This window comes from Anser brachyrhynchus, assembly GCF_964034855.1.
Source record: "Anser brachyrhynchus genome assembly, chromosome: 6".
NCBI classification, from domain to species: domain Eukaryota; kingdom Metazoa; phylum Chordata; class Aves; order Anseriformes; family Anatidae; genus Anser; species Anser brachyrhynchus.
The window spans coordinates 35,138,404-35,210,492 of NC_137700.1; the positions used below are offsets into that span (position 1 = coordinate 35,138,404).

The 72,089-nt window shown below is 39.4% G+C and overlaps 1 protein-coding gene and 1 long non-coding RNA gene across 7 annotated transcripts in view; both read right to left on the reverse strand.

The window, feature by feature from the left end:
• Positions 1–13,290: 13,290 nt before the first annotated feature.
• On the reverse strand, positions 13,291–44,261 carry GPAM (glycerol-3-phosphate acyltransferase, mitochondrial). 5 transcript variants are annotated; one of them, XM_080597998.1, is made up of 21 exons: positions 44,020–44,261; positions 42,543–42,673; positions 40,398–40,520; positions 37,363–37,436; positions 34,895–35,008; positions 33,524–33,673; positions 32,554–32,650; positions 31,448–31,584; positions 30,717–30,816; positions 29,785–29,997; positions 29,237–29,350; positions 27,137–27,222; positions 26,070–26,185; positions 25,107–25,177; positions 23,766–24,030; positions 23,114–23,256; positions 21,567–21,644; positions 18,472–18,609; positions 17,773–17,962; positions 17,604–17,662; positions 13,291–16,590 (listed from the first exon to the last, which is right to left on the reverse strand). In XM_080597998.1, exons 2-21 carry the CDS (start codon positions 42,642–42,644, stop codon positions 16,474–16,476), a joined length of 2,487 nt encoding a protein of 828 aa, XP_080454124.1. In that variant the 5' UTR covers positions 42,645–42,673; positions 44,020–44,261; the 3' UTR covers positions 13,291–16,473. The 5 variants fall into 5 exon arrangements, with proteins under 5 accessions (XP_080454124.1, XP_080454120.1, XP_080454121.1 ...); XM_080597994.1 differs by having other exon boundaries at positions 18,472–18,612; XM_080597995.1 differs by lacking the exon at positions 44,020–44,261 and adding an exon at positions 43,884–43,997 and having other exon boundaries at positions 18,472–18,612.
• Positions 44,262–58,498: 14,237 nt separating this feature from the next.
• LOC308197496 overlaps positions 58,499–72,089 on the reverse strand; it is a 59,518-nt gene continuing 45,927 nt past the window's right edge. Inside the window, exons 7-9 of one of the 2 annotated variants that reach the window (XR_013952988.1) lie at positions 62,120–62,196; positions 59,968–60,288; positions 58,499–58,854 (exon numbers count right to left, since the gene is read on the reverse strand). This is a non-coding gene — a long non-coding RNA (uncharacterized lncRNA). Of the gene's footprint in view, positions 60,289–62,119; positions 62,197–72,089 lie in introns of both variants that reach the window. The other variant, XR_013952987.1, reaches the window with a different exon arrangement.

A 72,089-nucleotide genomic window follows, 5' to 3' on the forward strand; every position in this document is an offset into this window, starting at 1 on the left:
ACTGTTTGTTCCTGCACACACAAAACATGCAGGGAACATCCACGCTGCCCGAACCTCATTAGTGAGCAAGAGCTGATTCCTATAAGGCCTCCTTTATCTGAGTGACTCTCACTTCCTATTATTACTTAAATTCTTCTCTATTACAGAAATAAAGGATAGTATTGGCATTTGCTTAAAAATATTCCTGAAGCAATATGGGACTGTGAGTGATCCTGTGCCCCCCACACACACTCAGCGGCACCCTGTGAGAAGATCTGACCAGCAGAGACCATAAACTTCACCTGATCTGTATAGACTACCAAACACACCATTCCATGTTAAATATCTCTTTCACATACACTGACAGGCACCCCAAGTATCTAATCCAAAGGAGCAGCTGCAGAGCAGGAATAGGAATGTAAGGGCAGTTAAAAGAGAAGACAGGAGATACAGTGGTAAAACAGGTAAAATATCAAGTTGGGTATGGAAAGGGCAATAGAGCACTCCTGCATATATCCGTATGAAAGGAGGGCAATGGTCTTGTTAACAAGAATTGGGAACCCATTGCAGAATGGTCAGAGGAAATGCATGTCAGTTCGGGAGAGAAATGATTCAAACAAATGTTAAAGAGCCTTTGAAATTCATTACCAAACAGTGTCATTTGGTGCCACAGCACTGAGGGATACAGAAGATCATACAACAAAAGCTATCCTGCATTTCAGCCTGTGTTCTCAGCCATGAAGAGAAAAACCTTGGAAATGAACTGGTGTCTTAGCACACGGTCCTGGCGGCTGTCTGAGGTAGGATGACACAGACCAGATTTTCCTCCATCAGGACAAATCCTGCATTTCTGTAATTCACAGAAACTAGAGAGTCCTGCTAAGAGTTGTGTTTATTAACCCTACAATACGATGGAAAACTCCGTTTTTTTCAGTTCTTCTGAGCAAACGAAAATCCTGGGTTCTTGCCCTTCCTCTGTATTCCTTCACACATTTTGGAGAGACACTTTGCAGAATTAAAATCCTCCCCAGGAAGATTTTGTAGGTACAGTAGCACATCTTAAAGATCCCTGTCAGCTAGCTGATGTCATTCAAAATGACTCTCAATGAGAAATGAGGAATCAGATTCTAAAACAGCAAAAACCAGCAAGCTTTATTTTTAATTTGTGATAAGGAGAAATAAAGCTATGAAGAAACTGTGATAACAGATTTATAATTTGCTCTATAATAAATGCACTAATAGAAGTGTTTTAAAAACATATTTAGTAAGGTTTTGTGGTGGAGATTCAGCTGAGTTAATCCAAGAGCTGGAGGAGAGCCTAACATACTCTTATGAATTCATAAAATACTTTAAAGATCTCCTGAGCAAGACCCTAGAAAACTAATTTGAAGTCTGAAGCACATTATTTTGTAGTTCATATATAAAATCAGAACATCAGGGGTTTGTAATGACAGTGCTGACACATCATTAACTATAGGGGGAGCTGGTAATTTTAAAATGAAAAAGGAGAAAAATATGAAGAGAAAAATGTGCTGGGTACGGTAAGTATACATGTTTTCTGTTATTTTACCTGGAAGCAGAACTCTTACTTCAGACGAAGACAAATAGTTGAAAGCACTGCTGAAATCCTACCTCATGTCACTGAAAAGTAATGGTGCTTTTCAAAAACTCTTTCAGATGAGGACTAAGTTATAAACCAACTGAGCCGCTCCCCACACTGGGATTTGCCATGAGTGCCATTTGTTTCTTTGCCATGTACAGCCATAAACTTTCCTTTCCTGACAAGGAAAGGCAAAAGCAAAAAAACCTTGTGGAATATGTAATTGAGATTTATTTGATGTTAATGATATAGTCTTGCTAAACAACAAACAAACAAAAAGACAACAATAAAAAACCACTTTGCCAAGACATACAAGTCAGAGGAGGAACACAGAGAAATCTACATAATAATTAACTTCATTTTCACATATCTAGTCAAGTACCATTAGTTTTCTTGCATGCGTATTGTGTATAGGGAAACAACTATGAAATACATTGTAAATATGCAGATATGTAATTAATATGTATTACAGTGCAATACATTTCATTGTAAATGAAATAAATAAAGAGTGTCAATCATCTTATTTCACAGAACCAGTCACTGATTGGGTCATCAAGCCAAGAACACAGACAATTCATTGAACTGGGACCATTCAAAATGAATTCACTTTCACCTCCTTCTTCCTCCATCAATTTGCATGAGTTAGTACCAGATTCATTTCAGTCATGCTATAACTGATTGCTATAATTTTGCGTATTTTACCTATATATATTAAGAGGTAGCACGGGGAGTCTCAGGATTAACAGATCTATGCTTTGAATTACCTTTCTTTTTCATGCAAAATCCATGCAATTCTTTACAAGGGCTCTTCAGAAGAAGTTCTGCAAGAAAAAAAAAAGCCAGTAAATTCACAGTAGATTAAAACTCAGTAGCAGTGAATTCCTATGTGATGAAGAAAGGAATTAAAATAAGAAAAGAGTTCCACTTTACATTTTCAAAAAAGAGAAAAATCATGACCTTACAATGATCTTAATTCTTACAACACAAACCATAATGTCTCAAAGGCTGTTCATGTCTGTTAATTTGTTTAAGTAGCCAACTAAAAAAGTATAGTTGCCTGAAGTTTGTTCCAGTTCCCAACATGAAACTGAGAAAAAAAAAAAAAAAAGCATATTTTAGGTTGGGAACTACATCTGGAAGTCACCTGGTCCAACACCACCGCTCCCTAGCTCAAAGTAGGGCCAACTTAGGAGAGGTTTCTCAGCCTTTTTTCCCGTTGGGCATTTCACACCTCCAAGAGCAGTGGTACAATAGCCTCTCTAAGCCCTTGCTCCAGCATTTCACCACCCTCACTGTGAATTTTTCTCCTGGTATCTAATGGGAACTTCCTTTATTGCAGTCTGTCCATTGCCTCTTGAAAGAAAGACAGAGCCCTTCTCTATACTCTCCGTTGAGGCAGCCAACAATAAAAACTTGTAGGGGGTGGGAAGCGCGAACCGCACACATTATTCCAGATGTGGCCTCCTAAGTGCCCGGTAGAGAGGAGCAATCACTTGCACTCCAGCTAACACAGCTTCCTGTGCACTTGTCCTTCATGGCCTGGGGAAGTACTGTTGGTGCAAGAGCAGCTTGATGCCCACCAGGCCATGCTGCTCCTTTTTTTGTAACCAACTTTTATAGACCAGTGGGTGACACTGAGAAATAAATAACATCTCTATGTTACCTCTGTACTAGCTGAAATTTTAGAACTTTCTAACGTTGCCTTGGTGTATCCACTATAGTATAAAAATGTCTGATTTTGTAGTATACTTTAATTTTCTCCTGGTCTGCAGTCATCTTATTAGAAACTAGTGATCCAGAGTAGATTTTGAAGACACATCTGCAGAAGCCCATCTGGAGAAACAATTAAGCCAGTGCTTTACTTGGGCATTTGAAAGAGAAAGTGACAATAATTTCAGTAGATGATAAATTTGAGTAAGCAACTGATGCCTCTCTGCATTTATTAAATGCCAGTCTCTACTTTAAGTTAAACTTTCAAATGAATTAGAGTCCAAACCTAAACTCTCCAGCTGGGTGTGGTATGAAATTTATCTAGCACCTGATATGTAGCTCTCATGTAGTCCTCCAACTACATTTGAGCCCAACTCTACTTTTTTACAAGGGTGGAAAGATACAGATAAGTCAGTCAAATTTTTCTCCTGCCTAGAAGTTTCAGGTGGGTATTATGTTTTTATTCACTGAGCTGCTGTCATTTGATGCTGTTTCAAATTGTTAAGCAGCTTCTCGATCCTCTCTTCTGATGGACAAGGCAATTCTGTCTTTACGTAATTCAGAGGAGCCACATGAGACTTAATTAATATTTATAAAGCATTTAGGATGCTCAGTTGAAAAGGGTGATGATATAAAGGCTTTACAAAAACACTCCAGTTTTTTAAGCTCTCTGATGGTGCAGGTCAAGTTAAAGACTCATTTTTCCCTTTCATTTTCCTACAGTAATTCTGTCCCCTATGGGCTGTGTGGAAATAGTCAGTGCCCCGAAGCCAATAATACAGGGAATTTAGAAGAAGAGAATAAACTATTTACTTGTAAAGAATGGCATCCCAGGAACAGGAAAACCAATTAAACATTATTTCCTGTGAATTTGCGTCCTGTCTCCTCTAACCACCAGCTCATCGTACATCTTCCCACAGCCCTTACATCTCCAGCGAGGCACACAACAGCAGAGGCAGCAGCTGGTCCGGCACCGCGCCGTGCCACGAGGCCGCTCAGCTGGTGCATGCTGCTCAGCCATACGATTGCCACGTCTCGAAACAGCAAACAAGTCGAACCGTGTAGCGGTGATATTGTATCTTGTTATTACATCTGCAATTACTCTGGCTTGTGCAAGTTGGTTGAAATTGCCTGGAAAAGAAGACAGACATCCCAGCTGTCTGAAGAGCTGCCAAGCACACCCCCAAGCAGAGCGAAGCAGACCAGACTGAGGCTCTTGAGGCCTCTCAATGGTGTCTGGCTTCTACCTATGCCTCATTCTTGCAAACAGCTGCTGGTGCCAGCAAAGAAATCAAAAACTGCTTAACTGAGGCTGGAGCAAGCTGGAAACCTTCCCACCCTACTGCAGGGCAGTACCGAAGAAATGCAATAGGGATCACAGTGACAACAGCAAGGCAGCGGGCCGGAAGGGATGTGTTACAGCTGGCAAACAAAAGCACCGGTTAGAGGAACATCATTGCCCATAGGGAAACACGCGTGTTTATTTTTTCAGGTCTCATCTACCACACAGAGAAAAATTACAGGGAAAGAGGCTGTTTGTCTGTGTTTGTACCTCCGCTCAACCATGCTGGCAAAGCAAAATCATCCAGAGCACAAATTTGTCTCGTGTGGGCTGATTTAATGGCATACGGCATTACTCAGCGAGTAACCGAGGCGGCCTCCTCACACAGCTGGGCAGGGCCCTGTTGCCACCCTCCCCCTGTCCCAGAGCTGGGGCCTGCCAGGCCGAGGCCTGCTCGCCCCACCACTGTCTCCTCTTGCCCCAAATGCTGCTCCCACCCCCAGTGAGCAGCTGAGGGGAGGACAAGCAGCTGCTCCAAGGATAAAAAGTTAGAAGTATACACCTACAGCCCCTAAGACGTCTGCCAGCTCCGCCACAGACATCACACTTCTGCTGCTAGACGCTCTCAGCCGCCTTTCATCCCAAACACCCACAGTGCCCATTGTGTGTCCAAAACCCTTACACCAGGCTGGTGTAAGGGTGGCGTCAGTGGGGAGAAAATTGGGGAGCTGCAGTCCTGGGTGCTGGAAGAGCTGCTGGGTGCGAGTGGTGGGGAGAGAGGAGAAGGAACCCGGGGAAAAAAAGGGAAACGTTTGACGAGAGGAGCCTGAAATGAAATGTGCAGGGAGAGGTTGGGTTGTACTGGGCAGCTGTGAGTTTTGACGCTGCCCTCCAGTGGCCACATTAGTATCCATCCTTCTCCCCTTGCCTAATTCTCTAACACTTCAGACGTGGAAGAAATCCTTTCAGACTTTTTCTTGTGCCAGCATGGCCACTCCTCCTCTCACAAGCAGCTTAATGGCAGAAGAGTTGTTTCCTTACCAGTATGACTAAAGAAAGCAAATTCTGATCCCAGACCATTTAGGGGCAGAAAACCAAATGCAGTATTTCTACAGAAGCTATCCCCATGCCGGGGCAGGGAGTTGAACGCAGCAGTCTCAGCAGAAGCTGTTGGGTGCACGGTTTCTGGGCTGGCAGCCACCGCCGTGTTCCTTCTTGCTGCTCAATCACCTCTAAGGCAATTGCTCAGGTGCAGGCCCAGCACTGGTGAGCACTGCTTGCACGTCATGAGGTGACCCATGGGTCCTCTCCTTGTTGCAACATTCCCCACTCCTCCTTCTCTGAGCTAGTTGGAGACTGCCTGAATCACCACAGAGACCCGAAGCCCCTGAACAGCTGGGACAAGGGGAAGGCAAAAGAGCAGGTTTTTTTAGCATCAGTGCTGCTGGCTGGAAACGCACATGAGTCACATCTCCGGTGCTCCACAGCGCTGCTGGACATGGAGACATTTATCAGAGGTGCTCTGCAGGGCACTGGCCATCTCCCTGTCCAGACCCCACACCTACTTCACCTTGCTACACAGGGACTGTGCAGCAGAGTGTAGAACACAATCAGGGGACTCCTCAGTTTATTTAGGGCAGGTTCAAATCTGCTTTGCACTAGCGCCTCTGGAGATTTTTGAACAAAAAGCACTGTTGTCTGAAGAATTAAGTTGTTCACTGGGACACTTTGATTCAGAAGGTTAGCTTCACAAGGAAAGGAAAGGCCTTCCGAATATTTTAAAAATAAACCAATGCTTGTAATGCTTTGCAGAATGTTTAGGAGGCGCTCTAGGAACACCTGGTACTCACATTCAGCCACAGTCTTTGAGTTGCCCTCCAGCTTCAGAGGAAGGTTTACATCTCCAGGGGGATGAGCTGAGCTGGCAGCCCAGCTCCCCAAAACACGCCAAGGGCAGTGCTTCTCCTTTCCATCAACCTTCCAGAAGACCCACTTCTCAGCTGCCATCAGCTGTAGGGGCCCTTGGTTTGCATGGGCTCTGGCGACCTGATGTGGGTCTACACCCCAGAAGGCAGATCTGGCATCTGGGGCACTTCCGAGCTGAGGTGTGCTCAGGTCAGGACTTTGAGTGATGGCTCTGTTTCCTTGAAGAGCCTGTCTGGACTGGAGGTTGCAGGATGACTAGTGCGGTTGGGGGGATGTGAAGTGTTGCTCAGAGCCTCTCTCCTAATGCTAATTTTCTCTTGAAGCAGCATGAACACCACTCCATGCCCACAGGCGTCAAAGTCTTCTTTCAATGTGTTGTTGTTAGTGTCGGGTGACAAACACAGCCTGACTCCTGCGTTTATAAAAATCAATCACAGCCACAGATAAAATCAGCTCTAAAAGACGTGCTTTCCATGTTAGGCAAATATTGCATCTGGCTGCCAAGGAAATGATGTTTGGTTTCTAATGGACAGCCTGGGGGCTGAGGTATGGGAGTGGTGGTGTCCAGGCCCTCCGCAGGAATCGCAGCTGTAGATGAAACTCCACCACCATCTGCTGGACACTGAGGATGGAGCTGCTCTCATCCCTGTTTGTTTACTAGCCAAATGCCAAAATCCATCCAAAGAAACGAAAAGAAGAAAAAGACCAGGGCTAAAGTCCTTAACCCCTTGTTTTCCAGGCACTGGGAATTTTTCTACCCATGGACATAAGTGGCAGCTGCTTATCTCCTTTGGAAAGCCTGTTTTTATTTCATTTTATTATAGCCCTGATACTTCTGAGAAGCAATTTTTACCTCACAAAGTACAGCCTGAATGCAAAGTGACACACAGCGGGAAAAGAGCGTTTTCTTAGGCAATTTAAGCAAACAAAAAACCTCTTGCGTGTTTTACACACTAGGGAGCAATCAGAATCACAGTTAGCCCCCTGTATAAGAATGATTTGGGGAGGAAAAACAAACAAACAAACGAAAAAAAACCACTGTACCGGAGCCCATGCAGGCAGTAAAAATTACCATAGCCACGTGGCAGCAACAGGGAGAAATCAATTTTGGTATTGAAAAAGAAAGTCCCCCTGAGCCAGTTGGGTTGGGAGTCTCACAGCGTCTCCCTCCCCCCATTTATTCCTACCTGCCGTGATGCTGATGGGCCACACGCTCCATCACGGGCGTGGAGCAGCTGAGCAGGTACCGCCTGCAGCAGAGGTGCCCTGAGCGGAGCTGTGAGGCCGTGCCCAGCACCAGCACCTCGGTATGGCTAGCACAGGATGGCTCAGCCCATGAGCGTTAACTGCTGTGGCACTGCAGAGGCATCGGTCCAGCCTCCAGCACTGCTCGCAGGACCTGGGTACCACAGGGCACCACGCTGTCACCTCACAGGCACCGAAAGACTTTCTAACAAACAAAGAGAATTAAGTGTTTTTCCCAGGGTAACATCTGGAGATGTTTTCAGAGCCAGGGGCTGAGTCCTAAGCCCTCAACCCAGGGAAGAGATTTGTCTCTTTACTAACCACTTCACCTCCTCACACGACCTCCAGCAATAATTCACAAGGAGTGAACCATTTCGTCAGCTACCCACTTAGCAAGGATTTAATCCACAGCCCAAAGCTGTGGCAACCCAAAGGTGCCAGGTGCCCAGGCTGTCTCCAGGAGGTCCTGCAGAGCCAGGACTTTCTGCACCAAAGCCACCTTCCAGCTTATCCCAGGTCTGAAGCCGGGCGCGGCACACAAGGCTATTGCAATGTCTCAAGCCTGCTGCATCATTCAGATCTGATTCCTTAATAAACAAAGAAGTGAGGCTTTAATAAGAGATAAGGGAGCTTCGGACTGCCTCACTCAGGCTAATCTTTTAATGGTTGAAAATGATAGACAAGCTGCTGCAATTTCTTATCTAGCATTTTGCTTTGAATTATTAATATCCAATTTGTACTTAATTTACTTAGTTCAGAAAATTAACTACATGTGTCATGGGTTTCAACATTTTTCATGTTTATTGCATTCTGCACCGGCAAAGGGATAACTTTGTATAAACCAATTAAAAGACAAAAACAACCAACCTCCTGCCCTGCATTCTTTCTCCTAACTTTGTGGAGCATATCCAGAAATACCAGCTTTAATATTTCTACGCTTCCTTGCTTCAGATTTCCCTAAACTACAACTTGGGTTAATGATTATAGCTAGTAAAGGGATAAAATTCTCCTAATATCTAAAAGAGTTTTCCCAGGCTCTTGGCAAAAGAGGAACAATTTTGAGTAAAAGGGGACAGAATTAGCAGCGTTGAAGAACGAATGGAGGTAGTGCTTGTGGTCAGGGTTTGCAAGGAGGGAGGGATGAGGACAAAGTGATTTAGGGAATACGAGTTCAGACTGGAGCTGGTAAACAATGCAACTCCTGTTCCCTTGCCACCATCTTTATTTCAAATTAGAATGAAAAACTAAAAAGCGTCCACCTCCTAGACACTGAAAATTCTGAAAATGGTGGGCTTACAGTAAGATGTTTCCTTACAATTATGTCAGAAACTAGTTCATAGCCATGGGAAATGGAACTAGAATTAATTCATATTATACCTAAATATTACAAGATATGACACAAGATGTCTAAATTTTCCTATCTCCTAGAGACAGGAAATATTCATTTTGTTCCATGTAATGGTTTATATGTGGGATTTCAAAAATATTGGTCAAAAACATGTCCTGTGCTATGTCTCCCTCAAAATGTAATTTCTTTGCATAGAATGTGTTTTTTCTGGCAACAGCAGCATAGCAGTAAAATTATTCTCGTTTAGTCATTCTGATCATTTTCAAAAAAGATACGCAACATTTATTCAGAAAAACAAATATTACATAATGATTCAAGCTAGTAGCCGAAAAGAAGGGGAGATGGATGACTTTTCAATGGGAGCTCAATGAAACATTACAAACATTTTGATTGAAATTGTTTTCTTAAAAGTTTTTAAGGAAAATGTTTATGAGAAAAGGTTTGCTCTACCTTCACTTTCAACATTTCAATCTGAGCAGCTGCTTGCTAACACAGCAATTTTTAAGGAAACAGGTTTTTCTGATAGGAGAAAAAAGATGGAAGTTACTCATTAATTTATTTCCACATCTGTATTTTAAAGGATCTAATGCTTACATTTTAGGGGCTCTGATTGAATGAGAAAGCTGAAGAGTTGCTGTTAAAAAGGAATGGGAATGACACACACCTGGACACAGGAATGATCACAAGTGTCTGAGGCTGTGGCGTACAGGAAGAGGAAGCTGTGGAAAACAGTTTAGAAATGGCCAGAGAGATTTGTAGGCAGAGGTGCTGAATTGTGAGTTTAATTAAGGGGGATATCAACACTGAAAAAGAGCTTTTACAGCTGACAGGTAGCATTTAAATTGTCCTTCTCCACCCTGAAGAGGTAAGAGGATGTCTAATTCAAGGTGCCCAGCACCACTGCTAAAAATAGGCTTCAGCTAAATTTAGGTAACCCATGTATTAACATAGCCATAAGGCGAGCCTGTGAAGTTTTCCAGACATGCAAAAATACTTAGCTGAAGAACAAAGCCAATCAATCAGCCCTCCCTGAGCCTCTTCTGCTGGTAGAGAATAAATCAAAGGCAAGACAGGTGTTTTATTGATGCACTCCAGCTGGCTGTTAACAAGCCGTGGTGGGTACCCATCACGTGGCAGCCATCAAACGGCGCAGAGCTCACGTACGGAGGCTGCTTAAGTATTTGTTTGGAGTTCTGGAAAGCCTCCCAGAGAAAACGCATGGTGCTAAAATAGTGCCACCATGTATTCCGTGGCATTTATAAACCTTGTTGACTTTGGGCAGATACGATCAGTGGAGCCCAAAGCCCTGAGATAACGCAATAGTCAAGGCAGTGGTAAACTAAAAACTCAGGAAATGCCACTTGGCTTCCAACACTTCCAAAACAGGGGCCGAGTTAAACTGTAACCTGCTAACAGATTGCAGAGTTAATTTTTAATTTGTTGTTGTAATCTGCCAGGAAGAGTCTGGAAGGTGAAAAGGCCAGGGGCAGGATTCCTTCAGTTTTCTGGTCACTGGGGATTTTACAGCTGGTAGGATGCTCCTACTGATCTCCCGTGGAAGTGCCCACACAGGATGCAAGGCGCAGTGCAGAGGCACAGTGATGTTACTCGGTTTGCTCTCTATTCCTTTCCTAATGACTTCTGGTACTGCATGTGCTTTTTGACAAGCTGAGACACTAAGCAAACATTTTTACAGAACAGTCTTAATAAAGCCCTCATTTGTGTTGTCTTGAATGGTAACGGGAACAAGTGTTGTAATTTGAATTAGAGCTGCTCCTGATCTCAGGGCTCAGGAATAAAGAGCCAACCAGCCAAAGGAGCCTGACCAAGCTGCTGCTGCACAAATCCAGTTCTAGTATGCCTAGGAAAAGTGCCTGGACCTGGAAGGCTGACCTTCACCATCCACCCTTCTGCTCATCCCACACCACAGCACAAACAGGGACAGAGGCCATGGACCCAGCACCAAGAACAAAGGGAACTTCAGCCTTACCAGGCCATCTATTTCAGGGTTTCTCTCTGTCTCCATTAAAAAAAAGATTTTACTGCATCAAACCTGATTCTTTTTATTGCAACTTGAAGACTAAATTCACTCTCATCCAATTTAGGATCTCCCATATCTAGAGATTAATCCAAATTATTCTTTTCTTATTCACAAGGGCAAAAAATAGATTTTTTTTTCCTTTTTTTCTTGTCCATATCATCCTTCAAATAGAGCTCTTCAAACTAAACATGGTATCCCAGCTGAGATCAATCTGGATAGACTGGAAAATTATGCCCTGTGTTTGTCCTTCATGTGCAGGTGTAGGATATTTTGCATACCATCTACCCTTTTCATAACATCATGCCACTTCTGGCCCATGTTCAGCTTGTGAACTACCAGTAAACTCAAAGAGTTTTCTCCAAAGAATTGCTACAACCTCCAGGGTGCCACCCGGCTCTCCCAGATCGTGTGAACTACAGATGTAAAGAGCATACCCTCTGTACCATTCCCCAAATCACCGAAGAGACCAAACTTAGAACAGATGCTAGTGGAAGTGTCCACTCTTAATAGGAATTATTTCAATCCATAAATCCATAATTTTTCCATTTTGACTGTGAATTGTTCTTTGAGAAGAAAAAAAAAACACTCTTAAAATCTGCACATATGCAGCCTTCCTCAAACTTCCATCACATCCTAGATGGAAGACAGCATCAGAGGTGACGTGGATTAGGAGAAAAAAAGAAGAGGTTCATAGGCATCATTGAAGTCACGTGTGGCTTTAGGCACCTTATCTGAGGTCCATGTCTAGGTTTCCTTATCCGTCAGGGATTGTAAAGCATTTGAGACCTAGAGACTGTAAGTACTACCAGTTTAAGAACCATATTATTACTATGCTGGAGAACGTCCTTTTAAGGCCAGTTACTCATAGAAATTTTTCCATGCATATTTCGTTGAAATTTTGCATCTGTAAGTACACATGTAACTAATAGCTATACAATAATTAATTAATTAGCTTTTGTTTCTGTTACTGTCAATGGCTATGACATAGATGAAGTCTAAAAGTCTCTTCAGGCTTTACAGTCTCTGGGGCCTGAACTCTGGCACAACACACAGCAATGAACATTTCATACATATTCCTTCACAAAAGTCAGAAAGTTTCAGGTGGGACAACATACAGAAGAATTAACAGGGACAATACTTCTCACCCAGGAAATCCAAAGTGCAACAAAGATCTATAAAAGACTGAAAAGAAAACATTTCAAGTAGCAATTCAGATCAAAGGGGATCTTACCTTGAAAATGCAAGGCTGCTGAAAACTTGGTGTACCATAAGAGAGAACAAAGCAGAGAGTTCAAATCAAGCGATCCTTCTAAATAAGCCTGACAAGCTTTTATTACAAGAAAACTGAATTAAGCAAAAAACAGAGATAAGTGCTTTATCTGACATTTGGGATTTTAGAAGACTGAGCAATAGGAAGACATTTACACAAAGAATAACTTGTAAGGTCATCACCAATAAAAATTGGGTTTTATTCAAGCTATTCACTATAATTAAATTTCAGTTTCCTACCTCAGCCAAGAGTTGTCAACTAATTGAACTTTGCTTGCAGGTGAACGTTGCTAGAGGCCTCTTAAAGAATCAGTTGATTATGACTTTTTTTTTTTTCTGAAAGGTGAAACAGCATCCCTCCTTCTCAATTTAAGTAATGATCATCTATGCAGGTTTTATTATATTAGAGCCCCACTCCAATTGATTCACATTTGCCAGATGCTGTCAGAGTTGCTGAAAGGGGCTTATTGTTCTCTTGGTTGGTTTGAAATCACCATGTGAAGGGATAATCTGTACAATCAGACTTCTGCATGGCCCACCCCTCCCTGTACGGTAAGAGGAACTTTCAGAGCCTTTAAAAAACATGGAGGCCACATACAAGATCCTTGAGAGGATGGGAACAGTGGAACTAAATGGCACCTTTGCTTTGTGACCAAATGGAACTGACTCAGGAGTCAGGATGTCATCTCAATTGGCTTTTTAAATGGTTCTGCTCTAGTCAATACACCAGTAGAAATTCTTCTCAGTCTCCAACTTCCATGTGCACCTGCATCTGTAAGGAAAGCTTTTCATGGTTTAACTTCAGGAACTACATGGAAAGGGACAAAGCTATCAAATGAATTATTTTAGCAGGCTATTAAAAAAAAAAAACACTAGAAGAACTTATTAAATGTCATATTAGCAAACAGTTTAATTTATTAAAATGAATCCAGTACACCTCTGTGCTTCTACAATAGACACCCATTACACGTAACAAGTAAATTGCGGTAACATTCACAAGGAAGCAGTACCAGTCTCATAAGCACAGAAACAAAATAGCAACAGTATCTTACAACACCTCCAGCTCAACCTTCTTTTAAATTTGTGATTCCAATACTTCATGGAGCAGGCGGTCAGTTCTGTTAAACTAAGTGTGCGTATTCGCTTCCTAATCGAAGATATGTGAGTAAAGCCCTATGCTGTCAAAGAGAAGGCAGGTATGCTTCATACATCACTGTGAGTAGAGTAAACGTTAACAAAATTATGATCCCCGGGGGACTGGGTAGTTGTGGCAGCATGGAAAATGGAATTCTTCCATCACTCTAAAATACAAGATCTATAGGATGCATATGAAAACATTACATTTCACTTCTTATGAAAGACCCTGGCCCAAAAGACTTGCACACCTGAGTAATATGTTTGTAAGAATGATGGGACTTGTGTAAGCCTTTATAAGAGGACAGTCTTAAAATACATTTGTGGTAATTCAGAGTCCATAATTTCTTCTTTACTAGTTAACTTTACCAAGGTTAACTCAACCTGGTGTTGTATCAGCAAAGGAAACATGAGAGATTAATAAAATCAGAAGACACTGAAGGTGTAAATACAGTGCAAAAGTGTTGGGTATAGTTTTTGACTGTTACAGTCTGATTATTTTTATTCTGTGCTTTATTTTCAGGAAAAAGCATAGTTGTGTGTCATAATATACATGCTTGCATACATACACACTTGCTGCAGAAAGCAACGGCTTCCACTGGCAGATGATTCATAGTACATGACTTCTCACATGCAGTTTTTTCTTATAAAACACAGTCTTAGAGGCGTACCCTCCCTCTGCATACTAAAAGGATTCATTAATGTGTATTCACATGCATAGTACCCTACCTTCTCATTGACTTACATTAATCAGATTTTTTTATTTTTATTTTTTAAAAGGTAATTCATAAGTTATCTTTAGATGCGACACCTAGCCAGAACACTCCAGTGACCTTAGTACTCCTGGGTTTTACGGTAACTAATACAGATTGTTGGCAGAACAATCTTAATAAAATGACTCAAGTTTTGTTTGCTTCATATTGCTTCATTTGTAAAAATCTTTTTATATACAGTCTTCACTGTTAGTACACTTCAGATTTACTGAAATGTAGTAAACTGAGACTTGTTATTCAGAAGCACCTAGTCTTTTTTGACATTAAATGGAAGCCATCAGCAACAACTGTTGTATGAGCGTTCATTGGGTTAACCAACAGTACACGTTAGCTAGAATGAGATGAAACTTTCCTAAAGAGATAGAGGACTTCACAAAACAAATCATGTGCTAGTCACTACCCTGCCAAAAAAGCAGAAGTGTACAAAAACAGATGCAGTTCTATGGTCAGTTTGTATCCATATTAATGTAGCTTTGGTTCAGAAATTCTTTTAAGTGTTGTAGAGCACCTGGTTTAGTGACAAAACACATGCATCTCACAGTGCTAATTGTATAATGCTAACAAACTATAAACCACAGGTTCCAAATATTAATAGCATTTAATAAAAAAATTTACAGAAATATTCTTGTTGACGAATGTGCAGTACGAATGCAAGCTCCTTGGCCACAAACTCAAATTATGTGCATCAGTTTTGTGCTGGCATAACAGTGCAAATGCTGGGATTCAAGTATGTTTGTCCATATTTATGCTAAGCAACAGAGATTCACACGATGAATTTGGGGGGATTTTCTGCTCACAAGGCCATGATGTGAGAATCAAGTGAAACACTGCAGTAATGGAAATGTTGATTTCCCTCACAGCAAAGGCAATCTAAATGAGGAAAACACATTTCACAAGCAAACCAGCTTCATGTACCACCAAGTTATTGCTTCAACTAGATCAGCTGTACTAAAAACACAGGACCACAGCTTGCAATCTAACCTCCTCTCACATAAGAGAAGATGAAATCTACAGTGCAAGTCCTCTGTGCAAAACAATGACACTGCAAGACTAGAGTCCTGTTTCATTGGACAGAATTATTCATCATTTGTTGTTTTTTGTTTTTTTTCTTATAAGCCAGTTAAATTAGAGCCCGAAGGACATTGTTTATGACATTCTATGTTTCTAGAGGCTACTCCTTTGTGCTAATTTAAATCTGTTCAGCAACAGAATACAATAGGAACCACTGTTTTCCTAATAATTGCGAAAGTTATTGCTGAAATTTTAGGGTCAAAATTAAAAATTATTTCACCAAATCAAGCTTTTACTCCACTTAAAAAAAAAATCTGACACCCTATTAATTAAAAAAAAAAAATCTTAATAGCTTTTCTCAATTAAATAGTAAACTAAGATTTTACAAGATATTCACACTTCGGCAACTGTCTCCTGACTTTCAATTAGCTGAAGGACAGATGCCACAATAAAAACAAAAAAGCTACTCTCACATTCTTCATGACAGCAGTGATTAGTGCAATTTACCACTGCACTATTCAGATCTAATAGTGCAAGCTGTGCCTGCTGACAACACTTCTCACAATCATCTGCTACATGATCGTTTTTCTCAGATGTTTTTAACTGTTACTCTCATTAGAATTTTGGCATTTATGTTAGCGGTTATGCAAATCTATGGCTTTATCCATGAAGTATATAACCTGCCTAAGCAAAATTTTAGAAACCATTTATTTAAAACAATAAAACTGGATCGGAATGGAAGTTAGTTGTTTATGCCATAAGCTGTGTTGCCACTAAACTCAAGATCTCAGGGTTAGCTATAGATCACAAATATTTGTATTTGTGCATCTGTTACAGTCTTTAAAAGTACATTTATTTAAAACATAACACTGATAAAACTTCACTCTCCATTTTAAACCTAATTGCTTATTTTATTTTTTGCAACATATTTAACTCGTATCCGAAGTGTCATTCGAGTATCATAACAGGATTGGGACTGTAAGAAACCAATAAATGCATACATAATAAGGCACTTGTCTTCCAGTAGTTCAAGTCAGAGAAGGCCTTACCCAGACAGTGGCACCTTAAAGTTTGAAGGATTAGCAAATGTTGTCAGGCTCTGACACAGTCTCAAAACCTGTCTTCATGTCCCTGGACAAAGGTGCTGTATGTGTTCTATAGTACCATGAAGCTCATGATGAATTCCAGTAGTTTTTGCCTGTTGCGCTGAGGTAGGAACGTAGTGCTAAGTTCCAAAATAGTGTCTCTCCTTTGTTTTGTTTGACTGAAAACCTGAAACACAGCATGGATATATGTAATTATCACCATATTCAAGTAATCACCGTTTTTAAGAAAAGAAACTATGAAATAAGCACAATGTATGATAAACAGCCAACTCCTAACAAAATTGAGGAACCAAACAGGCACTCAAAATGCATCTGAATTGAATATGCATGCACTTTGAAAACAAGAATTCAGATGCTATGCTCTAAGCAGATGCTATCTAGTTCCACTTTTCCAACAGCAGAATAGACTAGAATTAAAATGATGAATGCCTTTACCATAGGCTTTACTCCAAGATAACTATTGTTAGCTTATTTAATACATCCGAACTCAAGAACAAAGACTACAAAACCCTCCCCCGGCAATATTTTGCCTAAATGCTGGTGCTTTTAAAATTACAATGCTAAATCCCATCTGGTATTCAGGAAGCTATGCCACTTTGATGAAAGATTTTTTTTATTTTAAATTCAAGATAGAAAATCTAAAATTTGAAGCGTGAGGGGTACAGTGCAAAACTGACCCTTTTCTTCAAAAATAAAGAACATCTGTATCCTCATGATGGACACTGGAGGTCCAGTAAGATGATGCTCCTGGAACATCAATCAGCACTAAGACAAAATTCAATAACTAATACTTAAAGATTTAAGTAGTCCTTCAAACTTTGATATAGCTGTCACTAAGCACAGAGCATGCTCTCTGCCTTCCAACATTGTTAGTGATGTGCACCAAGGACACAGGGCAGAGCAAAGAACTTTATTAGCTAGGAATAGAACACCTGGTCCCCTAGATAGCATCTGGACAAGTTTTCACAGGTGCAGGAAGTGGCCTGTTCTGCACCCTGTGTTCCTTTCCTTCGGCCCTGAGCTTAAAAGAAAGCAAAATGTTCAAAAGCCATAACACATTTGCACAGATACACTCACAGATTTTAAACTGACATTGCGCAGATTTCACAAGTTTTCAAAATTGTGCTCCTTGTTAAAATGAAACTTAACAGTCTTCGGCTTTGATCACAGAACACTTACCCCAATTTCCTTAAAGACTTTCACTGCATTTTTCACATGACTGTAGGTAGCGCTCTCGGCTGCAAGAAAGAAAACACAGAAATAAACAAACTGCAATTGAACTTGGGCTATCCTGTTGCCAGGACAAACAGAATCAAGTACAGTTCCAGAGAGAAACTGTTTGACTTACCATACACAGCAACATTCTTCTCTGTCCTGCTTATTAAGTGCCTGTGTAACTTTTGAATGTATTCAGACTCTGAAACAGGACCCCTAAAATTGTGCACAAAGATGACAGCAGAGCTATATGCCTCCAGTAAAGGTCCCAGTAACCTCTGCAGAAAAGTGATGTACTGCTGGTGCTCTTGAGACTGACTCACCTAAGAAAGAGCAACAAGAGCTTAAAAGACAGAGACCAGCAGAAATGGCAAAAAAAAACCCGCACTGCAGTACATGGCAAAACGTCATCCCAAATAACCATTAAGAGTACAGGGGCACAAGACAGTACATTATGAAAGCATATCAAAAAAGTAGTTTACCAGTTTGTTTGTATCGGCTCTGTGAGAAAACTGGTATCAGTCTAAAAATCAACACGATCAATCTATGAAGAATAAAACATTTAGCCACTAAGATGCTTAGGCCTTTTTGTTTCATGACACCACCATTGCCTTTCCACCTCCCTATAGGATTATTTGATATTTCTTCAGCTGTTTTCTCTATGCGAAAGAGAAACAGGTTTTTTACCAACTGTAGCAAAATATGACAGGCTAATACTGGAACCAGCAAAAAGAAAAAGGTTTTATCCTTAGCCCTCCAGAATGAGAGAAGTAGTCTGTCTCTGGTAACAGGCTTCAAGGTTACTAGCCTTAGTACCTTAGCTTCACATTACCTTCAGGTAGCAATCTCTCTGCTCTTCTCCAAAATCACTGTCTTCATCTTCCTCATCACTTCTCCAAGTTAATGGTTCAGGGAGTTTTTTATCCCACTGCTGCTCTGTAAGACTGGGACTAACATCCTCCTGATCATCCTGCTTAAATTTGAAAGACAAGGTGGTTAAATAGGTAACATAAATAAATAAATGGAATGAAATCTAAGCAACCGACAGGCTTATTTTATAATCTCATCCAACTAAATCAGTCCATTCATTAAGCAGTATTTAACGAAAACAGGGGAGACCCTTACAGACAGGGTTGAGATATGCAGACAGAAAAGAAATTTGGTGAGGAAGACTGCCCTTCTGTAGCCTGCCTGTCACATAAAAGTGAAAATCTCTGCTGTGATGTTGCTGAACCTTCCCACCAGCAGCCAGGCAACAGCAATTACCAAGAAAGTGTTTTCAGTTGCATTAGGATAGAGAGCTGAGACGCAATCTGGATGTGGATGTTGTTAACCATTGTACTACTGTTACTTTAAGGACATATTAGTAATACAATAAAACGCAGTTTACAAGAGCTGAAATCTCAGTTAAAGCAGAATGCCAGAAGTTCCTATTTTTAAGTGATAACTTACTGCCTCTAATGATGCTGTTCGTGTATTTGTCCCCACGTGAGACATCGGTTGGAATATAATGAGCTAGTTTTAATTGCAAAGGACCCAAATTGTTTAAATCTCAGTTATGCCAAGACGCTTAGTCCCCTCTACCTGTTGTGTCGCAGCAATTCTTTTCTGCTAATCACCCTGACAGGCACCACCCAGGTTTAGCCTACAAATACTCCACCAGTAATCTGTCTTCATATCAGGGCATGGATTTACACTCATAGTTACCTAAGACACAAGTAAGCGTCTTAGGTAAAAACACATTTCAAGGCTTCTGAAATGAGTGCACGATGGCAAGAATACAACTGGTAGATTTTTTCACCTTGAACTCTTTTTTTCTCACAGTATCCATAGTTTGTTTTTCATCTATTTAGGAAACAATTATTAATTAAAGGTTTTACTGAAATTACAGTGCTCTGTAAAGTTGTAAAGTGCTGCTGCAAATAAAATATGAGGTAATCTACCAAGGCAATAAGCATAATTGAAAAGTACATACATACTCGAACTACTCAAAGAGTGGTTTAGTCCTGTTGTGCAATAATGCAAGTATGTCACAAGTTCAGGTGCACAGTAATTCAGGTGCAACAGAAATACTCCAACTAACTGATGCAACAGTCAATTTCAACAATGCACCTTCAGAAATGAGTTTCAGAGGTAGCAAATACACACCCAGAAGAATAAGGGAAACCTTCGTGTCAATCATTTATGATTATTTGTTTTGCTCGAAGCAGAACAGAGATTCTCAAAGGTCACCAACACTAAGTCACTCTGGAAAGTCCCCCATATTCCACTTAGAAATATAAATCATGCAAGATTAAAAACAAGTGGATAACAGACATGTCATTATGATTACTGTCATAATATTCATGACAAAGAGAAAGGCTTCTGTAGTAAATAAAGTATAACATCCTTCTCATCTCACAGTATGATCAGATGTTATATTCAGAATGAAGCAAAGGCCAGAAAATAAGTTTTAAAAAATACTACAGAGATTACTATGTGTTGGGATTGTTTCTTATTTGTAGAAGCAGACAGTAGAGTCACAGGAAAAGAATTAAGAAATTTTTAAAAGCATGTATCAATCAATTTATTAGGGAATTTCCCAATGTGTTAAATTCAGCAGGAAAGCAAAAACATCAGAAGGTGCAGAAAATAGCTACCCCTTTTAGAGAACAGGTTTTAAAAACCCACAAACATTTCCAAGCTAGTGTTTGCACTGATTATGTAAATTCTTAATGTTTTAAAAGAATAAGCAGGCATAGAGTTTCACTAAGTTTAAGAAGTTTACTGACGGAGTATCTATTTTTTAAGCATTCAAATGTTGCATTGGTCTGGTATGTCAGATAACACAACTGAGTATTTACACACTGCTGAACAGTTATGTACATCTCAGCTTTAAAGAGCCGAATACCAGCCTCAGCAACCAAAATTTATAGAAGAACCGTCAGCACAGGTTGCATGCTTGAGTAGACAGAGGTGTCTATCCGCTACTGTCCACACCTATCTTGCTCATCTGTCCCCAGGCATGGAACATACAAGAATCTTCCTAATCCAATGAGTAGCATTCAGTTTTGGATTTATTTAATAATGATTACATTTTAATGCATGATAACATGTCAGTAATTAAGATAAAAAGCGTGCAGTTTTAACTCCAAAGGAGGAGAAGGTTTAATATCCAGGAGTATTGAGTAAATATTACCTACAATTACATGTATTAAAAATGTATCAAAAGGTCTGCCGTAAGACTGGAGAGGAGTAACAGCCATGAGCAAGCACACCAGAAGTAGCTCTAACCACTTTTGAAAGTAAAGAGCTGCGAAAAAAAGCAGCCAAATATCTCTTCTACATGCTATTTTACTTTTTGTCACTTCCCCCTGGGCTCCATGGTTTGGTTACTGTGCACAAAAAATGTCTGGGAAGCAAGAGCATGCTGAGTCAGCCGCTGCCTCATCCCCACATTCCTGAACAACATATGTCTCTGGTGACAGATTGTACCACACAGCAACTCCAAAACTTCACACCGTGTGAGCAGAGAAGGTTTACAGGAATTCCTAGATCAATGCAGAGGAGTCCGGGAGTGCCAAAAGATCTGTTCTTTTACAAGTAGAAATTAAACATCTGTGTAGCTATACTACAATTCTGAAGGGCTCCAAAAATAAAATAAATTCCAATTTCACAAGGCAGCATAAAATATGTCATCTTTAGTAGATGGAATGGAATGGGACAGTGACATTACACAGTTATTTGTAGGCTCACTATGACCATCCCCAAATGTCTGATGCTTATAAACATAAGAATCAAGCAGCATCAGGCCTAGACTTGTTCATTTGTTACAAGCCTTCTGTAATAACATATATTTAGAACAAGACTAACAACTATCAAGCATAAACTACCCACGGCTGAAGTCACGTGCAAGAAACAGCACATTTACTATCTCTGTCATCTTACCTCGGCAACCAGAAGAATACCATATTGTATTAGCCGTTCCACTGATTCATGGCAGACTTGATATATCACCTGACAAGGCTGCAAAACAAAATAAAATGCACTAAATAACATAAAATAAAAAATTGTATCCGTTATACCCATTACAGACACACACCAGTTCCCTGCTCTGTTTGAATTTTTTAGATACAGCATTATTATTCCTTTTAAACAAGTTATTAATCTTTTATCACCATAATCCGAATGTACCGCTCTCGTCTATCCTGGCAGACAGACATACAATTTTTTCTGATTATTTTTTCTGGAAAAAAAATCATCATAAAAGTAAAATCATTCAGACTTACAGCAGTGATTTCTTTGGAATTTAAAGAAAATTCCACTTTTAAGAAATTGCCTTGTATGTCTTGAAACTGAATTTAAAAAAAAAAAAAAAAGACACCTCTTTTGCACTGATTATAACCATGTAGGAAACATTTTTTAGGTTAAAAAATCAGTTATTAACTCTGAAGGTAGAAAGATGAGATTACTGAACAACTTTACCATATGAACTACATTACTGCCCGGACAAAAATACTAAATTTGGTTTATGTTTCACTTAAAAAGGTGAGAGTCGGGAAAAAAAGGTCTACAAATTTAAGAAAGAATTCAAGAATCTCTAGAATTCTAAGTAACTTGTACATATTAAAAAAAAAATCTAGCACTGAAAATTGTAGGTATACAGATTATCTTTCAATACTGAGATAACATGAGTTCTCTTCAATGTTTTGCAACAAAACAAAAACCAAAGTCAGGCCATATTTAAAATTTACACTAACTATTAGGTATGGAACTGTGCAACTCTTGCACAACTAAGTAAATTAGGATTATATTTTGAATCTAGAGTCTTCGTTTCCACTGTAGTTTCAATCATGCATGCAAACTCATATGAGTTTGGTACTCTCAAATATTATATTTGTTTAAATCAAAATATTTAAATAGCTTTTGGGGAGTGCAGATAATAGTTGTAATGGTCTAATGACATAAGCAAGACAAAAGATGAAGAGGTCCAACATTCAGCTGTGGGAAGCTGACAGAGAGATCAACCTTTCTTTCTCAGGAAAAGCCTGATGGCAGCAGAGTAGAAAAGCTTCAGGCTCACCCCAGTATCACACACTTAGCGCTTGCACATGCAGCTGGCGTACACTCAGTATGGATCCCCTAAACCTGACTGACTGATTTTGTCATACCTTGCTGAGAAAACTATATAGCGACAACAATGTGGCAAGTTTCACACGTTATCCGAAACCAGACAGTGTTTGGTTGAATTGTTCTGATGCAACTATACTCACTCAAATGTTCAGACATTTCCTTGAAACAAATGGTAACAACACTATTTTTTTTTCAAATGATGTTCAACTTCCTGCTGCCCTTTATCATCAGACTGCACTTGCAGTGAGCATATCAGAATCAAGACACTTAAAGAAAGAATTAACTCTCATTAACTCTCTTTTAAGTAGCAAAGACAAAAAAAAAAAGAAAAAGAAAAGTGAACAATTAATACAATCACTTACCAAAGATATAGTAAATTCATTAGAGAGCAAGTAACACAAGCTGGCAGCTTTTCGGACAAGGTGTTCTTGACTAATCAAACTGGGGGAAGCACCATTGGTACCATTTCTGTACCTCTTACTCTGAACTGCACGAAGACTGCAGGCTAGAGCAGAAATAAACATAACCAGAGTTTTTCCAGAGCTTTACAGCAAAAGAAACTTAAACATCTGTTTTGTCTATTTCTAGGCCTATAAACAGTCAAACATCAAGCATGCAGCTGAAAAATAAAGATGGAATCACCACTGTTCTTTTGTTTCCAATGTATCTCAGGTTGAAACAAATTCTCATTAAAATATTGCTAAACAAAGCACAGGTTCTGCCATATTGGCTCAAAAATCCTACAGTACCTTGCCTATGGCAGTGAGCAATACATTAATACTTCCAAGAAAGATAAAGGCTGGTGGAAAAGTTGAGTGGAAACACTCCAAAAAAAACAAAACCAAACTTACTTCAACATCAATTTTGTTAGGGTAAGCAAGGGCTTAAACAGGAAGGTGAGAAATATATAGTAGTAGTAAATTACATAGAAAACTGGGTTTGGGGTTGAGTGCAGACACTTTTTGACTTCATGGGTCACAGGAATGTCTTTCCATGGTAAACCCCAGCACGTACCAATAATTGCCTCTTTAATGAATACATGAAGAACTCCATTGCTGTAGAAGTTGAGTTCAAAGACAGCAGGTATCGTTGTGCTGGGAGTGATGAAGAACTCATTGTTTCGACTAGTGTTTGTGATATTTACACAGTTCCCCAACAAATGGATGGCATGCATGACAACATCATCTGAGTTCCCTGAAAAACCCAAGTCAAAGTCACGGGCTAAGACCTCTTCCTTCATGGAGAAGAAATCTTCTACCAACCTGGAAAGATCAGTTCCCTAGAAATAAAAACAGAATCAAAAAGTAAAATAATTTTCTGCACAAAAGTTTATCTGTACATTACATGTACATAGCAAATACATAAGAGACTTTGATTTTCAATAATCCAAAGCCCAACAGTCATATTAGAAAGCCTTGTTTTTCACTGAAATAGACCGTGGGTTTTGAATTACATACAATTAAAGCCAAGCACCTATTCGAGAATGCAAGATTTTTGGTTGAATCTTAGTTTATTTCACAACCCATAGAAACCTAAGTCATTCTGTAAGAAGATATGTTAGAGATCTCATATTTCCATTGCCTCCACTATAAAATGAATGATTGGTTATCTGGCCACAGTGTAATTAACAGAACTCACAAGTGGTTGGAGATACGGGGAAGAGCCTGCTTTCCTTGTTTTTTGGCAAGATAGCTTCAGATCACATAATAAAATGCTTCTTTCATCCCATTATTTTAGGAAATTGGAAACAGCGAACTGATGGGAATAGTGATACTGCCTTTGACTGGGAAGATTACACACCTGACCAATACTTTTCAATGTGTTTGCAATTTATGTGCAATAAAAGCTTCAAATTGGAAGGAAAAGGAATTACAGACAAAATGCCAAACACACTTGTAGGAGAAAAAAAAGTCCAAGCCCAATGCACAAAGGTTCATTTAAACATCAAAATAATTTTGCCAACTTGGCACAATATTCTAGTACCAAGGAAAAGCAAAACTCATTTGAAAATTAACTGAAGAGGCACTAGCATATTCAGTGGTAAATGTGTTTCAACATCAGAGATCTAGAGTGTGATTTTAACACAATGGACAAAAAAACATTTACTCTTTTAAAAAGGCATAACTAAATTTTGAATTTAAAAATCTATTTTTATATGAATGTATATTATTATCTCATCAATAATGGATTATCTCCAAGCATTCACTGCTAACCAAAATACAAGACTACATGAAATCCACTTCAAATGCATCTCTCTTCTCTCGTCAGTATCACGCAATAGTAGAATGCATACTATGCTTCTAATTAACAAGTTTAAAGCACTGTTTGTCCATTTATGCAGCGCAAAAGCCTTACCTGTCTATGTCTGTACAGCAGCAAACAGGCAACAATGTGGGTGGACATCACTGCACAGGACTTGTTAGCAGCTAGAAGTAAACAAGACAAAGTTAAACTGAAACACTTCAACTATCAGAAAAGTTTAGAACATCGTTACAAATGAAACACTAGCCACTACTTTAAAAAAAAAAAAAGTAGTGATACTGGCAGAGAACTGTACATTCTGAATGAAATACAAAGTGTATTATGTCTATACAGTAACAATCAAAGGGTATGAACTACAGAATTTCAAGCATGCCCTGACACTACTGTATCTCAGCCCTTAGCGCTTCAGCTCCTTCTAGCAATACATGATGATCATCATATTCACCCTACAGAAGTACCGTAAAGACCATGGACAATTCTGGAGACCTGCAGGTATGGAAAATATTAAAGTAATCAAACTACAGAAACTTGAACTCAGAAGCCCGAGTAAAACTCAGAAATTTACTAAGCTAGAAGTGCTGTTTCGTATGCATCTCTTAAATCTGAAATCACAGATCTGCTAACTGAAATGCACACCACATAGCCTGTAAGCCAGTGGTCCGTGTAGCTAGATGATTTCATGAGAACAGTAACATAAATAATGCCTACAAGACACTGCAGTAACTTCTTACATGGTGCAATGAGAAGTCATGATGTCATATTGATACACTAATATCAACACAAACACTTCAAATTACATCAAGTTCAGTATACTAGTAAAAAAAATACACAAGTTACCAATATAAACAGAAGGTCTGTACAAACAGAAAGTCTATTAAATGTTCCAGAGGGACAGACGATGGCAAAGGAGGGAAAACTGTCAAGAAAGCATGTGAAGTCAAGAAATGATCACCTGGAATGGAGAGAATTTGGAAGTATGACACTACCAAACAGCAAGTTAGTTCATGCAACAAGCAAGACAAAATAAGAAGCTGACAGTGACACTGAAACACTTACTGAATAAAATGTGCTCAGCCAAGTTAGCTATCAGCTCTCTTCTGTAGGGCTCACTGGTTATATCCCTGGTGTTAGGCAATGAAGCCTCTCTACCTTCATCCACAGTATCATTAGGTCTACATACAGAATAAAAAATTGTATTATGACATTTAGATTTACATTGATTTTTATTTTTTAGATACACTAACTGAACTACAGTGCAAAAATACACTATGAATTCTGGTAAGGGCACAAAATGTAATGCATAACAAGATCCACAAGAAGTTGAATGTCTAACAACTTTTCCAGACACTTTCTTCACACTAAAGAACAATCCAAGATAAGAACACCAATTGAAAAAGGGCAAACAGAACATTTGCCTTGTCCTATGGCTATTCATGACTTTGCTATTACATCACTTGCACCCCACAGCTCTTTTCAATGAATACGGACAGAAGTAGATTAAACAAATCTGCCTAGAAGGCAGTTTTCAGCTCAGCCACTCCACAAGCTAGAAATGGTCTTTTGTATGGACCCCAAACTTTCCAAAGATAAATGACTTTGTCTTTACTAGGACCACACAAGTTTGTAAAAGTCGAGCGAAACTTCAACTAAAATCTAAGTCTTTGTAACAAATGCAAGTCTAGCCCTATGGTGAAGTTTTTCATTTCTGAGTGAGTCATATCCTTGAACAAGGGGTACTCACTCACAAGTTCTCACTATGTCGTTTGGAATTCTACCAAAATCCACCTGAGATGTTTGTGGGTTTTAAAAACATATTCTTCCTTTTTCATTAAGAGTGTTATTTTTCTTCGCTGACTAAATTATTCTGCAAAATTTAAAATTAAACCAACAGAGGTCACTATAATTAATTTTTTTTTAAAAAGCCTCCTCAAGCTTATTTGAAAAAAAAAATCCCCAGAAAGAATGCAACTCTTGGAATAAATTGCACAGTTATAATCGTATAATCATTGGGGAGTTCAAGCATATCTTGAAATGTAACGCAGAATACTAAAAGCCAAAGGAAAATTGAAAAAAAAAAAAATCAACCTGTCATCCCTCTCCCCAACAACAAAAAAAAACTCTACCTTGATGGAAGTATAGCTGGTAACAAAGCTTGTTCCAGAGAAAGAGGAGCAGGCACAGGTTTTTGACTTTGGCTGTTGACGTATTCCTATTAAGAAAAGGATTGATTTTTGTTGTTTTTTTTTTGTACTTTTCCCACATTACTTCTGCATTCAACTGATAACACTATTTATATGAAAAAGGCAATTATTCAAAAATGCAACAGTGATTAAAAATAGCTTACATTAAAAGAGTACTAATAAAGTTACAGAAGTGACAAGTTTGCAACACTTTATTCTCTTTTAATTCTATTTTATGAAAAGGAAAACTTTCCACCGCAAGGAATCCATACTTGGTGAAAAACACTGCCACAAAAAAACAACACATAATCCCTGTCAGCATCTTGCTGGGAAGAAGTCCTTTGAGACTAGCTTCTCCATGATTAAATTAATGAGAACTGCCTTCATTAGCATGAATGAGAGCGAAGTCTAGTACTTATTCAGAACCCACAAAGAGATTATAATTATTGCTTGTTGCTGCTTTCCTCAAACACCAGGACAGGAAGCATCTCCATAGGTAAACACCCCTATAGAAGCTTTAGCTGTAAGACATCACAAAACTGAAGCGCCCAGAAAGCAGGCATCAAACCACATACTTGGAATTCTTGAATCCCAATTTTCTCAGAAGACTCTCCTTACAGGTTAGCATTTACATTACTCTGTTTTCAGGACACTGTGTTCTTTCAGTTCCTACGAAGACTAATGTGGGAAACTACAGAGCCACTTAGCCTGCTGGTCAGAAAAAGTTCTCTCCCAGGAAAGCTGTTTAAAAGGCTTTCACAGCCAGCTCTCCCTCTTCTGCTTCGAATTCTGTATATTCACAGAACTTCAAAAGCTCAAAATTAACCCCAAAAAACTCACCTTAGAAAAATGTGCAGTGATATAACTGCATCAACTTAAATTGATACAGTTACATTTTTGCAAATCTTGGTTAAGGCATACTTAAACAATTTATGTCACGCTTATTCTATTTCTGGAGTACAAGAAAGAATGCACGTACAAATGAGACCTGGCAGAGGATGCTAAGAAGGTATAGAGTGATCAGTATTTCACTAGATTAAGAGGGCAGATAACATTCTTTTCCCTATACTGATCCAAGAGCAATCATTAGCTTACTACCAAGAATAGCCTGGAAGTGACCCAAGCCTTCTTCTTTGGAAGTGAATTAATATCTTTCCCTACTACACTAATTATAATGCAGTGCAGACAGTCACAATAATTTCATGCTGTGGTAATTGAACCCTCCAAAGCTCTCCAACCTACTGCTTTTCTGAGAGAAGTAGGGCAGAAAGAAGAATGCCTAATTAATTTGAATAATGTTCTAGTAGGTTGTTGTTACAGCAGTTAATCTTATTAAAGTCACACTAAAAAAAAAAAAGGTATACTGTAGCAGAAGACAGATTAGTGAAATGCAGATAGATTAAGTATAATACTAGCAAATTGCAAAATGCAAAGAGATAAGGAAAAGAAAGTGAAAGCAGCTAGTAGTGAGCCAGCCCCTTCCCCAAGAAACCACAGAACAGTATTTTGTGAATTTAGGCAACAGGTGAAAACTAATAATGAACTATGGAATATGTATATTTGATGATATATCCATGGTGCCTTTATAACTACTAACTTGCTTAACAACTTTAAAGATCCAATGAGACAAATACTGTTCCTCAACAGTAGTGTAAACCATTCAATTACTTAAACTGGAGAACTGTATCCAGTTTCCTTCAACTCCAAATGTCTATACAACTTAAAGAATTACTACACGATACACAGATCACTTCAAAAGCTGTTAAAACAAACAAAAAAAACAACAGTGAGAGTATTTACGCTAATTCAAAATTAACATGATCCTTTATGTCAACTTTGAAAGTATTTCAACTTAACACAATTGTGTTTGAAGATTCATGCCTTCAGTGAAACAGCGAAGTTACATACCTTTGTCCTACTGGAACAGAATTCTGCAGATCATGCTAATAGTGACTACCCCCAATGAGAAAATAAAAATAAATGTCCCATTACAGAAACAGCAAAATCAAGCTTCAAAACAAATCTTCAAAATACCAAACTTACTTTTAAGGAAAACGGTTGTGCAAAATCTACTCTGACACACCCATAATTCTTCCGTAGCATTCTGAAGACTCCTCTAGCTATACTCCAAAGGCTTTCATTCTTCTTAGGCTTGCCCTGGAAAATATGAGTAGTAGTTGGGTTTGGGTGTTATTTCTTTTTGGTTTTGGGTATTTTTTGTTGTTGTTTTCTTCCAATTTGCAATTAAAAAGTTATGTTTAAAATTAAAAATGCATCCAACAGACAAGACGACCAAATCTTCTGACACACCTTATAACTTCAAGTAAGTCTAGAGAACTACTGTCTTCCACATGCATTACCATTTTAATGTATTATTTTTTATGTCATGGATTTGCATTTAGAATTATGTTACCTATACCTCGGCACTCCCTATCAGAGAGGTTCTGTGATTCATGGCTCTACATTCTTCATCACTAACACCAAGTGCATGTGACAGAGAACTACTAGCACATCATTTAACTGTGTAACACATCCTCCTGCACATAAACAGAAAATCCCCAAGGCAAAACAAGCTGTTAAATTGCTCTTACCAGCTGTTCACTGTTATAGTGACCTTCAATTATGCGATCATAGGAGATTCCCACAGGTATAATTAGGACATCAGGAGTAGCATTTGAGAAGAGAGCATCCACCACCACAGATAAAAGACCCGCTCTAGCACTGGATGTCTTTCCACTTCGAGACCTTGTGCCTTCCAAGAATATTTCTAAAAACTGCTGCTGTCTCAACAATTCCTCTATGTGCTGAATACAAAGAGATAGAAAAAGAAGAAAAAATAAATATCTTCATATACTCATATACTGGCAAATTCACATTTGAAACATATTGCTCCTTAGCAGCAAACATTTCCTTTTACAACAATGGAAGACGTTGAGTTGGCATGAATACTTGTAAGAACAAAAAAAAAAGGCAATAATTACTGCTTGACACAAACCCAGACCAAACTGCAGTTTAATTTGCGTGAATATACAAGCAGTATACTGCCATTTGTTCAAGAACATCTCTAGCAACAGTTGATCTAGCTGATTTGCATATGTCTCTTCTGGTTCCTCAGTACATCCCATCTTCTGAGATGCAAATACAGCTATTTTACTGAGTCCCACAAAGAACTCCATCAACATATCATAAACAGAGACTTCTATTAAGTTAATAAAATCAGGCCCCAGTACAAAAGAAATCAGAGAAACAAGATTAAAGTTTAATATTAATTCAGAGATTAATTCCACTTACTTTAACAAGGATTATGCAAGGTGAGAATCTTCTCATTCTCAAAGGTACCAGGCATTCAATTCTCTCTTATTTCACACATTCAAGACTTGATACAAAAATGTATCCTGCTTTTCTAGCATGAACCCCAAGACAAATTCAAAGCAGTAAAAACAATCCCAAGGCTGATGGAAATTACTCTACTTGCCACCCAACTGAAATGCTACCTATGGACACAAAGACAAGAAGTACATACCACATAGAGCAAAGCTCTGTAGAGGAAGTCCTTACGACCATCAGGACTCTGATCTAACTTTCGACGAATGAAAAATCCTCCTAGCTTGCGGATCAATGTGCTACACAATAAAGAAGAAATACACTCATTGGTTTCAGATTGTACGAAACTACTACACAGCCAGTATAAAATTCCCAGCACACAACAGGACACCGTCTTAGTCAAGATAGTCTCCTTCTTTTCCTGCTATTTCCCACAATGTCCAGTGGCTCTTCAGAGATCAGGTATTCCTAAGTTCTTTGTCACAGGCAAAAAAATACCTACAAGATCTTCAGATGTTCTTCAGCCACCAGAAATACGATTTAAACAGAGATCAAACTGGAGTACTTTCCCACAAAGTTCTATTCACTCAGTACTGTTACTGCCCAATAGTCATCTCATGTAACTTCATAAAGAATAGCTGCCTATTCACATATGGTTTTCACATACTAATCTTTCTTTACTCACCTACCCACTTTGAGACTCCTAGAAGAAATTAATATTATTCTTTATCCCACTTAATTTCTCAAAAGGATTTTGTTATGGTCTTTCTCCAAGCATGCAATAGGAACCAAAAAATTCTACAGAATTGCCCAGTAACACTGATGCCCTTACAAGTGGACGTAGGATATAGTGCACAACTGGTCAACTGATCATTCCCCCACTTCAGCCTTTCTCAAATAATGAGATTCCACATAGTTTATTATCATTACCTGAAGATCGGGATGTTGAGATTGTTCCCTGCAGCAATATAGGGTGCTTTGATGTTATGGCAGAAAAGTATGAATGTAAGGAGCAGGTAGTCAATGTGAGATTTATGAACAGGCAAGAAAATAAGGGGCAAATTCATCTATGGAGAGGAGAGAAGAAGAAGAAGAAAAAAAAAAAAAAGACAACTGATAAGAACCATGGAACATTACTCCTTTTCTAAAATCTGTCATCAAGATTGCTAGCATATTATCAGAACTGATGATGCCAACATTCATTTCGTTTACTTCTGGTTTTCATTCAGCTGTGACGAGAACATTTCAATGAACTCTACTTTTTAATTTTCCAAGGACTGCAGTTTTTAGTTGTATGCATTACCAGACAGAATGATTGATATTCTTCAGACTCACAGTACTGAGAAAACAATCAAAAAGTTTCAAGGGATGTGACCAAATCAGAGTCACCAAAGTGTTGCTATTTCTTTCTATAAGACATCAACAAGAATCTATGAATAGCGAGGTTCCCAACACTGTAATCAAAAGATAACAGAAAATAACAGGAATCATTTTTTTCTTTAATTTATCTAATGCATCTTTATAAAGTAAACTCTGCAAAAATAATCGAGTCATTTGAGTGTAAACGAGATGGCTGAATTTAGGAGTTATTTTAATCAATTTCAGTAAATATTGAAGGACTGGCAATAGATTGCTAACAAGGAAGACAAGTTCTTAAAGTTTTTTATTCCAAATTAAGGTAAGAGCAATTCTGAAAATCCTAAACATACCTACTGATTTATTACTGGCTGCCTCAGCACAGAAAAAGAAATAATGCTGGATGCAGGTTTACGTGAGATAACCATTCAACCTTACAGTTAAAATCTGACCCTGAAGCCAAGATGAAGACACTGCTGACATAGTATTTTAGGTTACACAACTCAAAGAACATAGTATTTAATTAAAAACATTATTTCCAAGCTCTGAGAGAGATCTGTCTAGAATCTGCTATGACATAGACTTAGGAGAACCCTTCTGAAAAGAGAAAGCACTGTAAACATTAAGAGAAATTCCATCAGAAATATGCCTTACTAGATTCTTTCCCACCCCACCCTTACCTCTGTTGCTGCTTTGACCATTTCTATTTGACCTCTGTGGATCTGAATATTCCAGAAAAAGCTATTAAACAACTTCAGTAACACCCAGCCAGTCAACCTGGAAAAAGAACAAACATAATTCAAAGAACTTCGTTCATTGCTGCCCTCACTTTTATATTGCTTCCACACAACTAAAGACAAAGCCATAAAATCTCATTACTTCATATTCAAAAAAACTTACTATGAAATCAGATTGCTTAACAAGTCTTTGCCTATCAACTAAAGCCTCTTGTAATTATGGCACAGAAGTTGTGTCAACTGCAGTGCAGGCTGTTCACACCACAAAGACTACGGTATGTATGTGGCAAGCTAACAGAGGTCCTATGATCGATTGCAGTAACTAAGCACGTGGATAAACATGTTAGGTGACACGGCGAATCTGGTCTTGTAGGAAAACTTAATATAGTTACAAAAAAAAGATACGGTTTGCATCACAAAAGTGAGTGAAAGGACTTTGAACATGACAGAAGCAAACTGATCTTCAGTAGTGAAGTCGTATTTTATCTAAGACAAGACTCTAAGATATTTATAACTACAGGCTATGATATTCAATGTGTTACTGGAAAAAAGATCTTTCACAGTCTAAGATCCTGCAGCTAGCTGCTCTTGCCTGTATCAGCCTCAAACAACAAAGGATACTAATATTGGTCTAAGCATTAGCAACAAGCCTAGTTTTGGGAGAAAAAAACGTGTGCATTTAATCACATCATAAGATTTATCCCTTGAAAAAGAGGTAGGGTTTCTGCTGTACCTGAAAATGAAGAATAACAACCATTTCACTAGGTGAAAAGGACTTTTTATGGAAGAGGACTTTTTATGAATAATTATTCATTAATTATAAATAACATGTTACAAGCTTTGCTGGTATAACACAGAGACAGCTTGGCTGTTCTTCTATCCATTGACAATGCTGATGAGCCATTTTCCTTACCTGATTAAAGCCGGTGACACATTTGCTACCATTTCCTGGAGAATTTTCCTAGCTTTTTTCTTCACTTTGTTGATAGCTTTAGGATCCGTCTGAGCAAAACTACCTGGAACGCTTGGTTCAGAAGCTTCATCTACAATGGCCTTCTGCACTCTAACATTAAAAAGTAAAACTTATGAGACAGTTTTGCAACAGAAGAGTTAAAGACAGACAATAACTGCTAGGAATGATCTATATACTACTACCAGAGTAATTTGCAGGCATAAAAGAAGATAAAAAGCCACACCAACATTTTGTGCATTCCAAATGAATTCAATTTAATTCAGTACTGCTAAGCTCTGAATTAAAGAGGTGGATGATGGATGGATGCACTCAGATTTAGTGTATAAAACAGTATGTACACACTTGACAGGTACTGATACTAAGTGATCACTGAATTTCAGAAATGATTAATAAAGTTAAAACTGCAAAAAGCGCAGCTGAAATCTCCTCTTTGTTCATGCTTTGTTTTTACTACCATAACAATTTCACTTACCTCATTAGACAGATCCATGCAGTTCCCATTTTGCATTTCTACAGGATCTCCCCACTTGAAATCTCAGTTTTACAAAGTGTAACTAAATTTTATATGGGCTGTTTTCCCCATTTAAAACATATGTAAGAGAGATTAAGTGGATTAACACACCGTAACTGTGGCACGAGGTTGTCTGCATTGTTTTACAAAAGCAACACCATCATCTTCAGATGCGACTTGAACATTAAAAATTCAGGAGAGTACTCTGACTAAACTAGACTGGAGGAGTGGGTATGTGGCTGTGTTTCTCTGTGTCAATGGAAAACAGATACCTTACTAGCTGATTAGGGGATCAACATGCCTTTTAAAATGCAGTAGATGAAATAGAAAACAAGCTCTACAAACCAAAGAGTGGGTATAGACACTGTATAATCTTTTTCCAATTTTGCCTCGCACTATTGTTGCATCATAAACCAGGGTAATCTGAAATGCCACTTTTCCATTATTTTTGAAACACTGAAAATTTTTTAGGACAATAGTATGGCTTTATTAATAACGACTTAACTCGAATTAGATAAACAAAAGTTTGAAGAGTTTCCACGCAGCAATTTATTTTTCTGTGTACTGAGTCTGCTGTCCACCCGCCACGCATTATTCATTTGGAGATTAAGAATTACGAATCTCCCCTCTTAGTATTCAAACTGAAATTGCAAGCCACAGTCCTGAATGTCTGTGCTAAAGATACTGTATCTTCTAATATATTTTAAAGAGCATGGTTTTCAAAGCCGTCAGTTTCCAAATTCGTAGATTATAATATAATGTACCAGTCATACAAAAAAAAATATTTTGCATTATCTTACCTGCTGTTATTCAGCACATTTTCTGTCAGATTCTTCGCAAACATACCCTTATGAACATCCCTCTCTTGCACAAAAAGAACATAGCAAAGCCGTCTTGCAAGCCATCCTCTGTACCTACAAAAATATGAAGCAAGTTTGAGTGTCAGCCTCAAAATAAACTACTGGCATAAAAAAAAAAAAAAAAAGGAAACAAAAATAAATACTAAGAAGCAAAAATAAGTAAAGTTCTTCAAAGAGCTACTTAAAAACTTCTGTATTTTCTGTATATTTCTGTATCTTAAGTCCTGACCACTCCTGAGCTTATTCATTATTATTCAGTATTATGGAATGCTCTTTCATTACCTTGCACACATGGAAATATTTGAAGCTTACACTTTACTGCTGAAAGATCTTTGTGAAAGCAGAAGAGAAAACTGTGAGAAGCTGTTAATCCAGGAAAGAAGGAAGCATGTTGCTGGGACCAGGCAGAAAGTCTGGGGCCTGATTAACAGTTTCTCTGTCCCCTGCCTCTACCAAGTGACACAGAAAGCAACTGCCTGTAGTGCCATTGAGGACACAGCAGTAGGGCAACATGGAAAGAAATACAGGGATACAGAAAGAAGCACAGGAAACTACTGAAGCATACAAAGCCCAACCTTTTTTTCATCCCTCTTTACAACAAGCCTGTTCTTAGGACTGGCAGCGCAATGTATCGCTGATGCTCCCTTGGTTGTCCTAGTCCTCGCCCCAGATGGAAACGCTGCCAAGGTCTCACTTCCTTGCGGCCACCTGAGCTGCCGATGCTGGCCGTTAAACCTCCCTACCACATTTCAGTGTATTTACACATGTTGTAAACAGTTATAAAAGATGAGAAGAAACTTGCATACTGCAAAATGTCAAACAGAATTAGCCACAGCTGCTGTAATTGGGATGAGTGCATACGCACAAGCAATCAATACTGTCACATAACACTTACACAAATATTCAGACTGTCTCTAAGGACAAAGAATTTTGCTAACCGTGTTGTCAGGAAAGTAGACTGGTGATGCTGCTTTAATTGCTTTTCCATTTTCCCATTCCCACCTGAGTTTGAGATAGTTTTATTGATTTTTCAAAAAAGCAAAGCGAAGGAGATATGCTTCTTTCTGTCAGGAGTTTTTGTAGCTATGAACAAATTCTAAGAGCATGCATCTATTAGAGGGACCTGTCAAGGTATAAAGGCTTCCGTATTCATTTTAAAGCTCAGGCACAACGCAAAACAATTAGAAAAACTTGTTTTCTAATCATGTATCAAGGACATGAGAAAAAACACACAGAGTAGATCCAGTCAAGATGTATTATTTTGTTCAGAATCTTGCTCCAAATTACCAAAACTGACATATTCACACCTCAGAAAAAGGCCGCTGATAATTCTTGGCCTTAGGAAGCTTATGGAGACACCTGTTGCTGTGGAACCCCAGGGGACCTCAAAACTTCATTATAGTCTGAGAATTGAGGATTTTAATAACATTCTGAGCTAAAGGCATTTTATTTCAGAATTATTCATTAACCCATATTTTGTTGCCCTTATGTTTCTAATTTAAGAATCTCTGACTATTCAAAACCACTCAAGGATGAGACTTCTCAAACTAATACAAAAAGTCAAACACTATTTCAGTTATTTTTCTGTATTCTAAACTACAGACTCAACTCTTAAAAAAAAATCATTAATTCAAATTGAAGAAAGAACAGTCTCTAACATTAGCTTCCTCCCTCTCAAGCACAGCACAATACTGCCTTTCTTCCACTCAGACACTTTGGCTCATTTCTTTCAGGCTGCTGGCCTCTCTTTGTTTGCTCTGGTTCCACAAACACTGCAGAATCTGCTTATGCTAATGATTACTGCAAAAACTTCAGCAAGCATTATTAACTTTCCAAAGAACAAAATGAAGATTTTTGTGTACTTCCAGAATCTTCCTTCCAGGACACAAGATATAATTCAGGTAGCACAAAAATACATACTCATATTTATGACAAATACACCATCTTTCAGGAGCTGCACTCTGCCACTGAGGCAGAGGAGTCACAGTCTAGCAAGACATTTTCAGATTTAACTGTCATTAGTAATAATAGTGAAAGCCTAAATTGTGAGCCAGATTTGCTCAGTAAATTAAAATGCAGCCCGAAGTCATTCTTAAGTATGGGAATAAAACAGCTCCTCTAGCATTATACTACAGATGCTGCCATTTGCAATGAAGGAAAAAATGCTTTGGTTTTTTTGTGAAATAGGTATGACCTTTACACTCCTTGCCAATCATCCCAAAGGACTTTGTCCTGTTCCCAAATGCACACAGCCGAATTTTACAAGTATATTACTTTCCTGAAGTCAGCATCAACTCCTGCATTTCAGGACTGCAATGTATATTCATTCATTCTGGACTGTCCCAGAGATTTCCCTGCTGTAAGAACAGAACACACTGAATTTCAAAAATAAAGACTTGCTACTTTACCTGGTATGTGTTTCATTGATATATATGACATTACGTAGACCCAAAGAAGGAATACTAGCATTGAAGAAGTTATCCTGTAAAACCAAGGAGAAGAAGATTGGAAGACCGTTTCTCTATATAAGAATAGTTGTGTCTTTACATTCCTAATAACATTAAAAATAATGCAATGTTTTTCACCTCTATTATAAACAAAAGCCAAAGCAAAGAAGTGCTGAATTTCCTTACAAAGTATACAGAAAATGTTTTGAAATGAAAATAAAATTCAGAAAGTCACTACTCCCAACTCCAATACTTTCAGTGTATTCTCTAGGTTTTACTGCATACAGAGAAATGTTCTGGTTACTTTCTTCAAGCTGGATTTTTTTTATTATACTCTGGTGTAACATAAACCAGGACTTGTCACAATACAGAACTCTTATTTGAGCCAGAAATTCATTAAACCACACTCAGCATTAGTAAAACCACGAGCCTTTTTACACTCAGCCTGTGACATCCAGTTGGACAGCGGATCAGGCATCACATAACAGCAGCCCAGGGGTGAGAATATCCATGGTTACGTGGTAAACTGTCTTCACATTCCTGCTCTGCCTGAACAACAAACTCAGTCCAGCCTCCTACATAAAGGCTCTCCTTGTCAGACTATTAACTGCTCTGGGATGAGTTTGGGAGCAGTTCCACTTCGGATAAACAAACATTCCCTGGCAGGCAGACCTGAACTTTAATCTTCCATTTTCCAGCTAAGAACCTTGACCAAAAGATTAAATATTATTTGGGCAGAAAGAAACTAATTTTAAAACTGGTACCACGCCGACAGGAAATTATAGGTAAAGTCACTGGGATTGTGCATTTCCAGGAAGTCAAAGACTGGGAAGTTAAGGAGAAAGATGGTTACCAGCAACAGCAAAGCTACAGAACAGCCTCACTACCACTTTTGCAATGGGAGACAGATAAGAGCCTTATTTGTTTGTAGTTTGTTTAGGATACTTCATTTGCCACATATTGAAAAACATGAGTGTCCCGTGTCATTTGCAAATCAGGTAGAAATTACACACTGCAGTGGGAGCAAACACTCTTGCCCCGTGTTAAAGCACAGCTGTGTAGTACATACAATCAACAAACTGTAACTTTAGGCACTTAAATGGAAACCTTCAATTAATAGCAATTTCTCACAATGTTCACTCATAATTTTGTGCACTATGACAACTTCTTGGTCTCCCAAAAATCAGCAACAAATCTGAGGATGCATCAACGAACACCTGAGTCCACTCCGATGCTCTAACCATTGGGCTATAAACTTGCCCTGTGAAATCCATCCTCCAGGTGCCTTGTCACACTTCAGCTTTTCCTTGTTTAATTCTGCTCTGATCCTCTGGCAGGCAGAAGATGTGGTTCTGTGAGATGAAGTGAGCTAATCTCCCAGCTCTGCACCACAAGGGAGCTGCCCAGCTCCCACACTGCCATGCCCTACTCTTTCCCACCACCTCCCCACCTCGTAACTTACATCACCACTAGCACTGATGAATATCAGACCCCTTAATGAGCCAAATTCATTCGGGTAAGGCAGAAAACTAAGACAGACGCAGACTAAATAAATAAAGCAGGTAGTTCTGCTTGGTTGGTGAACTTTTATCAGCCACAGGAGAGCAGGAAGAATGTAAGAGAGAAAAGACTTGCCACTTATAGCACCAGCAAGGTGCTAGCTTGGCCAGCTCACTAAGGAAATCTGTCTTGCTCATCTATCCCTTTTCCTTGAGATAATTAACTAAACAGGCAGCTCAAAAAAAGTGAAACAGGTGGACTCTAATGAGAGGATCTGGTTTGTTATTGTCTGCGGCAAGAACGGTATCTTCCTGGGGCATAACGCAAAGAAGGACTTTATCAGGTCATGCCTCGTTCCTAAGTGAGATCTCAGGACTAGTCATTTCTTACTAAACGGACAAAATACAGAACAAGATCTTTCTTTTTAAAGTGTAATCCCCAACTTGAGAGGAATAGCCTAATTACTAATAGCCTAATGACTAAATGCATAATGGCCCTAGTCACTACACACCTTTTTACAAGTCAAAACACTCCACTGTTTGTTAGAAGCAGTCCCAGTTTCTCTAATTGCCTGTCTTGCTGCCCGTATCGTACATACTCTTCACAGCACATTTGGATTTCTATCCCACATTTGTGTATCATTGCTGCAGCTTTCTATTTTGGCATAGTAATAAAGTGAAATAACAACTTTTCCTTAGTCAAAGGAAAAGGCAAATTTTCATTTCAGTCTGGCCAATTTTGGAGCTCAGTGCAGGTGTAGCTGAGTGCAACGTAAAGCCTGCGGTGTACACACAGTCAAGGCAGATGATGAACTTGTTGCGCACTACATTATGCCATTTATCAGCATTTTACATCTTCAGCCTACAGAAAACCTGCTCAATGCAGTTCAATAAAGGTCACATTTTAAATCAGCTGGCACAATGTCTCTAGTGCCACCCTCTTGATGCTGTTCCCAGCAGACAAATATCCCCGCCATTGTAACTGGCACATCTTGCTGCCAGGATGGGCAGACAAGCCAAGAACTATTTGGGTACAGAAAACCAAGCTGTCTTCTCAAGCACAGGATTGATCTCTTCAAGTTTGAAGGGAAGTATATTGCTTACTTTCAAAACTGTGCCTATTGTGTGGATAGAGAATTAAGTATCCTAAAAATAAGCCTTAACACTTTTGTAAGCACCAAATTCCCATTACTAACCCAGTAGAGCAGATAATTTTTTCCATACATTTTCACAGTGCTAATTCTGAAGAGCTGGACAGTTTTGTGCACGGAGTAAGTCCGCACTGAAAAGCGGGAGACAAAGCATCACAATAGATCTGTGTCATCCATTAATTCCATGAAAAAGAAAATATAACCACAAACAAATGAGAAAAACTATATTCCTTTACAAAGTAAGAACATTCTGACCTTAATTCTGAAAGTACGAAAACTACTGAAACTTCATTACACTGTAACTACGCATTATTGTCAAACATCATCCAGCCTGTAATCTTCTTACCCGGCTCTGGGGAGTGCATACGTAGCAACATCGTCCCACAAATGGCCTTTTTCTGCTCAGTAGAGTTTCTTTCCATTTTAAAGTGGCAGATCGGAAGAGAGGAGGCCTAGAGTTACACTCTCCCTATGGAACAAAAGAACACCACGTCAATATCCAGCAATATATGTTTTAATGGGTATTTGAAAACTTTTTATTAGAGGTGCTGCCAGAAACACACACAAAATTATCACAAAAAAAAAAAAAATCCTGAAACCAATACTTATTTTTTAAAGATTTTTTTCTAAAACAAATTATATCATCTCCAAATGATGTGATTTAAAAACAAAAAACAAAAACAAAAGCAAAAACATTGTGTTGTACTTGTATATCTTAAACATTGCAGCATTTGCTGATGTGTGAAATTTTAAAATAATAACTCTAATACGAAATAGCAATGAAATTGACAGCTGAGAAAAGGTGACGAATTTAACTGTAAATTACACTCTAATGTATAGGTGCTCATAAAATGAGCACTGCATTTCAAGCTTTTACTGGACAACACCCTGTAAAACTGCAATTTGAATATACATGAAACATTAACTCCATTGACTCTGTAGGCTGTTCTTCGGCAGTTTTATTCAAAGCAACATGAAAAAGGAACCACAGTGTTTTCTCCAGTGTTAGGATAAGATTACAGAATGGAAAAAATCAGAAGTGCATTCACAGAACATGTTCTGTTTGTTAGGACACAACAAAAATATACTTAACTACAAGATTTACAAAGACATTGGCTGTTCCCATTAAAGTCTACTGCATTATTGCTTCCCTGAGCATAAGCATCAGGTCCACTGGACTCAGATTTTCTAAACCAACTACTGTAAAGTTTTTTAAAAAAGGGAAGCCACAGAAACAAACCAAAATGAAAAGATAGCAAAGTAAACAGAAATATGTTTAAAATAGCACGTCCAAATGGAAGAGAAGCATGGTAGAACCAGTACCTTAAAACCAGCACGTGGGTTAGAAATACAAATACAGATTATCACATACCCAGCTAGAAAGCCAGCCCACTGAGAAACAACCAGAAAGTCAAAAGCAATGCTGAAGATGACTGAAAATAAAAATATGCACATATCACATCTGGCAAGCTGTATGAATTTGCACTTACTCCAAGGCTAACTCTTTAACTGAAATAAATATGCACCAAAATGCTAAGCCTGGCCCGCTCCGTTCTCTATCACCCTCAGTAATGCTAACTCCTCATTAGCCAACTTTGCAGCAAAAATGCTTCTGCTTGCCTCCAAGCTCTGACCAAACTTACCACCACTTTCTTACAAAACCTTTGTTATCTTTTTTGCTTGCCTGCCTATATCCTGCTCTCTCACAGATCTCTCTGTTACCGCAGCCTGCTGTGTAATGTATCCTACTCCTAGCTAGATCCAAAACCCAGCTGCGAGGACATCTGTCCTTTTCCTCAACTCTGACCATGTCTCCAACCCTTCTTCTGTACCAAGTTCAAACTCCTCCTCTCCAGAGCAGTGCCTAATTCCTCCTGACCTATGCTTCTAAACCAACCAGCACTCAGCTCGTCCCCATGTGGCTTTGTGCTTCACCCAACCCTCTCCGTTCCTTCCCCCTTTGTCTCCTCCAAATCCCCAGACTCACTCAACAGAGGACACCGAGTTTTAATAGGCTCCTTATTTATATCCACCAAGTTTCCTCTGCCTGCTGTACTGCATGAATAGCTCCAACTCTAGCGGTTACATCACCGTGCATCTTTAGCCTCATGCTCCTTTTCCCTTGCACGTTTCAAAGAAGTACCTCTTTTGGAACAGGAACCAGCTTTCTGTTTGACTTTCTGTTTGACCTCAGTCTGCTACAGAATGAAATTCTGCACGTCTACTATTATATAAAATGATTACTAACAACACAGCAGTAGACTGTGAGACTACGAATAGAGTTCAATATGAAGATTCTCCCTATCGAGCAACATTAGTCTTTGGCACAGCACTGAACTGTTTGTTCTTCCTTACATTTCATGTTATATTAAAACCAAAACTGTATCACACACTAGAGATGATTAAAAAAAAAAGTCCACTTTCAACTTGCATACAAAAACAAGAAAACAAAAGGTAAACACGGCCAGCCACATTGACAATTTTTACTTACCCATTCTTCATTGGAATGCTTACATCTACCGACGCTGCACTCTGCTGAGGTGGACACATAAGAAACATCTATCGTTCCAAGGGACAACGCAGTTTCATCCATGACACACGAGTTGAACTGAAGATCAGAAGCTGTAAAATAATATATATTTGTTTATAAAATACTCATGTATATATCGTTTCAGGGATGGGCATCTAACAATTAATTAGCTAACAGGTATTTTTGCACCTTTCAGTAAAAGTTAGATTCTGAAGAAGTTTCACTACAGTCAGAAACCAGCAGGATTTAACCCACCACATTCGATTTTCATGAACGTGGTATACCAATCTGCTGTGTGCATGTTTTTCCTTCCCTTCCCCTCTTCCCATTACAGCTCAACGCAGCCCCCTTAGGCTTTTCCACTGTTCTTCAGTGCGTGGATTAAACCATTTGGCAACAAGGATACAAAGGACATTTCAGCCGCTTTTAAAAGTTTACTATTCTCTTGCACTACATGACCTCATTCTTTCATCATTTGCTTCTGAAGGACACCAATCAATTTGATAAAATTTCCTTTATGTTCTCTCCCAATCCTACCCCACAGTAAATTTTATGTGCCTGGTCTAGCTGCAGTCAAACCAGTTTACAACCTCCTCGGACGGAGGAGTGCTCCGTGCAAAGCACACCTCTAATTCTGAACGTGCTGCTGACATCAGTGACGTTACGGGCTCGCTGGATTAAAAAGCACTGAAGAGGTCTAAAATTGCACAATTATTTTAAAATGGACGTTTTATCTTTCGTATAGCGAGCAAGGTAAATAATTCTCCCTCAAACAAACAAAAAAAAGGAGGCCAAGCATACCAAAACAGCTTAGAATTGTATATCTACAAAAGTCTACACGTTAAACTGTTTTGCTTTAATGTCCCATCAAAAGAGGAATCCCAGCGCTTTTATCTAGAAGTAAAACACAGAGCGGCAATTCTGCCTCCTGCATCTGCCCCTGCAATGACACATTACAGCCCAGCTGCAAGCCATCCCGAAGCGAGACCGTTCCCCTCCAAGATCTGCAGGAGCAAGGCCCAACAGAACCTGAGCCCCGCACCGTGCCTCCCTCGCCCCCCTCCCCGGCACCCCGACCCTCTGGCAGTACCTGCCCGCACCAGGTGCACGCGGCGGGCTCCCGGCACAAACTGCAGCCGGAGCACGCTCAGCCTCGCACCCGGGCATCGTTACACAACCTGAGTACATAAGGGAACCTCTTCTTGGCTGACTCTTAAGTTTCATTTGCCTTTTTTTTTTTTTTTACCAAAGCACATCAATACTCAAACTACACAATAAATACAAAAAAGAGTCCCTGAATACCTAAAGAATTCAACCGAAGCGTGTCCTCAAATCATGCTCAAGGTGACCTTGGCTGCACCTGCGTACGTAAACGGCCTTTAAAACCCGTATCCCGGTATTTCACAGCCTGCTCGGGCGCTACCAACGTGGCACGTACCTCGGCCGAACGCTCCGCGCCGCCAGGCTCAGGCTGCGAGCCGCCCGCAGGCCGCCATCCCCGCGGGGCTGGGCGCAAGGACCCGGCGCTCTCCCGAGCTCTGCTCCCGCTCACGCCGCCACCGGGGGTGCCGCGTCCCCGCCTGCTGCCAAGGGGCCGGCACCGGCACCGGGACGCCGCCGGGGGTGGCCCCCGCCGGGCAGAGCCTCCGCGCCCACGCGGCTCCGAGCCGCCCGCTGCCGCCGCCGCCGGACCGCCCCCTGCTGCCCGCCCTCGCCCCGCAGCCACCGGGGGGAGCAGCCCCGGACCCGGCTCCGGCTTCGACCCCGGTCGCTACCCGCGGCGAGGGCTCGGCGACGGCCGCTGCCCCCTGCCCGCCCGGCGGCGCCGGGCCTGACGCGATTTCCTGAGCGCCCGCCGCCATGGCGCGGGCCCGCCCGGCCGCCGCGGCTCCCTTCAGCGAGCCCCGCTGCGTCCCGTCTCCGCACCGCCTCAGGGGGCTCCGGGGGTCCCCGGTCCCGTCCCCTTCGGGCCAAATGTCGCCGCCCGCCGCCACCCCGGCCTCCCCGGGGTCGCTGGGCAGCCTCCCGGCAGCCGGCTCCACCGCCACGCTGCCTTCATACCCCCCCCTCCTCCCGGCTCCTTTTCTCTCCGATTAGGGCTGCTAAAATAAAAACCCTGAAAAAAATAACACGTAAAAGCGTGTTTGTATGGGTGTACAGCGGCTCGGAGCTGTTGAAATTCGAACAATTGCAGAAAATTCGGGACAGGTATCGATCTGCCTACCTGGCCTTGCGGCGCTGCCAGTTTGTCTTTTGCTGAATGCAAAAGTAAATGTTGATAGAGATTGCTGCACATAAACAAACATGGACTAATAGCATGTCTTGGCTTTGGCAGTCTTGGGCTATTTAAAGATAGCGTTTCTGGGGCTTAGTTTGAGCTACATGCCTGTGGAAAGGCTTGTATCTACGTTTCTTCTTTGAGCCTGCACTGATATTTAATACAGAGCAATACAGGTATAAAGTGACAAAAAATAATAAATCATTTTATGCTATGCAAATATCCCATTTACAGTCTTTTTTTTTTAAGTCACCCAAGGACGTATTCTCCTTCTAGATGCCACTTCAAACTTAGGACAAATGGGAATTACCCATGCTTTTCACACTTAAATGAAATGTGCGAGACTTGATAGACAGAAAACCAAACTGCTACATGCATTTGTAAATTGCCCCATTTCCAGTGACTATCTGAGGAGAATATTTACTATTCTTTAAAAAAAAAAAAAAATGCTTTCTTAAAAGTATTCTACAGCTTATGGGCCAGAAGAGATTTTAGATCCCTGCTTAGCAAGGAAAGATACTCTATTTGTTGTAAGGTGGGCTTTGGAGTTTACACCTACTTTTCAAACCACAACAAATATGTGATCTCATAAAACACACAATTCTTTTAAAAAGATTGTGTTTCTGCAATAAGACACAGCGCAGCACTAGTGCACAGCATATAGAAAAGCACCACCTCCTAGGGTGTTGTATTTTGTATAGCAGAAGGACAATCCCCAACTGTATTTCTCCCAGCACATTCACAACTGAAGTTTTCTCCCCGTTTTCTCATCATCGAGGCCAAGAATTCCAGCCTTGGTTAGCGCTGTGTGTGTCAGTTCTCATGATGATTAGCTCAGATAGTGCCAAACACCCCCTTACAAGTTCTGGTCTCCCAAAGGCATCACAGCCAGCGTCTCTGGCCACTTTGGAATTACAAGCCCATAGCTGACCAGCTTTGTAACAAAGAATTTGACTTCATACCAACTTCTTCCCGAATAGATTTACTGAAGGTCAGCGAGAAAGGGAGGGCAGATTCCGCCTTCGTTTGTGCCTGCTGAAGCTAAATGGATTTGTAACTGCTTCGCTAATCTGAGTCTAGCCTAGGAGGCTGTCTATATGAAAAGAAAATACATAAGGGTTTCATCGATCGAGTCAGAGCACTTCTGTCAGACCAGTGACTCAGTTACTGACCTCAGCCCAGCTCCGCTTGCATTACGAGCACCTCACTGCCTCCCTGGGGTGCCCTGGGTCCAGCCGGTCAGGCCTGAGGGGGGAAAGCTGCATCCAAAGGGGAGGCTCTGAACACTGCTCAGAAAAGTGAAATCCAGCATTGCATCACTTATTGTGGTAACTCTCCTTGCATACAGAGCTCATCACAACAGCTGTGGTCCCAGTGTAATGCTGCCGCCTCATTCTGATCACAGTGTCTAGGACGGGCCGGGCTGGGTGGATGAGGCGCAATGAGGCACCCCGAGCTGCGGCTAATGGGGCAGAGCTGCTCTAAAAAAAAAAAAATCACTCTGGAGGAAACGATTCAACAGCTAGATCGTGTGACAGCTGAATAAAACAGAGATGGCAGTGAATGCTTATATCTAGAGTTCAAGAAAATGCAACAAACGTAAAACAGTTAAAATTGTAATTAGTGCTGACTAATCATTTTGTTGCTCCATTGCATTTGTATTTTTACTTGGGAATGTCCAAGTAGGTACTTTACATTATAAAAGACCCTTTGTATTTCTTACATGCAATTTTACCTTCTCTAGGTATGGAATTGCTTTGATATTTTTTCCCCTTTCGCACAGTTTTTAGTGTCAAAATATGGGATCAAACAGTGCACTCAGTTTCGGCATGCTATGATGTAACCCTGAGCAAACTCCCAGCCACGGAGCACACAGGGCTGGTCTGCATCACATCCCTCTAACAGATGAACTGTAGTGCATTCAGAATCTAATATGGATCCTTTTCCAGGTTGGAAAGTGGTTATTTCTTTGATAGAAGTAGTACAGATAACAGAACAAAACCTCAATGACATTGTCTTCATTTTTTGCAATTTCTAGAGTCTGCATTAGTATCATTTATGAGTAGACTGCTTAGGCAGTTCTCTAAACAGTTTTGAAAAAATAGCAAATAAATATTGTATTTTACTTAAACATACTGCTTGTGTGTAATAATAATGATAATAATAATTTGTTTCTGGTATGATTTTAAAGCAGTGTCCTTGTTTTTCTAACCTTAGCAAATTCTTGGCTTATTGTAAAATAAATCCACAGATAATTTTGCCACTCATCTGAAAAGGATAAAGAATTAGTCCAATGGCAGCTGCAGCTCAGCAAGATCTTTTTACAGGATACACTTGTATAAATCCTCAGGCTTACTAGTAAAATCTCGTTTCAGTATTCAGGGCTTGGTGCTGATGTGTTGCCATGGAATCAGGCAAATGGGAAAAAAATTTGGAATGCTGTAAAGGAACAGGCTTTGAGAGCTGCATGTGCTCCAAAAAACTCAAGTACTGCTGAGCTTTGCTTCCAGAAAACAGGGACTCTGCCCGGCCGCTATTGAAGTCAATGGGAGGCTTGCCACTGACCTCTGTAGGAGTGGGAGCTCGCCTCAGTTTTGCAATACATCTTTTTAAACTTAAACTGAGGTGTTTACTGCGCCTATGAGTCCAGCAAGGTAATTTGCATTTTATGGCAAACCAACAGATCCCTGGCTCTCCATGAACAAGCTGCAAACCACTGTGCATAGCTGCCTGCAAATGAGAACGAGCTGGTAGGATTCATTTTTTGTCACTAAGGATTACTCCTTCCAACATTCACATTCCTCAAGAAGCGTCCAGCGGAGTGCAACAAAGTACCTGTTTGCTACAGGATGCTGTGGGGGCAAAGGGGGAGCTGGGAAGAGGAGGACTTCTTTTACATCGTGGCTACCCGTGCCCTGCAGCCCAGCTCGCCTTCAGCAATTCCCATGATGTCACTTTTAGTAATGGAGACACGTTTACAAAAGAGTACACAGCATCCTCTTTAAAAAGAAACTTTCAGCCCAGGGAGCGCTACAAAAGTTAGGAAACCAAAAACTGCATGAGGAGGGAATAAAGACACAGACAAAGATTCATTGTTTGCAGCGACCGGACTTGACCTCACGTGACTATGAACAATAATGAATATGCAATTTGGCAGTCGCAGGACTCGATGTCAGCAGTATTTTCTTTGGTATACAATATACTAAGAGCATTTGAGAATGGCAAATGGCCATGAAATGGACTGATAAGATTGTACATAGAAATGGTTTGGCCATACTTTATATCTCCTTTCAGGACAAATGATTTCTTCTCATCTATTTCATCTCCCTTATCTCGAGAACAAGAGCAAAATTCATTAAGAGCACAGTGACTCTCTCCGATGTAATACAGCACATTGTGATTCTGTAATTTCTTCTCATTCAAATATCATATTTGCTACTTGAAAAGATAAAGGCATTTCAGCCCAAGCTGCTCCTTGTTTTTCCCTTGAATTTGGAATTCACATAGTACAAAAATGGTTTTTGTTCTAACGGAAAGCATTATTGGATTAAAACCAGTATAACTAGCTTTTAAACTTTCAGACAACATAGCACCATTTATCTATCAAGCAATTGCACACATACTTGTATTACCTACAAATCAGAAAATCTTAAGTATCCAAATGAATTTGCCAGCATTATTAATTTAGGGACACTTACTGACAGAATTTGGAACAAGATTCTCCCACGCTCAGACCTCAAGCAATTTTCTAGCATAACAATTCAAGCTTCCCCATACCTGTGGTGAATAAGGGGTGCATTTTGTAAGAGCAGGTATTTCAGTTCTCTGCTTTTGCTTGTGGAGGACATTTGCAAAGTTGATTTTATCTCAAAAATAACAAAGATGAAACATTGATTTATTGTATATTGGTCTTAAATACTGTGGGATACATCAAAAATATTATGCATTTGTAAATCATTAAAATCATTGTGTGTGTAGAACTCTGTTATATAAAGGATAAAGTCAGCTTTGTTTCTGTAGATATTTCAAGTTCCACTAAGGGCTTTATTTTATGTCAAGCCCAAAGGACTTTTACTTGTTGCCAAGTCCCCCACAGAAGACAGTGAGAAGGCCAATTTCCTCTCATTTGGTTCCATCTCTAAGAATGCAAAGCTGCACTCTCACCCTCCAAAGAAACAACCAAGAAATGGAAATAAAGAAATCAAAGAAATCTGGGAGTTGAGGGCAGTGAGGACCATTTTGGAGGAGAAAAAAATATATATATATATATATAAAAATAAATAAAAAGCATAGCATAAAAATAAATCACAAAATCGTGATCTTATCAAATTCGCTGTGACTAATCCTTGAGGGATGGCAAATTGTTCTTGAATAACACAACCCGTAATTATCCTGCGATGCTAGGCAAATCTTTTATCAGTATCTCCAAACGAGGTAGGTTTTACTGCTGAGGTGGGCTCTGCTCTGCAGCAGGTGGCTTTAGAAGGGCTTTTCACGTCTCACAACTTAAAGCACTGTGGATATTGGAAGTCTGGATCACAGACAGCTATTCCAACCACCAGTGCAGAAGAGTTTTTACAACAGATTATGACACGGGGTTTCAATCACACGATGTCACACCCCTGCCCTGTGTTATGGGTATTCGGGACCTCAGCCACCAAGGTCTCCCAGCCCGGAGCCCTGGTGTCGGACACTAGCCATGGAGCTGCTGCCACTGGCCATCACATCCCCAGGCATGGGAGAGGTGGTACTGCACTGACAAGGCTGGTGTCAAGTCATAGGTGCTGCCATGTGGCCACAGGAGAGGCTTAACGCTTCTGACGTGAAAGCCATAAGACTCGTTGGTTGGGAGATTGTGTCAGAATCTTTGGGACATCTTCTGCAAACACCTCGAGAGGTCTATGGGGTCTGTTCTGATCTGGTGCAGTGGTCCTGACGCAGACTGCCACATGGACTTGATCATCCTTGTGGGTCTCTTCCAACTCAGGATATTCTGTGATTCGATACATTCCAGTGAAGAAGTCATCGCCCCCATATTTTACAGTCTCCTGTTTGATTATCTGTTCTGCAGGTGAGCAGAGCCATCTCCAAAATGCAAGCTCCCCACAACCCTCTGCCCAATTTAGCTGGGCAAAAAAAAAGGAGTTCACTGATTTTGGTTCTGCAAAAAGTAAACCTGAACTTTCCGTAGTTGTCTAGACGTATTTCTTGGTTTTTTTTTTTTTTTTGGAGGTCAGTCTGACGGAAAAATACAAGGTCTCTAGGCTTCAGGTTGTCATATATATCTATAATTTTACATTATTGCAATTTTATCTATAAACAACAAAAAAATAAACAAAAAGGAAGCTATACATTTTGTTTCAGCACTACAAAATTGACTAAGAACACTGATGAGTTGTGTTGTGTTTTTTTTTGCCTTGGGCCTTTTCTTTGCACTAATCTGGCTTCACTGGTTGTTACATTTCTATTCTGACATTCCAATCATGTTGAGAAATTTTCCCACAGTTTGTTTCCCAAGCAAAAGCATTTTTCCTACTCACATTTATGTGTGTTCTGGATCTGGAAACTGCAGAAAAATATTCTTGAGTCCTATGCCTAGGCCAACAATTGTACTCTACTGCCAGATTTCACAAGCTATCAGTAAGCATTTGATGAAAATAATACTGATTGACCGGGCAAAAGTGTAACTTTCTGTTATTAAATAACAGATATTCATCTCGCAACAGGATAAAATCCTACTCATTTTTTCTTTTTTTTAAATGCTTGAAGCATAACCTAGTAATTTCCCAAGCTCCTTATACCTTTTTGACATCAGAAATCTTTTATGCATGTACCCTAGACTATTAAATTGCTTAATTATTCCTGGATATTCACTTGGAATAGCAGAATTCTTGAATATCTTCTCTTGTAAATAAATGATATTTTTGCAGCTCTGTCCTTTCCACTTTATCAAAGGTCAGTGCATATTACTAGCTTGGTATTTTGTACATGGTCAACCATTGCTTCAGGAAAATTACATGGTGCATAGCGTGACAGGGCGGTTTTGTAAAGCTCTTTGTGGGCTTAGGACTGAGTCGCTCCACAGGTCTTTCGGATTTAGGAACCATGTTTATTCTGCACTTTCCTCTTTATTTCTCTCTCCATAGCAAGAGCAAAGCAAAATATGTTTTTGGAGGGTTTTTGTTTACCTTATATTCAGTGAGAGTTACTGCAGCATCTCCCAGATCAAACGGAGCTCCACCACTCAAGCTGAGTTGTTTCCCCAGCTTTTCTTGTTGATGAATTTTCTGTGCATTTTCACCTGTGGCATTTCTCGTATATATCTTTTTGCAGTTATTATTATTTCTTATATACACATTTAGAATGTGATAACTAAGTTAAATTAAAAAAAAAATACAAGCAACAAACAACCACCATGGGAAGCAATGCCAATGAAATGGGGATAAAAATGTTATACAGAAATTGGATGCATGTAGGGGCCAAAATAAAAGGGATGAAAGAGCGCGCTGAGAAACAAACAAATTCACTATAAATCATTGTGATAAGTTAGAAATGGTAAAACAAACAAACGATCAATCAAACAAAAAACACCTTGAGGTTTAAGTTGACAATAGCATGAGCAACTAACATGGTGCCACATCTAAGTTGTATTTCAAACACAACTAGAATATATTCCTGCATTATTTGGAAAGTGTTGTTATTAGGAAAGATATAAAACCTTGTCTACAATACCACGTTCAGTGCAGCTACCATTCTCCAAAGCAGATGACTTCCCACTGTAACAGGTACAGAGGAGGGCTAATAGAATAATCTTTACAAGTTCATGGTGATTAACTCTAAAAAAAACAATGATCAGGAAGGAGGCTTCTTTCTAGAAATCCCTCAGGGAAAACACCGTACAGCGAAGTACGCCAGCGTGAGCTACAAGGTAAAATTGGCACAACGTAAAGCAAATGAGTAAGCACTGGCCAGATTGGAAACTGGAAAAGGCTCCTATACAGCTAAGAGGTAATTTCTGGAACAGCCTTTCAAGAGGATTATGGGGAAAAAAAATAGATTTATCATGGGATCATCCAGACATTTCTGACCATTCTTTGTTCAGTTTTAGCCCCTCTGGTGGATCATTAGTGCATCTGGACCAGGGGGTATCATCAATAATCCCAATGTGATGAAAGATGAAGCAAGATTTCATAGTTTGTTTACATTAGGATCACAAATTGTAGCTATAAATATCTTAGACGCCATATTTTAACTAATATTTCAAGGGCTAACATAGTTATCTGTTCATGATCAGCCCTCTAAGTGAGAACCAATATATTTTGAAACGTGATTTATTTTCTAATCTAGGCCTTGTTAAATCTCATATAGCCTGGGTCAGATTGATCTTGAGAAAAAGTTATCTGTATCTCTGTACTTGCAAAATCTGGAAGCAGAACAACCAATGATCAAAGAGCCTGAATGCCATTTTGCAACTTCACTGTCAGTAGCACAGCCCACTCTCTCCACTTCTCTGTTCCATCTATCCCTCTGGTAAATATATATAAGATGGCTTCTGAACATAGATGTGACACATTTTATATTCACGTGTTCAGTTGATATTCACAACTGAAAAAGGCTCCACTCAAAGAAAGATGTGCATTTTCAGAGGACCACAACAGAAAATATATGCTGATGGGACGCTGCAGTAAAGAAATGCTTTAAATCTAACTTGTGGGGCCTGCTATTGGGATTCAAATTAATCATTCAGGAAAGTGTTAAATTAACGTCAGAGAAGGAAAGAAGGTAAGTGTTACTATAGTTAACAACATTGCAAATTACAACCCTGTCTACAATCCTGATTTAGATTTAATTTTTTTTAATTTTTCTTAAACTCAGATTTCCCCCTAATCTTAAATCTCTTCAGTTTTCTCCATTCCAGGCTAAACTCCGTAGTTAGTGCAATGTCCAAGACATGTTTAGACTCTTTCCCTGGTACAGATGCCAGCTTGGCTTAATTAAAACTAGATTAAATAAAAGAAAATGGCCTAACACAGTAGATTAGCATAAAATCAAAAAAACTTTGTGACTGTTGACTTCTGATGTCTTCTCTGCCTACATGTTACTGTGTTTCAGATGATCTAGCCTGAAAACCCTGGGGTAAAAACATGGCAATACAAAAGTCAGTGGTGAAACTCCCACCCAAACCAGGAGAGCTGCATCACACTGTTACATGCCAAAAATATAACAGGCACTACATTACAGGATAACACAGCTACATGTTTTCTGGTGCCTATTAGATCTTATACTGGCCTTCTGATTTAATAAAGCATTTGGTTTATGTAGGAACGATTTAATCAAGGTAAAATTATTTCAACCGAGAGTAACTTTTGAAAACATGCTTACATTTATCAGTAGTGATTTGTCCAGGATACCTCATGGAGCTGCAATCTATGCATCCTTTCGTAACAGGCATTAAGAAGCAGTTACACAACTTAATGCAAACACCACCAACAGATGAAAAACCCATGGCACAGACAGGATCTTGAGTAATAGTCAAAGCAGTGCCAGAAAGCAAATTCTACCTTCAGAAAGCTTTTTTTTTTTTTTTTCTTTTTCCATGTTAAGTGCACCTCAAGAGACGGTCTGAATTTCGGTGGCTGGTAGGCAGGTAGTAAGTACCTTTGTACGTCTTAATGCACAGTCTGCCAAAAAGTGGCACTTTATTGTAAAACTTTTGTTTTTCAAAGCTTAATAATACAAACTTTGACCAACACTGACACAAAACGTGTGTGCAATTCAACTCATATCTTTACTGACTGCAATAATAAACTTTTGATCTAAAACAAACAGATCATTAGCAAACAGATATTGTTGTGCACTGTGGTTACTTGGGCCTCTCTCCTCCTGTGATCCCTTTCTTTCACTCACTGTTCACATGCTTCAAGTTTGATGTGTGAGCCTGTCTTCGTGGTGCCAGGGCCTTGCAGCTTTCTGAAATTCAGCACAAATAAGGAACACATGCCATTTCTCTGGGCACAGTTTATTAGTGCCCCTTAATCATAACTGGCAATGCTTTCATCTCAGGCATTAGCTTAGGTCACAGGGTATGTCTAAATTCAGGCAGCCATGCCCGTAGATAGAGGTAATCTAACTTCAAGAAACATTATTCCATTAGCTATCTGCACTATCTTCAGAATACTTTTTGAAGTTGGTGCTATTTCTTGATGAATGACTCTCATTTTCTACAAAAGGTGCATTCCAAGACCCCTTTCAGATACTTTATACTGCAGAGATTTAAGTGCCGTACAGATTATTTGATGGGACAGATTGCAGTCACTTGACATCAGTAGAAACTGGGATGACTCCAAATTTTTACTGGTATTCTACAAATACTTGTATTCTCCAAATTTCTAGTGGTATTCTACTAAAAAATAAAATATAAAAATAAAAAATCCCAGCCACTATGAAAGACTCAAATTCAAGACTCACATGCATAGCAAGACATAACTGTGTGGTCAGAAATACTTTTTGAGAGATGCCTACTGTATCAGTGTTTAGCTACATTACATCTTTAGAAAATACTCAAGTATTTTATATACCATCATGCCTGGAAGGATACACTTCCAGGGCTTTTTTAGTGCAACATTGCCTGCTTCCTTGACGGAGATGTTTGCAATGGGTGAAGTGGGTAACATGCTTGCACTGAAGATATTCAAACAGCAGTAAAATATTAGCACTGGATGATTAAAGCACATGGATCTGGGCTGCATCGAAGGGACATGAATGCTGAAAGAAGGGAAGGATTTGTTTTTACCTTTTTCTTCATAGCTTGATCAACTCATCCAACTTCTAACCTGCTAGTCTGAAGTCTTTTATTTTCCTTTTTGATTTTCCTTGTTTTAAGCTTCAGTGTCTCCAAAACCTCAGCCACTTGGGAATACTTAAATACATTCATAGTCACTAAAAATAAAAATTAGTCATCAAAGAACAAGGACCAGGCTTAAGAACTACCTGAAAACCTGCCCCCTCCTGATTCACCCTTTCCCATTGTTTTTCCCTCTTCTCTCAACAGAAAGCAACTGTGTCGGTGCATTGGGTTGTTTTGTTTTTGGTTAAAAAAATGCTAAAAACTAGAGACCAGCTGGGAGGTCTACAGTGAAATAGTAGGGAGATGGGTGAGCTAGTATGGGAGATGATCCACGTGAAAAGTAAGAGGTTAGCAAAACCCTGACCCTGGTCCAAGCACAGAGATGGGAGGAAGAGCTCAGGGAGGGGCAGGAGCTGTGCCAAGTATCCCTGCCATTAGCACATGCGTATGTGCAATTGTGCTCCACGAGTCATATCCTACCTCTTGTGGGGAGAAGCGTTGTTTCGTAAAATTGAATTAGAACAGAGCATAAGGATGGGGGAGGGAGAGTCCCAGGAGGAAAAGAGACTTCATGGAGAATGAGGTCAAACCTCTGCTGAAAAAAAGTACATTCTTCACATGATTATCCAGGTTAAGACTTAGTTCTGTTTTCTGGGGGGTGAAAAAAGGAAAATAACTTAAATACTCCTAGCATGCCTTTTCCCTCATTTCAATTTCCATTTTAAATATACATATATACACACACATTTTTTAGTTTTGTTTGTATGCTGAGAATTCAATTTACCAGAACATATTTGAATTTAATCCCTAACTAAAAGTAAAGTCCATTTGTCAAAGCCCTTAAAAGTGGAGTCATCACCAAAGGATGCTTTTCTTGAACAAGGTGTTCTCCTAAATAGTATTCTTTGCTACAGCTTACATCCAATTCAGATGTGATTGAAAACACTGTAATTATATCAGTCAGGAACATATTTTTTTTCTTAATGAAATAGTTTGCTAAGTGGTTTCTGCCACCTACATATTGGAGGCCACTATACTGTCATATAGGCTACTTTCCTTCCTTGCAAAATCACCCCACTATTGGCAAAGTGCCACTATACCTCTATATACATGCCTAACTGCTGCGTACAAACTAAGGATTTATGAGTATAGGAGAATCTGGGAAAACGTGATGAAGCATTTATTTATTGTCTTCTGAATTCCTTTTATCTTCATCTCTTAATTTTTTTTAATGCTTGTTTGTACTGGTTACTCCAGAATTGTCTGTCATCTACAACATCCTAATTGTATTGCTTTAACTAACAGAGAGTTATGAAATTATTCTGCAGATTTATTTTTAACTGTGGATTTTCCTTCCTTGATTAAAAAGTGACAATAAAGGACCATACAAAAAGATAATTGTAAAGCAGGTCACCATTCTAAATAAAATAAATAAATAACACTTAAGTTTCTCCGTCCTAAACAATTCAGTTCCCTTTGCTCATTGTAGGAGACTTGCAAACTATGAATTTCCCACTCCTCACTCTGCCTGCTAGTATCCTGAGCACTGTATGGGCACCTCTAGCTATATTTTCTTTTCCTCTTCAGGAAAAAGAAAAGATGTTATTTTCCTCTCCAGGGGAAGAAGAAAAACAAACAAACAAACAAAACAACAGACAAAATAGCCACCATCTTACCACATCTGACCAGTGCTGACAAATGCGTGGTCACGAACAAGGACAGAAGTTACATCTGCCTGGATGAAGCATGATTCATATTTAGAGGGGAGGTACCCAGGAGATGTGCCAGGGATTATCTCCGTCCCCTGCTGTTTTATCTGCCTTGCTGAGGCATTTACATGGCTCCCACTACTGTGCCCAAATACATAGGAACATACAGCTATTCTTACAACACCCAAGTAAAGAGGAGAGATTATATGGGTTATCTCAGGTCAGAAGTTTGAAGGAGAACAGATCATTACACTGACTTCACAAGCACTTGATCAGTAGAAGGTGTTTATCAACCATTTTTATATAAATCAACACCTAGCCCCATTCCTAAAACATTTATGCTACTAAAAAAGTCATCAAGAATTCCCATCTTGGAGGCTTTATTGGAAAGGAACCAATGGTTCTAATGAACAGGTGTTTGGCTCATAGAAGCTTCTTCTGGTTCACATCAAATGCTCTGGCTGTCAAGATAAATATATTTCATAACAAGACTTCTAAATTTCTATTTTAGTCAATAATTTAAGTCATAGAGCACCTAGTAAGACTATTTTCCCTGTTTCCCATATGAACATAAAACTGTGTCTATTTCTATTAGATTAAGATGTCACTAGCCCTCCCATGCCTTCATTATTTTTTTTAAGTTAGACTATCAGAACATGCTTTCAAAGAGACTTATACCTGAAACTAATTTAGAAGCAAAGTATACCTGTTTACATGCATCAAGAAGTTGATGATATGAATATATGTATATGATCTTGTTTGTTTACTGAAGCCAGCTGTGAGATTTCTGCATGGGACACAGGCGTGTTAACACCTGCCATGAGTAAGTTCAGGCTGATAGTTGGATGGATGTCACCTGTCGCTTCTCCTGTAGAAGTACCTACTGTTGTCCGAGCAACACATTACACACCCTTTAGCCCATAACCTCTACACACCTGTTTTGACATGAATGAGGGAATGACCCTCTTCTTTATACAATCATTTATGATTCCCGTATGATACCATACGGTCAGAAAGTATTAACGTTTATAATTATTGTTATCTCTAAAATGGCAAAACACCTTCCTACCTGGTAGGATGTTGGGAAAGACGATTAGCTATTATTTGGAGAGGCCCTTAAGACTGCTGAATGCTAATTCCTTGAAGAGAGAGACATGTATAATCCACTGACAGTTGTTTAACAAACACCCAGGACATCGCCTCTGTGGTCTTCACAGCTGCTTTGCTTAGTAGCCAAGAGAAATAAGCAAGGCTTGAATGCTCAGAATTAATAATGGGTTTGAACAACATTTGGCTATGAAAAATAGTGTTTTCAGTATGTTGACATCTTTTCCCTTAAAACACCTAATATTCCAGTTTTATCTAAATATTTCTTTTTATCTTGTATCAGCCTTCTAATGCATTACTCTCTCATCATTTTATTGGTCAATACATGTTCATGCTCAATGAGCTTAATCAGTAATCTTTTTTAGATTTCATCTAAGAAATGTCTTCTTTTTTTTTTAGTTGTTTAGTTTCTAAATTAACTTTTATGTTTTATTCCTTATTTCAGAGTCACAACACTAAGTTCTAGATACATAGACAAAGTCATCATGATGAAAAGTCTGTCACCAATAAATGTACTGAGGGAAAAGCAAACAAGAAGGAAATGTCATGAAATTCCAGAGGGCAAAGACACTTTCTGCAGCAGCACCACTGCAGCAATGCCATGAAATTAGTTTTCAGCACGTATTTCATAAATTTCTATTTTTACTGGTGATGATTCAAGCTTAGTAAAAATCAAAGGGCTTGGACTGGAACTGATGGCACAACAATGCTAGATAGTTTCACACAATACACCTATTCAAACAGCTCCTGGAAGTTACAGTCTCTACCTCTCAAATCTCCATGCTGAAATATCATTGTGGCTATTTCATCAGCAAACAACAAGAGCTTTAAGATTAATTCAATACACTAACCTTAACATGGTTGAGTCAGATCTGAGAGCCAAACAATTCTAAAATGTTCTTAACACATTTTAACAACACCTTGCACTAGAGCCAGTAAGATATTTTTGCGTGAAAGATACCAAGTATTATATAAGTTAGACTTTATGGGACTTTTTATTGTAGTTCAAATCTAATTTCATACCAAATTACAAACAACTTTGACCCAATCACTCGCTGGAAAATGAAGATGTTAGCTCAGAAATATTGCAACACTGCCCTACGGAGATGGACAATCAGCTCATGGTTTGACACTGTGTTATCAGTGACGTTGCTCTGTTTCAGGAGAGATGTAATTTGAATACTTCCTGTCTTCTTTCTCCAAAGTGTGCCAGGAGCCTTGGCTATGCTGTATGTTGTGCAACGTCTTCCCTGTCTTAGTGCACCTTGAGAGAGATCTTGAGATAGAAGTTCAGGCACTGAAATGTATCTTCCAGGGCTCTATATGATATTTCTGAATAGGCAAGCATTTCAGTTTTCTCTTTAGGAAATCTTTGGACAAATCCGTCAACACAGACTAACTTTTCTCTGTTCTCTTTATAGAGACACATTCCACATACACACAACTACGATGCATTTATAAATAGCATAAATAGGTTAATATAGACATAAGTTCAAGACCTGGCCTTCAGCATTTGTTCAGCTGAACAGTCCTCTTTCTGGAGACGAGTCTCACTGATGCTAAAGAGGCCTGTGACAGTATATATTACTCAGAGGAACCAAGATGCAAAACTTGAAATTCACTTCCAACTCATTCATTATGCATGTATGGTTTCAGTTCTCTTAATGGCAGGCTCACATGGATCATACATTTTAACTACATGTTAGAAAGAAGGAAATCTATACATTAACAAGAGGAAAGAAAAACTAAGTTCCACTGTTCACCATTCAGTGGAGATGGAAATCTACTCATGAATAATGCTGAGAAGGCCAAAATGTGTTGTGTGTTTCCATTTTCCATAACTACTGCAAATAACAATTCAGGGAGTGCTTTAGCTAGTAAATAAAATATTCTAATGCATATTTTTCAGATTCTGGTTCTCTTTATACAAATGCTATAAAATATTATTTAACCTGTTCTTTCTGTGGTGTTTTTTTTTGTGTGTTTTTTTTTTTTCCCACTTAGGCTCTTAGCACATAGTTAGAATTAATTTTGCTAAACTTTTGGACACAAAAAGTTTGAAAGTCTTGAATAATTTCACTTTCTTATCATCTACTATGTGACCTCTTTCCATGTGAAGTAGTGAACTTCTAACTTGCCTTTTATTTTCTTTACATTTTCATTATGAAATCTTTTCTTTTTGCTTTGTATATAAGCCCCCAAATATGTATCCGTTTAGCTTTCCTGACTGTATTTGTGTTCTTCACCATCATTCTCATCCTCAGATCTATCTCCTTCCTCCTACTTTTGATACACATTTCACTTTGATTTTCAAGTCACAAAAGCGATCCTGATGCAGCTTTGTCAGTTGTGGGAAGCGTGTAGACACAGCTTACTCCAAATCAGAAGGTTCAGTTTTAAGTCTTTTTAAATGTATCCCTTACAAGAAATTAGATTATTACATACCAGTGCCCAGGAAAATCCACTTGCTGCTATGGTATGGTTAGTAGATATTCTGATAAGTGAGAACACATTTGGTGCTAATCAGGTGAGAAAGCCTGAAATAGCAACAAAGAGAAGCATTGTGGGTTTTTAACCCAGAGGAGGTAACCACCTGGGACGATATTGCATGCATTGTAAACACAATATTGTAACCACAGCTCTAGCCCAAGGGGAGCTGTGATTCTCTTTCCCTGGCCATGTGCTAGACCTACAAGGGATCCAACAGGCTACGAGGTACAGGTGTTGCTTTAGTGCACTCAGAGGAGATGATCATTTGGTGTTGTTCTGAAAAATTAATAATAGAAAACTGGAATGGACTTAAAGGTGCAAACAAATTATACAAGTTATGTGACAAATTCTGCTTTTCTGTCTGCTTTCTCTGTGCCCCCTACAACACAGAAAATTCATCCCAAGTCCTACTTAGTCTCGCTAATACTGAGAGATTACTGAGAGGCTAAGGAAAAGCTGACCTGGAATGAAGGTCATACTGGGTGAGTTTCATCCAGCTAAGCTTTGACATCTATATCTGTACCTCACACTGGAAAGAAACATTCATTTCTAGGGCAGAGTTCATCTTATCCTAAAGTGGATGACTCGAACATTCAGATGCATCGCTCCTAACAGGCTCTGAAGGAGCCTATTTCTCTGCACTGAGCACAAAATTAGCTTCAGGTGACTAACCAAAATAGAGACAAACCACCGACTTCTAGTGCTGGGCAGGGTAAACCCCAACCCAATTGGCAAACCTTGACCGTACGCTACAAAGCAAATAACTGGGGAGTTTATATAGATGCACAGGACTAGCATAAAGCCCTGATGTATTTGTATTTACCCACTGGAACAGCTCAAGGAAGTCAAAGCTGGACTTCAAAATATGAAGCTCTAAACAACTTCAGACTGATCATCAAAGGCTTTAACCAGCTCAAAGCTATTCCAGCAAATAGATTTGCAGCTGGGTTCCTGCAGCTGGTCTTCCCTGCAGGGTTGTTTCAGTCCTTGGAGTAGATGTTATCTTCTCACTGAAGATCTCAAAGGATCTAGCTGTGATGGAGCTAATTATAGGTAATCTGCTGATACGTGATTAAATATTCTCACCAGCACAACTTGCAGGTTGTGTGGTATGCTCTGCTATGCCAAGCAAGAGGATCTGACATTGAACGGTAATAAATACCAGCTCGGACTGCAGGAGATTAGTGATTTGAAGCACCTGTTGTGTGACAAAGACATCCATGCCAGCAACAGCTCAGACGAATTCCCTTAAACAAGGAGGCCTTGTCATGTACTTGTTAGGAAACAAAGTCTTCATTAATCACAATTACGGAATCATTTCTGAAAATTTATTTTTTATTACGGACCAGAGGAGGAGCGGATGCAACTCCTGATCCACCCACTGTGCTCAATCTGCTACAAATATAGCAAGAAGAGACAATTCTTCCACTAAGGAGACTGCAAGCTAAAAATACAAGGCGGAGGCTGAAGGGCAGCCAAAGGCACACAGGGTGGTATGCTGTGCCTGTGATCACCCTGCTGGTCTGTGCCCAAGGGCTGTTCTTTGTCCCTGCAACACTGCTTATACAGAGTGACTGCAGAAATTAAAAAGCCTCTAGAGACCACTAAAAAGAAACTGCATGTAATGATGTCTTTCACACTGTCCTTAAGATAATATGAAGCCAAAGTTTTCAGTCAGTGCAATGCTGAATGAGTAGCTGCCTAGTTTTCTGTAAGACCGATGGCAGGACCTGCTTCTGAATGACTAACGCTACCAGCACTGTCTGAGAAGTGATAAAGCCAGTAGTGGTGTTTGATTATGAGTAGTCTCAAAGTGAATTGGAAGAACTTGGAAGTTGTTTTACAGAAACCATTCTGCAAATCACCTAGCGAGCCTTAGGAGAGGTCCAAAGCACTGCAAAAATCATTGAACTGGACACACAGGCTTTGAAAAAGATCTTTCACCTACACCAAATTCTCAGAGTGCTCCTAGTCTGAACACAAGGAACTACAAAAAAACAGGAATATGTTCCATACAAAAACCGAAAGGTTCAACAATGGAACATAAGTGACTCAGCCTTCTACATCTAAAAAAAAAAAAACATAACCAATACAAAAATAAGCATACCTTGACCGCAGAATCCTGGTGTCAAGATGAAATTATGTCCTCCCAAAAGTTTATGCCACTGTCAAACACACCCAAGGCTGAAAAATATACAAGAGACCCCAATGAGCATGGTGAGTTTCAAAACAAGTCCAAAATGTTCTGTTCAAGTCACTTCTTGAAAGTTGCCCTTAAATGTGAAGCAGCCAAATGAGAAAAAAAAAAAAGGCAATACAATTAACAAAATAAAATTGCATCAAAGTACTACCAACAGAAAATTAAACATCTAAAGAAACTTCTGATTCCCTGCAAGGTGGCTAGCATGTACGTATACCTAAATGTGACAGGTTTTATTCCTATGCACGGGCTACTTGATGTATTTATGTTTGGAACTGATCTGTTGCACAATGCAAGAACAACACAGTAATAACAGAGCATAAATCAGTTTCCTTGGCACCAGGGTCTAGATGGCAATAACCTGCAAATAACACATGACTCATTGGCAATTCCCTTTCATTTGCTTATTTAAAGGGAACAATATCGAAATTTATGAAATTATGCCCATACAGTCAGCTATATCCTATTTAGATAGCCAGTTCATATAGGTGCTGGCACTGAGTCATTTTGTCCACTAACCAGGTTCCTGAGCCGAAGATTATTAACCAAAAGCAGTTACAAGAGGATGATGAACATGACACAAGTAAAGCAGTATCCTTAGGCCATTACATCTATGACAAAACAACTGCTATCACGTAACAGCAGAGCATAATCTACAAATGAATTAACAGCTCTCTGATTTACAGGTGGGAGAGATATGTTTTCAAAGGGAAGGTGGCAGACAATTTGTTTTGAAAACAGTTAACGCCTTCAATAGTAGGATAATAAAACCTAAGCCACAGTTGCAGGTTGTTTCAAGAAGAGCAGGAGACATGCAACCACACCACAGGAGAGGTCCTGGCCTCCTTGACGTGCAATCAAGAAACATCGCGATTTTAAGCCTTGCTTTTTACACCTGCTCAGTTCCATAAGAATAATACAGGGAGCAGAAATTCAGCATAGGGAAGTCAGGTGGTGGATACAACACACTTCCAAACACTGCAGAGCTAATTACCGCCCTGGAATCACACTCAATTGATAGCGTGGGCCGAATAGACGCTGGGGTTTTTAATTGCTTGTTGCTATATTAATGTTACTTTTATAGTGATTAGAAAAGACATGACTCAGAAACGAGCCACCACAGGAATGACAAACGTTTCAAACTTGAAAGAAATGTACTGGTCTTTCCTGATGAAGATCCATCAGGAGGTAAGGCAGTGAAAACGAAAGAGAATCTCACAGCAGATAAAATATTTTTCTTAGCCCATACGTATTATTAAATATCTATTAGACATGAGTAGCATACAGTCCTGTGGGGAACAAAATTGGTATAGTCAAGTTATCTGTGCAAGTGGTTTGGAAAGACCAGACCCTCCTAGAGAGGAGAACCCCAGTGAGTAAATCCTCACTGTTGCTGCACTGTTGATTCAGATATCCGCAGGTGGGTGCTTAGCTAATGGGTGTACTTACACCCACAACCCAACACGCATCCCAGCAGGCATGTACCCATGTCCTGATTCAGGATAACATATCTTCTCAGCATCATACACACACTAAAGAAGAGCCCACACCCCTTCATGGTAATTTGCTGGTCTTTGTGCTAACTTGACCTCCTATCTTATATATATATATATATATTTTTTTTTTTTCTCTCATTCACTTACCTGCTTGTATTTCTTTTACCTTTTGACATTTTTCAAAAATGAATGCCATGCAAAAGCTGTGCTAGTGCAATGTTTACCCAGCAAGGTCAGGAAGATGGCAAAAGCTATCTGGCATACAAAGATGGGGGAGAAGTGCAAACACGAGCAGTCATGCCAGACACTTTCAGAAGCACAGCCAAATGCAGGGTCAGAGAGACCACAACAGCAAAAATGAGTCAAAACGTCCTATCCTGAGCACTGCAGCAAGACTCAAAGGATACTCACGTAAATAATCACTAATCTCAACAGGCTAAAAATATTCTCAAATTTTCTCTGATGTTGTGTAAGAAAAAATTTTCACACCAGATACAAATATTTCCTAGTAGACTTTTGACTACAGAACCTGTCTAGCTCTGCTAAAGGTATCATTCACTTTAAGGCAGAAATAAAAACAGGATGCAGAGGCTGACTATTTTTCCGCTCCCTATCAGCTGCTAGTTGGCTATTTAGAAACTCATTAACTTCCTCAACAGACCTTGACCCTAATTAGTGCCTGAACTGACCAGCCTGCCCCTTTCTCCTTCACCTCTGCCTCTCCGAGCCTTCCACAATGATTAAAAGAAACCATACTCCTTTTCTACAATTTTAAAACTGGAATTGCTTGAGCTATCAGGATCTGCACACAACTGCTAAATTCCCTTCTGCCTCACAGCTTGCCAGACCATTCCAGAATTATCCAGCTTGCTTTGACACCCAAATTCTTCATCTGTACAAATACTTCAGAACCTTCCCTAAACGAAGCTCCATGGTTTCCTTTTCTTTGCCTTTTGTACAACAGAATCTGTTTAACTGTGATTGAAGTATCACCGGGACCATTTAGCCAACTGCAATGTTGATGCCAATCTTGTAAGCTTTTAAACACCATCAAAAAGAGGGAAATGAACAAAAAATGGACTCATTCCATCTTCCAAAATTAAAATGTATTTTTTGTGTAGATATGTACACATACACTCCATAAAGGTGACCAAAAAAAACCAAAACATCGATATAATCGAAAAAAAACAGAACCTCTCACATTAATTTATATCTAAATGGACGCAGCCAACAATGTTAAGTTCAATGAGTATGTGATCTGAAAGAAAAGCAAAATGCAGAAATCAAAATGAGAAAAGTTCTAATTGCAAAACCTAAGTGTGGTGTTACTCAGGCACTTACACAGTTTAATATATGTAGTCAGCTAATGCAAAATGTTCTTTATTTCCCGAGTTTCTTCCAATTTATCAGAAATATTTTTCACATTCAACACCTGTGAAACAAAACAAATGCTTCTATGCCCTGAAATTGGTATTTTTGGATGACTGGACATCAGTTTCACCATTGCACAGCCAGATGTGCCCCCTCATACTCCAGCTCAAGCCATTCTCTTCTTGGGTAACTCTGATAGTCCTTACTCTCTAAAATAAGGGGAAGTATTGTCCGTGCACACGGACTATTAAAATAATCGGTCCAAGGGCTATAAAGTAATAATGCTATCCTAACAACTGTGTAATTATTATTATTACTGTAAATGCCACCTAAAGACTCATCTTATTTTGGATAGGCACAAAGATCTTCCGTTGGCATCACAGGAAGGCAAACTGAGGCCATCATAATTCATTATCATAATTACATATTGATGATAACTCTAGTTTTTTTGTGTGGTTTTTTTTTTTTCCAAAACAATGTTTGAAAAACACCATTACTGCAACAACAGGTATGAGGATGGTAATCTCCTGAATGTTATCATTGGGTACCTGTAACAATTAAATTAAATTGTAATCAACAGATTTCTCAGCTCACAGTCAGTCTGGTGAAAATAATAAGATGTTTTAATAAACTATTTTAACAAAACATGATGCTGTGACACCCAAGCAATTTCTTAACATTAAATTTCAAAGAGGCGTGAGGCTACAAGGTCCCTTTAACGTAACAGTCAGTAGCCTGTTAAAAATATTCCCATTCTGGCATCCTTACCTTGAGTAGTCACTTATTTACCAAGCTTGAGCTGTAGACATGGTCAAACCACTGATTAAATATTTCCTGAATTCTATCACTGTTTTCCTTATGATTCCATATATAGGTACCCAAACCACACTTGCCTTTTTTTCTGCTTTCCCACATTTTCATACACTACTATCCAATTCTATGCTAACTGTCCTTTGTTGGACACAATTGTCCCTCAAGCTCTCATACCTTATCAATTTCTTAAAGACCAGCCTTTAAAAAGACATTTACTGAATAAGCAGACATTTCCATCCTGAAGAACACTGTAATATTTCTATATTAATTCTGCACAGAATTTGGGTGGAAAGTTGAAATAATGACTCTATGGAAATACTGATGTATCCTATGGATATATTCTCCCTGTGGAACAGAGGCATTGTTTCCCTATTGGTTCTCATTTAAAAAATAACATAAGGGTTATAGATTACCTTTGGAGTAAACACTGCTTTTCATAATAGCCCTCTCTGCCAGTACCCTTCAGGGCAACTGCCCTGAGAAATTGCCCTCAGGAATAGTGGAGGCTCTCTGTACTTACAGGACGAAGAACAATCTGAAGGATAGATGGTGGGCTTGTTAGCCTCATTGTAAAGCAGTCTCACTGCATGCAAAGTAGCTTCACTGCAAAAAGTACTTTCTGAAAGACAGAAAAGCTGTTTTGCATGAAACTCAAAGTGCAACAGATTTATTTGGCAAATATAGATGGAGAAGCTTCCCATGCTGAATAATAATGGCAAGAGGACTATCAGTTTTGCAATCTTGTAAATCACTAGATTTCAACTCCGAAATAATTTCTTTTGAAAAATATGAATTAGCCATCTAAATCACCTAGATCAAGATTTTTTAAAGATATTTAGGTGCCAAGTCCCTGTAGAATTAAGATTTTGGACAATAAATATGAAGCTTTGAATAGATTAGCTATGTCATTTCAAAAAAAAAAATATATATATATATATATAAAAATTAGACTATACTGGCCAAACAGAAAAAGCTGTTACCGTCACAATAGTCAACCACATAAATAAACCATTGGCATGATTGATCTCAGTGGCCTTTAATCCTCATGGCTCTTTTCCCAGGCCGTCTAGGACACTTTGTCCGGTATATTAAATCTGAAAGATAATAATTATTGTAGATAATATACATATATAATAATAATATACAGCATTTAGAAACAATTATGAAGGCATTTCTCTGCACAATAACTATATTGTGCACTATTCAGGATGCCCCAACTTTGATGTGGACAGACAAATAAGAGACAAGAGGACAAGAGGAGCTGCCCCTTCTTGTGCCACCCGTGCAAAATGAGAGGTGAACAGACCATGCACCAGGGAAGGCCAAGGTAGGTCTCCGTGCACACTGAGCCCTAGAAGCCTCTCTGATGAAGGCAAAGCAATGAAATACCAAGATGCAGTTTCCTTCTTTCTCCTTTGAGTTTCTATGGCCTCTAAACAGCAAAACTCAGGCTGTACCTGGCCTCCTCACTTCGCTTTGTGAGAGCATAGCTGGACTGAGACTAAAGGGTCCAGGCTGGCTATGACTGTGCAGTAACACGGGCCAAATAAGAGCCTTTACTTCTCTCTCTTTGGATGGTAGTGATTAAAATAGCTGATAAAGTGCAAAACCACACATGGATTACCTGGGATTACAGCAAAAGCCTGGTGCCAAGGAGCTGTGATAGCTGATCGCCACGTACTACCCAACACCAACTTCTGCCTCCCTGGCCACAGAGCCTTGCCTCACTGATGGCTTACCTACACTGAGATGAACAGAGGCAGAAGAGCAAGGAGAAAACCACCACGGAAACCCTGCACAAAATGAGGGAGTGTTGGAGGGAAAGATTTACCGACAGAGCCTTATACAGAGGTGCATTTAAGTAGCACAAAGTCAAGAAGCGAAGGAGACCACACAAGTACCAGTGTTTGCAGAGCTCAATGGGAGTAGTAACTGAACAGAAGGGTGGTGGGAGAGGAACAGTAAAGGGAGTGTGAAGATGAGAAGCCAACCCACATTCCCAGAAGGTGGCATTACGTAGTAACAACTCCGCACAATGTGGTTTTAGCAGCATATTGGATGCACTGTAAGGGTTGCAACTAGAGGAGGAAAATAAAGACTGGAAAGTGGAGAGATGAGCTGGCAAAGGCATATGGATCAATTATGCTGGTAGGAAAGGAGACCGAGTGGTTTGAGGTCACTCTGTAACTGGAGATCTCAGCTAAGTTGGCTCCTGCGGGGATTTGAAAGAGGAAGGGGACATGTAGCATTTGTTGTCCTGGAGAGGAACGTCTTTCCAAACTACCTGTTACTAGCCATGAGATTAAGATTCGGAACCAAATTCAAAAATGTCTGGGTGACTTCTCTCACTCACATCTGCTGTTCCTGAGTGACATAGGCTTTGATCTAGTCTATTGTAAATTACCAGATAATAATCTACATTACTAGTCAGTTAATGTATCCCCGGTGATTCAAGGAGATTATGTTTGCCTTTATATTATTACTCACTTGCTGTGTTCAAAAAAAAAAAAAAAGACTAAATAAGTATCATTATAGATAATGCAAATAATTGGAACAGGCCAATGGAAGGTCCAAGGGATGGAGCAGCACTCAGGTGAGGGTGAGACATGATCACCAAATTTCATATGACTAAGTCATCTTGCTTTCCTATGTCACATGTTGTCTGTTTATAGCACACCACTAACACCATCTCCTGGCCAGTTGGTGTCTGGAGTTAAATCTTTCTAAAGGTCTCTGAGAATCTGGAAAGAAAGGTACTACAAACAGAGGAAACATTATTTTTGCCATACCTCATACTCATTCACCTCTGGCTTCACATGTCAAAATAAGACAGCAACACCCCCACACTCCCAAAACACACACACACATGCTTGGATGTAGGGTGCAGGCACTTCTACTACATTTTTTTTTTTCTAAAGGGTCTCTAGCAAGAGGTATCAAAGAAGTTTGAAATCAGCTTACATTTTCAGAACTAACCATTGATTTGGATATGTTTTCTGGGGGCTCACTGAGAAAACCAAAACTGAAAGTGTGAAAACAGACCCTTTTCCAGGGTCTCAATTTCAGTATTTTAAACCTCAGATACTTTTTGTAATATCCATAATAGATCTTCTTCACCTGTTGTTATCAAAGATTTAGCATTCTCTCTTCCCTTTATTTGTTTTTCAGATATCATGACCATCCACAGATGCAAACAATCTCCAACTTCCCTTGCTTTTGGTACAGCTGAGTTGTTAAAAGACCAAGGCCTGTCAGCACTGATAGAATTTATCCAGCTGTTTTCAAGCATTTGAAACAAGACTTTGACATCCTCTTGGTCTTTCAAATTGTCAAATTTTAATTATCTCTAGGTGTACAACATAGCATCATAAGTATTTACCTTGGAAACTGCACAGGGTTTTTGCTTATAGGTATATCAGTTGGCCCAGACACCTTCATTTCAAAATCATTAAGACCTAACTCACAACGCAAGGAAGATACCTTCTTAGTTTTGACATAAGAGACCACATATCCAGAAAAAAATCAACAGAATCAGTAAAATGTATTTTTGCCTTCAAATTAGCTCAGGAACATAGGGTCAACTTCTAATTTTAGCTAATCCCAGAACAAACAAACTGCAGCAAAGCCTCCTGCGTCATCAACAGCCTAATCAATCTGGAGTCTTCAGCACAGCCTGTCCTAGAGAATTCAGTACTTGGAGCTATAGTGGGCTTCAGAGGAGAACAACTCCATGAATCCCTTGGAAGAGATCAGATTATTGTACTCCTGAGGGATTTTCATAGAAGAGAACTGCAGTGTCATGCTTTATGGAATTGCTTGTGGGAAATATTACATGAATGCCTCTAGTGTATTATAAGTGCAAACATTTTGCAGATGAATGCAATGCTCTGTTCAACTAGTTTAGATTGAAATTGTGTCTTTCTGCAGAGTGCATACTTTGTCCAGTTACTTTGTCCAATACTAATCATTCTGTGAGCACTGTGAGCCACCTATCTCTACTACTGTAAAGCATGATGAATGGAAGGAATCATCTCAATGCATATATCATTGAGATACATGTGTGTGTTGGGTGCAATTTGAAGAAAACTATATCCTTTGGATGGTCTTTTCTATGCGAAGTCCCAGAAAGCAACCTTTTTGGAGGCTGAATGCATTAAAGGATATGTCTTGACAAACTGGGGAGAAAAATTTTGCTTACAGCATCTGAAGAGGAAAATCTACTGTGACGTTCAACTGATGATGGAATTTGAGTAATCAAGTCATCGTTAAAAAGCTGTATGTCCCAGTTTGAAGAGTAAACTGACAAGCAGGGGGAGTTTGTCACCTCAGGTAGCAAAATAGCCTTTGTGATGAATGAGTCCTCTGTTCCAGAAGTCACGGCCTGACAGTTAAGGCAATCCTCCTGTAACTTCACAGAAAGGTTTTCTTATTCACAAGACAAACACATCCAAAGTTTGCTTGGATAGCTCCTCCTCCAAGCTGCTTACAGTTTAAACGACCCAGGAAAAATAAAAGCAGCATGGCCTGCTCCAGAGCCCTACACTGAGCTTTGCCCTTCTCCAGCTCATTTCCATTATCTGCAAAATAGCGATAATGGTACTAAGATCATGATAAGCATTATTATGATCACTTTACAAGCACAGCACAAGGTAATTAATACAGTTAAGTTAGATACATGTCGTTCTTGAAGCCACATAATTCCTTATAAGAAACAGATCTCTTCACAGCAAGAGAGACTGTCTCTGAGCATGATGCTATCAGCCCGATGAAAAATCACAAACTTAAAAATGGGGACAACACTAGTATAATGGATACAGTGTGCTAAGAAAGTAGGTCTAAGAATGAACTAGCAGGATTATGTAGCTTGGGAAATGAGAACTGTGATTCTAATCAGCAGCTGCTATTGAGAGAAGAGCAGAGGTTTTGCGCTGGATTTGAGAGGGCTGCGCTACAAAGATTATTTCATACAGAAAATGACTGAATCTTAACTCTTCAAAGGATAGGGGTTACAGTGAGCAGATTAACATGGACACTTCATATTTCTATACATATGAATGGTCAACTTCAAAGGAAAACACTGTGATAATTGTAAAGAAGGTGTTAGAAATATAACGTGTTTTGGGTCCTGTTCATTTGCACTCTGACTTTTAGAGTTCCTGTTGGCTAGCATGACGAAAACTTGTAGCTTTATATTGCAGCTGAGATTTACAAAGCACACAGGCTCAGAAACTGAAGGAATAAATGAGAACCAAATCAAATATTGTCAGACTGGAGCTAAAGTAATGTTTTAATTAGTCACGCAAAACTTTCTGCATGACTAGAACTAGGCCTGCTTTTTCCTCATCAAAAATACTTATTTTTTTAAAGCAGATGCTCTTAGCTTTTCTGGCACCATTAATCTTCCCCGGTACTTTGGTGGAAGTTGGTCTCTTCCCATGAAAGCACATGCTACTCTCTAGCTGCTCCATCGTTTTTCAAGGGTCAGATTCTGTGTCACAGTGTGGTAGAAAAGAGGGCTGGAAGAGACCTGGAGAAGACGATCTAGTCTATTCACCCTTCCCCAAACTCATTCCACACACCTCTCTCCTGTTGTATAATGAGATGTTTAGTAATTGGCACCAAATGTGTTAAAGGAGCTTTCTGTTCAGACTTTGTGAGCCACATGAATAGCGCTAATCAATTTCTAGAAACTATTTTTTTCCAGTCCTTCATGTGTGCAATCATATTCAGATCCCACAACGCAGCTTTGTAATTCAGCTGGCTGAGACAGCTGGAGCTAGGCTCTGCAGCTCAGCTAAGGCTGGAGGTGTTACAGAGGGAGCAGAGTACTTCAGGCTCCCAGGGCGATCCAGGTAGCAAATCTGAGGAGATCATTCCAGGCCTGGCAATGTGAGTGGATGGAGGCAATTCAAGTTTGGTGGTGCTTCAAGTCTTGTTATAATTCTGTGTTTCTCCTGCTTCTCAGATTTCTTTATCGGTTTGCCTCTATGTTTTTCTTTGCCTTTTTATTTTTTCTTACTTAACCTAACTTACAGAACTCTTAACACTTTTTTTTTTTTTTTTTAAACATTTAGGGTCAGTTTCTCAGAGTTTAATGGGACTGCCACTGAGTGACACCAGAGGAGTGATTTGTCTTTAATATTTTCTTTAATGCCTCGCTGCACTGCAGTCTTTTTTTTTTTTTTTCCCCACTCCTT

Coding starts and splice junctions, on each gene's coding strand:
- GPAM (XM_080597994.1), bottom strand. CDS start 42,644: ATGGATGAAACTGCGTTGTCCCTTGGAACGATAGATGTTTCTTATGTG. Junction 35,009..37,362: donor ATCAATGAAACACATACCAG/GTAAAGTAGCAA, acceptor ATATTTTTGTAG/GTACAGAGGATGGCTTGCAA. Junction 29,351..29,784: donor ACTATAACAGTGAACAGCTG/GTAAGAGCAATT, acceptor CATATTTTCCAG/GGCAAGCCTAAGAAGAATGA.